Source organism: Oncorhynchus nerka, linkage group LG26 (genome assembly GCF_034236695.1).
Source record: "Oncorhynchus nerka isolate Pitt River linkage group LG26, Oner_Uvic_2.0, whole genome shotgun sequence".
NCBI lineage: Eukaryota > Metazoa > Chordata > Actinopteri > Salmoniformes > Salmonidae > Oncorhynchus > Oncorhynchus nerka.
In genome coordinates this window covers 8,689,954-8,750,901 of record NC_088421.1, presented here as the reverse complement: position 1 = coordinate 8,750,901, position 60,948 = coordinate 8,689,954, and the positions used below count along the sequence as shown (strand labels likewise).

Sequence of the window (60,948 nt, the reverse complement as noted above, 5' to 3'; positions counted from 1 at the left end):
ATCCAAGCTAAAACGGCCTGCTTATGGAATGTGGCCAATTTTACTGGGATTTTATCAACATCATAATTACATCGAAGCAAAACTCAAGTGTTGAAGTCCTTCTTCTCCAAAACGCCACTGTTATTTTTGACTGTTGTTTTTATTTCTTTATTTACCTATTGTGTAACTAATACATTTTTGCACTGTTGGTTAGAGCCTGTAAGTAAGCATTTCACAGTACCTGTTGTATTCGGCGCACGTGACAAATAACTTTGATTTGATCGTCTGCATTTGAATATGATGACGCTGTATTTTATTGACGCCACGAAGCCATCTGACTGACATCTGATAGACCAAATCAACGCGACTTTGAAAAACCCATCTCGACACTTGATCCCACATACTCGGCTCATTTTCCTCCCATTGGAAACGACAGGATTTGTTTTCGACAGGATGTGGTATATCTTAGTAGAACATCTTTGGTAATATTGCTGTCGCTAATATTTATTATCACAACGGGTGATTGCATTGGGAATTCACTTCCTGGATCCACTCGTTGGTGCCTTTATTGTCCCCTCCCTGCTCCGCAGATATTTCGTTTCCGCAGGGCGGGGGCAATAGGTAGACCAGAGTGGCTCCGCCCCGAATAAATTAGGGAGTGGGGTGTCTCGCTTTCTTTACCATCTCTGGTACACTGCAGTGTACATTTTTCCATCTGCACACTTCCATCTTCATTGCTTCAGCAAATCTGTGCTGCAAGTGAAGGCTGTGAGAGTGAATGCAGGAGTGAAATAGCAATGGCCAGCTTTAAATGTATAATACACTTGAGATGAAGGAACTACCGAGAACGAAGAAACAAATATGAGTTAAAACGTCAAATATCAAACGACTGGGCTGCTAAGAAACTCAAGTAAGTGAAGCACTCTAGCTAGCCTGATTAAGCTAACTTGCAAGGGTTGCCAACTCTGGCAGGTTAACCCAGCTAGCTCGCTACAGATCCTGTCGTTAGCTAATATGACAGCCATTAACACATTAGCCGAACATAATAGCCATGATGAGCTCGCGCCATGTATGCAACTTATATAGCTGAGATTCATAGCTAACGTTACGTTTAGTTAGGATGTATCGTAGCCATGCTTTATTACAAGATGCTAGCTAGTTGAGCTGTTGTGTATGGAGCTAGCTAGTTATCCTTTTGCAGCAGGGCCGCCGCGATGGCTTCAAGTTTGTATGTTAATTGGTTAACTAGTTAACGTTAGTTTGTCAGCTTGCTAACTTACCTAGCGTTAGTCAACTAATTGTTACGCTAACTATTGGCTAATCTGACCTAGCTACCGATGACCAGGTTTATTTGGAGATTTCACACTATTGGATTACTTAACGCTATCTACAGTCGGCTCATTTACATTCCACAGCAGCACTGACCAAACGTTAGATATCTGCGAGCTAGATAGGCCAACTTGCAAATGAAATGAAGACGTCATCAATAACAATGTCACATGAGCCCAGAAGGTTATCTGGTTTAAAATATATTAGGGGACCACCTCTACTTAGCTAACTGTCCTAGTTGACAAAATCATGCTTGATAACATTAGCAATGGATGAGACTGAAATGTCACTGGATGACTCTGAAACATGTTTTAATGCGTTATTGCAGGTGGTGACAGTTTGTATCTGAGAACCCAGGCCATCCACAAGACTTCAGTGGGTCAAGATGCCGATTCCTCCCCCTCCCCCTCCACCCCCTGGAGGCCCCCCTCCACCCCCCATCTTCAGCCAGGTAAGAACGTATTGAAGCATGGAAGGTGTCACCTGGATGCAAAAAATGTTTCCTCTGCAACTGTGTGGGTCTAAGAGAGAACTGTATCAATCAAACCTATGATAGGGACATATTTAATGGGTTTGAGCCATGATGTAGGCCTAGCTCCAAACCATGATGTAGGCCTAGCTCCAAACCATGATGTAGGCCTAGCTCCAAACCATGATGTAGGCCTAGCTCCAAACCATGATGTAGGCCTAGCTCCAAACCATGATGTAGGCCTAGCTCCAAACCATGATGTAGGCCTAGCTCCAGTGTAGTTCATATGAATTATTTGTCCAACCAACTTGACAACTCGTAGGTCCCTTTTTCAAAGGGATTTATATTCACTGGTGTTGTGAAGCTGAATTTGTTTCACCTTGTGCGGAGAGCACTACTGAAATCAGAAAAAAAGCTGTTCTCGTGGCCTGTGGTTGTGCGTGCTATCCTCTCCCTGCCAAGCCCAATCAGAGGTTGTGTCACAAATGGCACCCTATTCCCTTTTTATAGTGCACTGCTTTTGACCAGGGCCCATAGGACTCTGGTCAAAAGTAGTACACTATATAAGAAATAGGGTGCCATTTGTGATGTACGCAGAGCCCTTCTGGTTTAGTCAAGTGATTAGCGCTGCTCGCTCGAGTAATCATCCTCAACATCTAATTCACATAATGAGCAGTGGACCAACCAGGCCAACGCAGACAGGGATGCATAACGCTATGGATTTATGCAATGGAAAACTAATTAATGGACTTGATGTGAAGGACTCACGAAATGGTAATCTTATTCAAATGAATTGTGCTGTAGCCCCTATCAAGAACACGTTCTACCCGGCTAATTCCCTTGCACCAACTGTGACGTGGCTTTCTGCAAGCTGCTACCTGTCAGGCTATGTATGATCTCGGTTAGTTACGGGCAAGTCCCAAATTTGAATGACGCCTGTGAAATCGTGACTTGTCCAAAGCACCCGATCTAATGAGTCTCTTTATCTCACGCATCCCGTTGTATCATAACAGATCTACTGTACCGTTCATGTTGTCTGTCCACGAGAAATGAGGTTATGTACTCAAGTCTGTTCTCCGGTAGCATAAAGTGTGCTGTGGTGAGCTAAGTAAAGGACTCTCTCTCTTCTCTTTCCTTCCTTCCTTCCTTCCTTCGCAGGGCAACACCACCCCACCCAAGCTCAATCGAGATGAGGCCAAAGGCAGAGGAGCCCTGCTCGGTGACATCCACAAAGGGGCCAAGCTGAAGAAGGTCGGCGTGGTCAATGACAGGAGCGCACCTATCTTAGAAAGTAAGGCCACAGCACCACTAAGGTTCACCCTGGTGTCTCAGATCTACTATTCTGGTAGTGTTTTACTGACTAATCTGATTGGATGGAAGTAAGACGCACAGAACTGATGAGGCTAGTGAAGCACACTCACTGGGGGTCAAGGTTTATTTCGCAGGAGTGAAATGGGAGACCATGAGGGTAATTATGCATATAATAGGTTACTATTGTAATGTATGTAATTTAACCCTGTCCAGAGCCTAAAGGAGGTGGTGGTGGTAGTAGTGGAGGAGGCTCGTCAGGGGCCATTCAGCCAATGGGAGGGCTTTTCCAGGCAGGTGTGCCTAAATTACGACCAGTCGGAGGCAAGTATTTATATCCTAACTGCTATGGTGTCACTTACAAATATTTCTCCAAAAAATCTGGACCGCTGAAGGATTTGTCCGTCAAACTTATATTGGGGGGAGGGTTTAGAACAGCAATTTAATTCCCTTCCATTATATTTATTGCTGGCAAGTTTGAGAGCAAGCTAGTTCGTCAAAGCACGATTGCAATAGGTGGGGGGGGGAAAAAAAACAATGAGCACTGGTTTTTGACTGTGTAGGTAGAACAGGCCGTCAGGTTTCAGTGTTGTCATAGGGCACTGCTGAAGGAGATTTGCTGATTCACAATAATGAGTTCCCTAACCTGCACGTCTGCATTGGTCTTAGATTTCATCATATGAAGGGCAGTGCCTTACCATCTGTCAAGGAGAAAATATTAGAAAATGGATTATGATGACTAAAATAACCTAATAATACACTACCGTTCTGTTGTAACTCTGCACTGAGACATGTCCTCATGTTTCTCTGTTCATGTATAAATTCATCTTCATATAAATTGCTGATGACATGACGTGACATTTTTATGGTGCAGATGGTTCGGTTGGCAGGTCATCCCTGACGCCTCCTGGCACGCGCCCCGCTGCTCCTCGTCCTCCTGTTCGCCATGACAGCACAGAATGCTCAGCCCAGCAGGCCTCTCCCCCGGAGCACTCCCGATCCCAGAGGCCCTCCCTCCCCGACCTCTCCCGCCCCCTCAGCGGAGGCAGCCCAAACAGTGGCATGAAGCACAGCTCCTCCGCCCCTCCACCTCCTCCCCCTTTTTCTCGCCGGGGTAATGCACCCCCTGCACCGACTCAGAAGGTGCCACCACCCGCCCCCTCCTACAACCGGGAGAAGCCCCTCCCTCCCACGCCAGGACAGAGGGGGACTTCCCCGGTGCCGGCCCGCAACAGTGCCCCTCTGCCTCCTTCTCCCAACATCAACCGGCGGCCCCCGACGTCAGGGGGCTCCTCAGCTTCCTCCTCTTCCTCCTCTCTGGGTCCACCTCCTCCCCCGTACCGCCAGCCCATGACCAACGGCCCCTCCAGCCCAGTTAACGAAGCCGCCCCGGAGCTACCTCAGAGACACAACTCCCTCAGCAAGAAGCCGTCGCCCGGACCTGGACTCACTCCAACCCGGGGGCAAGCTCCACCCCCGCCACCCTCCCCCTCCCCGCCAGGCGGACGCCCCCCCCCTCCAGTCCGTGAGCCCCCGGCAGAGGGGCAGGTATGTTCCTACTAGTGCTCTCCTTGTTCCTCTACCTGTAATGGAGCTGTGGGTTAGGGCCAACTTTAATGCGTTCTACTGTTTGTGTTATGCATAGTTCAGTTACATAATTCGGTCACATTCTCACTGTGCTGTGTCGCACTATATTTGTTTTTTAACCTCTATCTCCTCTTGTCAATCACCTATCATTATGTGAGGCAAGCGAGGAGAGGTGATTTGTTTATTAGTGTAGAAATTAAATGAGTGTGGAAAAAGCTGTGGCAAGGCGTAGCACTACAGTCAGTATGGTGGCATGTCATGACAGGCCTACAGTGTTTTTCTAGCGTTCCTGTCTTGCTGTTGTATTGTAGTGACTGATGGTTAGCCAGTGTAGCTGCTCTGTTATTCCTTAATGACCATATCGTTTGTCTGTACAGCTCCACCCCCGCCTGGGTCGACTCAACGAAACGGTGGTCGCGATGCTCCCCCTCCACCACCCCCCTACAGAGGTAGCCCCTCAGAACCTCATAGCCGTGGCAAGCCCCCCCCTCCTCCCTCCCGTACCCCTGCCGGACCCCCGCCCCCTCCCCCACCTATCCGCAATGGACACACCTCCATTTCCCGCTCCTTCGTAGGTGAGTCGTCTTCCTCATACTGCATCACCTGACCTCAAATTCGGGTTCCCTCTACATTAACAACCACCTCTCATTTTGTTAGTCAATCTACTTCGGAGTCTTTTGGAATGTATAAAATGTTGCAGTCCTAGTAAGTATTGAATCTGTAAAAGTGATGGGGAAACTATACATTTGAGTTGGGTGAAGGGTAAACTGGCTGTATTTTATTTGTTATATAATAAAAACAATTATTGGCTCCTTCGGCTGGATGACTTTGATCAGTACAAAAGAGAGGTTTGAACTACCATCACTTCACACTGTTCCCTACTGTTCTTTCCATCCTCTCCTCCCTCTTGACCTTCAATGGCCTTGACCACCAACCCTGACCTGAATGGTCATCTTCCTAACCTTCTCTCCCTACAGATGACTTTGAGTCCAAGTATTCTTTCCACCCTCTGGATGACTTCCCTGCTCCAGAGGAGTACCGGCACTTCACCAAGATCTACCCCAGCAAAGCCAACAGAGGTGAGGGCTCACTTATCAGTGTGACACAATATGCCAATAAATACTATACACACATGTTCTGGTGCAGAGTACAACAAATGTTTACATGAAAGGAATAGTAATATTTTCCCATAGGCCTGTAGTTTATTGTAACAGCTTTTTATTGTTTTGACGGTGTCTTTGGCAGTGATGAGGGGAGCTCCTCCTGCACCGCCTGTGGGAAGGTGAACACTGTGAGACCACTTCACTTCTACTGTACAGGAGACAAGGGTTATATATACACACACACACACACACACACACTACTTTCTCACATAGAACCTACAGCATATAACATATACCGACATGCTTCTCATTCGATAACATTCCATTTCACTTAAGCTCCATAACCATTCACTCACACGCTCGCCCTTGAGAATAGCCCAGGAATTTATGCAATGGCAGTCATGCTCCATTTTGAAGGTGGAGTTGGCAGCTTACTTATGCCATTCCCAGCCTGTGTCCGCGCGGGTGAACTTGCCCTGGTTTGTCACAAAGGCATTACTTACCCATTGATGGTGTTTCCAGGCGTGTGTGTGTGTGTGTGTGTGTGTGTGTGTGTGTGTGTGGGCGGGGAACACTTTGACACAGGTATGAAAGACATTCACTCCCATACCACACAGACTGTTGCGATTGTCAAAATGGAGAAAATAAAATGTTCTCCACGTCATCAGAGTATATGCACTGTGAGAGCCCACATCACCATGAAACGGGAGTGACACCAGTGACTGTACAGCCTGGCTCTAAGTGTCAGAAGGTGATTGACTTTTTTTGGGCCACTGCACCCCTTGCTGATGTAGGGAACTGCTACTGTTTGAAAGTTCTCTCAGGTATACGGTTTGTGGAACAGAGAACTGGAGATGACGAAGATGATATTGGAAAGGCATTATTAGATAAGAGATTCTCTCCAAAAGTGCCAACTGAGTCGGACCTGAACTGGGAACAGCACATACCCCCCCCACATCCTTTCTCCCTGCTGCAAGACTGTCGTGGTTTCCCTTTTCCTTTATGAATGCTGGAATGGACTGATCAAAGCAATAGTTTCATATGTTCTCTGTGATTGTTGTCAGTAATCAACACCTGTGACAGTGGCGATCGTTGGTTTGTGAAAAAGTCTTCCTGTTTAGAATGATGATGCACATGTATGGGATCTTGCAGCAATCTCTCCCTCCCTTCCTCTACGCAGAAGAAAAGACAAACCAGATAGATGCATGTTGTCTTTCTTTTCAGCTTATCTGTCTTGAAAAATGCATGAGGGTGATCTTGTTAGTTGTCCTAAATGCACAGCAGAAAGTTATTATGCCTTCTAACACTAGTCTGGGCCACTGAAACCATTTCACGACAACTAACTCATACGAACACTACAACCCTCACTAGTTTTAATGACCGAGCCTTTCAAATGCATTGCATGCTACAGGATGCTGAACCAGTACATTGACACTAAAATACTCAACCCGAACCCAGGCAACGAGTCGGAAGCAATCCAAGCGTTTATTGTTCAAAATTGATAGAGAGAAATTATGTTGAGGGGAAAGTAAATGTATGCTTGCAAATACAAACCTTTTCCTGGAACTCAGCAGGATAAGGTTTGTTGATACCCACAAAAGCCACGTGGTGGCAGTATTTGATGATTTTCCATAAAGAGACATGGGACCTACAGTATATGCTTGTGATGCAGTACCCCTTCAATTTGTCTTTATATTTTTTTTAAACATACAAAGTTTTATTATGGATTTGGCCAATGTTGAGCGAGAGGGCAGTACAGACCTGTATGTCTGTCTGTGTAACAATTTTGAGATCTTCTGCTGAGGGTCGAATGGACAAACCAATGACAACGGCCATGTTGTTCAACTCAATCATAGTTGTCTACCTTCTGTCTTTTGAAAGAAAAAAATCTAATGTAGTCCTTACATTTCTTTGCTTAATGCACTTGTGACCACAAGCCTGAAACAAATGCACGTTGTTACACAGGGAGGTGCACCTTTAAGGCTGGTACCTGTCATTTTGTTCCTATTGTTTATGTGTTGTGTGGGGTTAGTCTTGTTCCTTATTTTAAAACGGCCCTGCACCGTGACCGAACCCCCTTAAACTGTCACTCACTATTCACTTTTTATTTCAACCATTTACTGGTCTTTTGCCTTATTATTCAATTCAGGATTTGTAAAAAAACAAATTAAAAACACCAAAAAAAACAAAGCTAATCTAAGTTTATACACCTCATATGGGTTATACGGTAGTCATGGTTATGGTTCTACTTTTAATATGTATAAAGCTTGTAATATAGTGAATAAAACTGGGATGGATAACGGCAGGCTTTTGTCAGAATCCAGCGACAAACTGTTAGTCAGTCCCCCTTTAGATATTCCCTCTCTGTGTCACAGAGGGCCTGTGTGGCCATTCAACAGGAGCGGTATGTACTCACATTGAGAGAACCTCCTTGTTCGTGTCTTCTTCTCATCCCCCATTTCATACTTTCATACTTAGCTTAATCCAGGCCCTGGTTCCTTCTGTACATGTCACCCTTCTGCGTCAGACATGTTGTACCAATTCAATTCAAATGTCAGTGATGGAGAAGGAAAAAAAGTCTACTTTTCCTGTCTCTGTCCAGTCCATTGTCATCTTTTATTAGTGACGTTATGTAATAATGTGCCACAGGTTTTGGTTAAAGGGATAGTTCATCCACATTACAAAATGACATATTGATTTTATTTTAGGGGGTAGATGGATTGATGGAAGCTACAATGTAATTGCCTGCATCCATTAAAAAAAATATATATATATTTTCCTTTGTTACCCTAATTGGAGTAAACTAATGGACAACAACACTTATCTTATACACAAGTATGTGGACACCACTTCAAATGAGTGGATTTGGCTATTTCAGCTATACCTGTTGCTGACAGGTGTCTAAAATCGAGCTCACCGCCATGCACTCTCCATAGACAAACATTGACTTTCAACGTGGCACAGTCATTGGATGCCACCTTTCCAACAAGTTAGTTTGTCAAATTTCTGCCATGCTGGAGCTGCCCCGGTCAACTGTAAGTGCTGTTTATTGTGAAGTGGAAACTTATAGGAGCAACAATGGCTTACCAACAAAGTGGTAGGCCACACAAGCTCACAGAATGGGATCGCTGATTGCTGAAGCACATAAAAATAGTCTATACTCGGTTGCAACACTCACTACCGGGTTCCAAACTGCCTCTGGAAGCAATGTCAGCACAAGAATTGTCTGTCGGGAACTTAATGAAATGTGTTTCCATTGCTGAGCAGCCTCACACAAGCCTAAGATCACCATGCGCAATGCCAAGTGTCGGCTGGAGTGGTATAAAGCTCGCCGCCAGTGGACTCTGGAGCAGTGGAAACGTGTTCTCTGGAGTAATGCATAGAGCCAACTGTAAAGTTTGGTGGAGGAGGAATAATGCTCTGGGGCTGTTTTTCATGGATTGGGCTAGGCCCCTTAGTTCCAGTGAAGGGAAATCTTACTGCTGTGCTTCCAACTTTGTGGCCACAGTTTGGGGAAGGCCCTTTACTGTTTCAGCATGACAATGCCCCCGCGAGGTCCATACAGAAATGGTTTGTCGAGATCGGTGTGGAAGAACGTGGCTGGCCTGCACAGAGCCCTGACCTCAACCCCATTGAACACCTTTGGGCTCAATTGGAACGTTGTCTGCGAGCCAAGCCTAATCACCCAACATCAGCGCCCGACCTCAGTAATGCTCTTGTGGCTAAATGGAAGCAAGTCCCCAACGCACTATACCAACATCTTATGGAAAGTCTTCCCAGAAGAGTAGAGGCTGTTATAGCAGCAAAGGAGGCCCAACTTCATATTAATGCCCATGATTTTGGAATGTGATGTTCAACGAGCTGGTGTCTACATACTTTTGGTCATGTAGTGTATATACAATTTACGGACACAATGCATTTTTACAATAGTTATCTTGTTGTTTTTAGTCCCACCCTTCAACCCCTCTCTTAACACCATCCAGTTTTGATTTCTATGTTTTTCAACTGTGATGTTTCACAAAAGTTCTGAACCTTTCTCATAGTTTCTACAGATTGTAAATTAAACAATTTGGGGGGGCTAAAAGTATTATATTATTGATCGATTGACTATGACTTTTCAATTCAGTGCTATTTGCAGAGTTACCTGCATCAGTTATTCCTGTAACCTGCATCCAGAAACAAGCTACATATGGACATAACAGTAAATCTGCAGAGCTGGGATGTATTCCCCATATACAGTGCATTTTAAAGTATTCAGACCCCTGGACTTTTTTTACACATTTTGTTAGGTTAAATCCTTATTTTAAAAAGGCTGTAATGTAACAAAATGTGTAAAAAGTTAAGAGGTCTGAATTACTTTCCTAGTGCACTGTATATAACATCGTATTGGTTGCAAAAATGTATAATTTAAATTGAAAAATTCAAGTTTTGAATCTTTTTGTGTATAAACTCTAACCATGTGCCATAGAATCGGTACATCAAATCTCTTCCCAATTATTTTGCCATCTATATGACACAGTTGTCACTTTTTTGATTTCTTATATTAAACTTTTTATTTGGCACAATTTCCTTTAACCGATTTTGGTCTTTAATGCAGGGCCGACAGACAAGTTCCTTTCTTTTTCCCAGTTCCACCTGCCTCTTCAATTTTTGCAATAATGCTGCAATTAGTTGGTTGTAATTTTGGGTAGAGCAGACATTTCCATATAATTTTGTTAGATGCACGTGTGACAACTCCATGCAATTAGTATATTTGTGTTTAGCCATAATGGTTTATTATTTGTTCGGTCTTTTCTCTTGGATTAAACTGAAATTACAACCAACTTTCTACAGTTTATTTTAAAAATAGTAATATTTTGGAGAGTGTCAGTGTCACCAGCGAAGCACACCCACACCTCCTCTTCCATGCTTCACGGTGGGAACCACACATGCGGAGATCGTCCGTTCACCTACTCTGCGTCGCACGAAGACACGGCGGTTGGAACCAAAAATCTAAAATTTGGACTCATCAAACCAAAGGACAGATTTCCACCGGTCTAATGTCCATTGCTTGTGTTTCTTGGCCCAAGCAAGTCTCTTCTTATTGGTGTCCTTTTAATAGTGGTTTCTTTTCAGCATTTCAACCATGAAGGCCTGATTCACGCAGTCTCCTCTGAACAGTTGATGTTGTGTCTGTGACTTGAACTCTGGAAAGCATTTATTTGGGCTGCAATCTGAGGTGCAGTTAACTAATGAACTTATCCTCTGCAGCGCTCATCATAGCGCTTGATGGTTTTTGCGACTGCACTTGAAGAAACTTTCAAAGTTCTTAATATTCTGCATTGACGGACTGTTTCTCTTTGCTTATTTGAGCCGTTCTTGCCATAATATGGACTAAGTCATGTTTGGTAAAATACCATTCTTCGAAATACCACCCCTACCTTGTCACAACACAACTGATTGGCTCAAATGCATTGAGAAGGAAAGAAATTCCACAAATGAACTTTTAACAAGGCACACCTGTTAATTGAAATGCATGGCAGGTAACTACATCATGAAGCTGGTTGAGAGAATGCCAAGAGGGTGCAAAGCTGTCAAGGCAAAGGGTGCCTACTTTGAAGAATCTCAAATATATTTTGATTTAACACTTTTTTTTGGTTACTACATGGTTCCATGTGTTATTTCATAGTTTACGTCTTCACTATTATTCTACAATGAAGAAAATAGTCAAAATAAACAAAAACACTGGAATGTATGTTGACCGGTACTGTACATAACTTTAACCATTGTGTAAGAAATTCTCAAATTGATGTTCCAGGCGTTTCTAAACAAATTCCAGTCGTACATTATCAAAAGCCTTTTCAAAGTCAGTGCTTATATTATCTCCAATCTTTCGTCCATGTAAAAAAAAAACTGTCTGATTAGGATTAATTATATGTACTATGCATTTTGACATTTTTGCATCATAACACTGAAGTGTAAGGGGCCTCGATTCTTTTTCAATGGACTGCATCTTTATTTTTACCACTTGGGTCCTGTTTCAGTAGTAATGAAATCAGACTACCTTGTTAAGTATCTGATAACCACTTCTATAAAAACGGTAGATTAAAACATACTAATAACGGTTCACTGAGTACATCAAAAAAGGTTTGGTATATCTCAACTGCTATGCCATCCATCCCTGGAGTTTTCCCAGACTTCAAGGCTTTAATTGCATCAAGTTCCTCCTCTCTAATTTGGCTTCACATGAGTCTTTCTGTACAGATGTTCATTTTACATTAATAGAAAAACATCCATACAATATTAACCCCCCCTCCTCCCTCTTGAATAAGTTTGTCCATTTCTTTGAGGTTTTCCTCTAACATATTCTGTGCCTCTATTGTAGAGTTGCTATCCATCTGTACTGTTAGTCCCATTTCCTTTGTTAATATGAACTCTTTTGACCTAAATTGCTTTTGTTTTAAAGATTAGTACTGAATTGCATTTCCTCCTAAAGGCACATTTAAAAGTGTCCCATTCAATTAGGATGGCATTGTTAAAAGTTAATTTGTGGAATTTCTTTCCTCCTTCATGCGTTTCAGACAATCGATTGTATTGTGACAAGGTAGGGGTGGGATATAGAAGATGGTATTTTACCAAATAGGGATAAGTCCATATTATGGCAAGAACAGCTCAATCATTCTATGTGTGGCAGCTCTGTGAGCCAATACTGTATGTTAAGTGAAAATTGAGAAAATAGGCAGTAGCCAAGGTTAAAATGACAGAATAACCCAACAGCACACAGGTGTCATCAGAAGAGGCTTTATTTAGGTGCGTAGTATCCAAGACCAGAGTGAAGGGCCTCCCCATGGTAAAAAGAGCAGATTGACTCCCAAACCCTTAGCCCCTACCTCCTAAACAAGTGATCGGTGCAAAGCAATATAGTGATACTTCCAGCTAGCCCATCACAGGGCAAAGTGGAGGTCTTACTACATTACCACCTATCCAAGTCTCTCAGACCTACACATTGCCTCGGGGTTAAGGGTTGATTTGATAAAACTGCTTGGATATAACCTTGGGCTACGTCTAATGACACATCTGAGTTTCAGGAGAGATGACTGTAAACACTGACTTCTGTACAAAAACAAAACCCCACGCGAGTTAAGATCCCCCCCCCACCCCACCCCAGGCCTCCCAGTCACTTAAGAATAACGAAACAAAAAACACAAGAAATATGCTGTATAATTCATCTCAACTACAGTAACAGACTCCATTTCTGTCTCCATTTACACCCGTTCTCAGATTTACAAAACAAATTAAATAATCTCCTTGCATTTTACACAAAATAGAGTCTCCATATTATTTAGCTATTTACACATAGAATATTTACATTACAGCTTTATCGTACAGGCATTGCCAGGCAGCCCTCCGCGAAGGTCGCGACCCAGGGATCCTGAGAGAGTTGCAGGCAAACAAGTGGTGTCAACGTCACTGGGTCCAGTTGTTCAACTCCATATACTTTCTATGAGAAAATTCATCAATCAGCATATTAGAAACTATGGTGCAGTACAAGTGGCCATGATGATGGTACCATGCCTATAGAATAAAACGGGACTTGGTTCTTTTGTTGAGAGTTCTGCGACAATGGCTTTGTTAAATTGCAATAAAAATTATATTGAACTGAACTATACTGAACATTTTATACAATCACAAACAATTCTCATGCTGAAAATGTGCCCTGAGGTCAGGCAAAAGTGCTTTGTTGTTACAAATTTTGTTGGCCTCCCATCATCTGTACATAAAGAAGGGTTTGTCTTGTGATGGTGAACCTGCGGCCTCAGTCTGAACCCCCCAAAAGGGTGGAATTATCAAGAGCTGTCAATCAACAACTGACTCAACCAATGAGAGATCTTTGACGTGGGGAACCAATAAGCCTGCAGCACATCATGGGGTTCAGAGACTTTTCATTCCACCATCACCCGAAATACCACGTCTTCTTGTGACACGGTGGAAGCTTTTGTTCAGAGGTATAAACTCTGGGTTTATTTTAGCCCAGAAGTACTAGTATGAACTAGCATAGGAGTATATTTTCTATTATCCAACTGTCGCTGACTCGTTGAGGGCTGCCGCTGAGCTGTCGGTGGTAAGTGCCCATATTGGCTGGAGGGGAGGGGTCAAGATTTAGGATAGAGGTCACGGGGTTAGATTGTCTCACGTCTGAGTACTTCAAAGAGAAAAGGTGGGACAACAGCAGGAATACAGTCTGTCTGGGGGTCAAATGTCAAAGACTTCAGTTCAACAGGTCTAGTTAAACAAAGCCGGCCTTTCCCCATTTGGGCTAACCATCCTGGTTTGGTTAAGTTCAGAAAGGTCCAGTTGGGGAAGGGGGTTTGGTGGCAGTGCAAACTGGACAGGCTTCACTTGGACGTGAAAGCAAAAGCATGACTTGGTGTTGGGGAAACAAAAACAAATCAAACAAAATGTATTATTCATTCATCCTCATTTTCTGTACAAAATGGCTGTCCAATCTGCTAGTCGAGTCAGTCCTGAAACCTTGTGCCCTCCTCACACAAACATGCTCAAAGTCACACGCACAAGGCTTCAAAGAAAAGAGTTCCAGTCATATTTCTCAGCCGTTTCCAGCAGTCTGAGTATTATACACAAAATCAGCAGTGGCTCGTGACAAGCAGACCAGGAAGGAGGCTGGAGGAAGCCAGGAAAACACCCAGCATAGCAAAAATGGCTAGCTGATTCAGCCAATCAGGGTTGAGACCATTGAGGGCAGAGTTGCAATGGAGAAAGGGGGTAAAGGTGGGTATGGGGGCGATCTCCCCCTTTCTCGTCCCTCTCCCACTCATTCGCACTTTCTCTCACATGTCTTTGGGCTCTAGCTTGCAGGACATTTCAAAGAGCAGGTTCTGATTGTCGATGACCTGCAGCTGGCGAACGTAGGCCTTGGTCTGGAGGTGAGAGGGGGAAGGCTCTGCATCCAGAGCTACGAAAGAGAAAGAGGTCAGTTCATTAGTTACCCCCAACAAAACAATGTATGCAGTAATCATACTCACCCCCTAGATCAGGGTCCCCCGGGTCAAATTTGGCATGCAGGTGGTTTTTATTTGCACACCCAATTTCTTAGCACAAATATATAGGTTGGAGCTGATTTCCTGGTGTTTTTAGACACACACACACATAACTAAAAAAACACTAGAAAATCATCGCCAAGTTATTTTAAATTAAGCAACCCTTTCCCAAGTATTCCCACTCATAACAGAGGCACGTGATTGTATTCAAATCAAGGTAAGATTTTAGTCAAACATATATGTTTGGGATTCTTGGTCAATTTGCAGTCTACATATTATTTGTAATTATATTCCATCCCCCCGACCACTTGCTCAATAAAAAAAAAATGGGGCCCAAGGCTGAATCTAGTTGATGATCCCTGCGCTAGATTGTAGTGTTTAACCCCCAGAGAAGCTGCTGTGGCGTGCAATGTCCTAATCTCACCACCAGATGGCGAAAGACAACCCTACTATTTCCACTTGACCTAACATGAGGATCGCAGCAGCATCTGCTCACGGCGAGCCCACACAACACAGCAGGCAAAGAAACTGGTTTGATTCAGTTCTAACCAACAGCAAAACACTTTTTGTCAGGCAGGCTAACAATGGCCACAGATTGTCCTTTCTCATTCTGGGCTCAGAAAATCCTCCTTGGATGCGCCGTTATCCTCCTCTGTGCCACCATCACAACAGCAGCAGCAATCTATAGGATTAGATGGTCATTAACTCCAGAGCCCAAAGGGACATTTTGAAGCCATTTATTTTTTGGGGGGGGGGTTCAATGGGTTTGTGTACGTGGTGTATGCCTGAATGTAGCCTATAGCTGTCGGAGAACACACGGTTAAACGTCTCCCTGTGTGCTCTAGCTCGCTAAGCAGAAGTAACCTATGCTTAATGCTTAATGGAATCAGATGACGGACAGAAGGAGAGAGAGAGAGAGAGAAAAGAAAGATGGGGAGAAAGAGAGGAATAGAAATGACGGGGTAATTCAAAAGAGCGACCCCTGGGTCACCCAACGAAGCATACAGTCCATTAGGGTACAGCGGTAATCTGTACCACTGTAACTAAGCCCTCTAGGATTTACGCATCTAAGCACAGATTCATTATAGCACTGTGTGCAATATAATACAGCCCTAAAAAAGGGTTTCAGCACTTCCTGTAACTGTTCTGACTATCCTGAATGAAGGCTATGGAATATTTCAGAGTGATAATAAACCCCATTTTGAGAAGCCCAGAGTGAGGGCTAATAAACCCTATTTTGCTGCTTTCGGGTCGAAGCTATTCAACTTCAGGGTCCTACACTACACACCACAGTTACGTCAAGTGTCGTTTGTGTTCTTTACATCACAAAGGAGCTTAAACCTTGGCAACCAGGTGATTGAACGTGTCCTCCAATAGACAGAAGTTGTAACTAGATCTAGAGTAAAAATACAACAACAACATTAACCCAGCCCTGGCTTAGGCTCTGGTCTCATGTTTCAAGTTTTAAATGTCACGTACACTAGTACAGTGAAATGCCTGTCTTGCGAGCTCCAAACCCAACAATGCTTTAATCAATATAGCAGTAAAAATAACATAAGGTACAGTACCGTAAATTATTTTAGTGGTGTTTAACATTGTGTGGTGTTTGTCATTAGCCAGCACACTGTGTCAGTAGTGTTATCATGAGGAACATTCAGATTTTTTTTTTATATCTAGATTAGCATCTTGCTACATATAATATGCTTGTACAAATGAAGAATATTCAGAAGGCATAAACCTCTAAATGTTGTCGTGTATGTAGATAGGCCAAGTTGTTCATGTGCTGTGAAACCTCTCTTTTATGCCCCATGTCAATAAACATACAGAAATAAGAGGGTGGAGAAGGCCAATGTTCTACTGGGTTACATTGCGTAGGGTCTTATATTATGTCAGCAATCTCTTGTGTGTGTCGATTGTGTAACAGCGTTAGCTGGATTTGTGCGAAACATCAATGATCTCAGTGTGTCTAACAGTGCCGCGCTTTACTCAAACTAATGAGCGTAAGGCACAGATTGCTAAATGTTTCTGAGTAGTGCACTAGCACGATACAAATTAATTACACTGACTCTTGGGGATGCTGGCTCTAAAAATAGTGGACCAGTCTGTGAGTTATGTTAAGTAATGCTAGATAGACTATGCGATACCAACATTATCGAGTGTTTAGCATGTCATGCTACGTGATAATAATGACATTGAACATTTAACATGCTAGGTTGTGTGATAACCATATCACAGTGTTTTGAGCTGTACTCTGTGCGGTGATAATGTTATTGGGTGTTTATGCACACTAGGCTATGTAATGAATGATCATGTTAAAGTGTTTACCTCGACATAATGGCGTGGTTAGCACGCAAGGTGGTTTGTCAGACAGTAATATCATTATGTGTCGAGAATGCCTGTGTGTGTGTGTGTGTGTGTGTGTGGTGGTAGTGAATGGCGGTTGTGTGATTGAACGGCCCCGAGGGCTGTGCTGTTCTAAACAGATGGCAGGGTGGAGCTCGGCGCCTTCAAGACTATTCTTAACAGACAGGTGTGCCTGTGGAGGGAGGTGTGGCCATTAATGCTTACCCAGTTGAGAGCTCCTGTATCGTCTGATGCTCCTCACCATCTCTGCAACTTTATGCTGGAAGGGAGAGGAGACGCGTGTAGTAAGACAGTAGTCAGGGGAATCACGCTGATTGTGCCAAATAGAAAATGCATGCATTTCTTTGGCTATTCTGTCAGGGGCTGAACGTATACTCACCATCTTCTCAAAATTGACAAGCTCCCCATGAAACGACTTGCAACTCTCGTGGAGGAAGGTCAGATCTGAGAGATAAAAATTTTAAAAATTAAAAAGAGAATGAGAGAGAAAGGTAAACACACAGTGCAAGGCAGGGAACAATTAAGTAATGGCTTGTCGACACTCGCCCCAGCGGCTGCCCTCGTCTACCGGTGCTTTAGCCCACAGACGGAGGAGAGGTAGGCCCGAGAGAGATGAGCCAAAGAGTTCATCTGTGATCCCTCAATAGGAACTGGAATTTGCGGGTGCTGGGTGAAGGGGAGGGGGGCATGTTTAATTGAGTCAGGAGGAATGTTATGAATGCTGCTGATGGAGCTAGACATGGGGAGGGAGGGTGTGTGGAGGAGGGAGGGAGGAGGTGAGACGATACGCTAATGTGACTTTTTTCACCCCTGGACTAAAGATGCTATGAGCGGAGCTTTATGAGCTGCACACTGGACAGCAGGCACACCTTCTCTTCCCGAACACACACACACACACACACACACCTTCTCTTCCCACACACCTTCTCTTCCAAACCGACACACACCTTCTCTTCCAAACCGACACACACCTTCTCACACAGAGCAGATGCACTTTGCTAACCAACTCTCTATCACACAGCAAGCGTATGCATATTCCTCCCGCACTCCCCCACCACCCACCCACACACACAGAGAGAGAAGTCAGATGCACCTTACTCTTCAACACACACACACACGCCTGCTTGAACAGTTATTTAACCACAGAGATTAACGGCTAGCATTCTGAACTAGCGAGCAGGGTACCAGGAAGCCCTCACTGAGCTGTTATGTTCTAGCAGGAGTGTATTATTGTGCGTAACCTAACATCCATAACATTTTGAAAATACTTCACCTTGTCACCCAGGTCAGAGTGAAATATCACGGAGAAGGATGAGAGGTTGTACAAGGATTTAAATGTGGTACACCTAGAATTCCGCAGAATGTCTCCCCTATGTGGAAGCTAGGTGAATTGTAAAAGCTGTAGGCTGCATTCAAAACCAATCTCCCCCTCTTCCCAAAGTCATTTACTTTGGTTTTGGTCCACCAGGTTCAAACAGCTGTAAAAACTATTTTTTATTATTGAAAAGATTTTTCACAGCGATTTAGATAGTACAATGATTCCCTACAGCATTCCGTGCTTGTTTTCTCAAACTGAAATTGAGCGAACAGTGTAGAATATTATTAACCAGGACATGACGGAGCAATTTCTACATGGCCACTTGACCTGGTTTCCACTAGATAAAACACAGCCAAAATAACTTTTCCCGTTTTGACAACAGACGCAGCTCCTGCAGGAGAAATCAATAGATGAATATCACAGAAAATCCCAACACTGGTGGGTAAGTTACTGTGAAACACAAATCATTCCACTATTGCTGCAGACATATTATGGACATTTTCTGATGCAGATTTTTTTTAATCCTATATGTTGCACAATTGAGAAACATTGAGCAATACAAATAGCAATGCTTATCTAGTATGCTAAGCTGCTATCCAGCAGTTATGTGTCCTATCCATAGAAAATGATGGAGTACTCTAGTGCCCAAAAGCCTGTTTTAGCATGGGCAGGGCCATTGGGGACTTTCACCCTTTTGTAGTCAACTGGGTGGGACTTGCTATGGTTTAGAGGGATAGTTCATGGATTGCTGTACCTTGTCCATAGACTGCTTGCAGGGTAAGGATATCAATGTGTTATTTCTTCATTTGGGTGAACTATCCCTTTAAGGGAGGAACCCATAATTCTCACCAGGATGGATCAGCCAATTAATTATACTTGTGCGCAAACATTCCATAACTGCAGGTGGCAATAAAAAGCCAACCTTGGTTTTATACCTGTTCAAACAACACATTCCAGATGGGAGTATGGACCCTTTCAGTTTGTTTACCAACTCATGAAAACAGTACAACAACAAAAAATGGACTACAACAAAATGGAGACGGCCTCAATGGAGCTGCCCGTGCGCTCACAGACGCCATAATGGGCCAGATACAAAGATGAGTCCTCTATCATTCTCTATGGTCATATTATGAAAAAGTGGAAGCATCTAGCTGTGAAAGCAGTCGACCTGGTAGCCATAGGAGTTGGTTTTTACAGTATGTACATCGTGTTGAACATTTGTCTTGTTTAAGTTTATGGTCCTTTGTAGCTCAGTTGGTAGAGGGTTCGATTCCCGGGACCACCCAAACATAAAAAGTGTACGCACACATGACTGTAAGTAGCTTACTATTGACTGTAAGCCTTACTATTTTGCATTAACATTTTAGTCATTTGGCAGACGCGCTAAATGTCTACATTATATTAGAGCCTGGTATACACAGCTTTCAAATGGAAAACATTCCACACGTTTTTTGGTGTCCAAGTGACATTGACAAGAGATTTCATACCCAAGGGGGAGGAGAAATGGACAAAGACAGCGAGATAACGAGAGGGAGCGACAACGAGACAAGCACACACTAAGTGTAATAAAACACACATTAAGGAAGTTGCACACACAGTGTTATGATGTAGATTAGAATAATGTAAGTATATATTGTATGTAGTCTATAACCAATCTATTATCACAGTGATGGATAAGGCTGGCCTGTAGAATAACGGCAGCGGAATTTTGTTGATCCAATTTCTGAATAGATCCAATTCTTTGTTGATCTAAAAAGAAATATGAGAACTCGTGGCAATGGAGGAGGGAGGTCAGGGTGGAGGAGGAGGGAGGTCAGGGTGGAGGAGGGTCAGGGTGGAGGGGGAGGGAGGAGGAGGGAGAACAGGGTGGAGGAGGAGGGAGGTCAGGGTGGAGGAGGCGGGAGGCGGGAGGTCAGGGTGGAGGAGGCGGGAGGTCAGGGTGGAGGAGGCGGGAGGTCAGGGTGGAGGAGGCGGGAGGTCAGGGTGGAGGAGGAGGAGGGAGAACAGGGTGGAGGGGGAAGGGAGGAGGCGGGAGGTCAGGGTGGAGGTGGCGGGAGGTCAGGGTGGAGGAGGAGGGAGGTCAGGGTGGAGGGAGAACAGGGTGGAGGAGGAGGTCAGGGTGGAGGAGGCGGGAGGTCAGGGTGGAGGAGGGGGAGGTCAGGGTGGAGGGGGAGGAGGGAGAACAGGGTGGAGGAGGAGGGAGGTCAGGGTGGAGGGGGAAGGGAGGAGGCGGGAGGTCAGGGTGGAGGAGGCGGGAGGTCAGGGTGGGAGGAGGCGGGAGGTCAGGGTGGAGGGGCGGCAGATCAGGGTGGAGGAGGAGGGAGGTCAGGGTGGAGGAGGAGGGAGGTCAGGGTGGAGGAGGAGGGAGGTCAGGGTGGAGGGAGGTCAGGGTGGAGGAGGTCAGGGTGGAGGGAGGTCAGGGTGGAGGGGGAGAACAGGGTGGAGGAGGAGGGAGGTCAGGGTGGAGGGGAAGGGAGGAGGCGGGAGGTCAGGGGGGAGGAGGCGGGAGGTCAGGTGGAGGAGGCGGGAGGTCAGGGTGGAGGAGGCGGGAGGTCAGGGTGGAGGGGGGGAGGCAGGGTGGAGGGGAGGAGGAGGCGGGAGGTCAGGGTGGAGGAGGCGGGAGGTCAGGGTGAGGAGGCGGGAGGTCAGGGTGGAGGAGGCGGGAGGTCAGGGTGGAGGGGCGGCAGATCAGGGTGGAGGAGGAGGGAGGTCAGGGTGGAGGAGGAGGGAGGTCAGGGTGGAGGAGGAGGGAGGTCAGGGTGGAGGGAGGTCAGGGTGGAGGGAGGTCAGGGTGGAGGGAGGTCAGGGTGGAAGGGGGGGGGGGTAGAGCTCATTATGGAGCTGATCACCTGTGGAGGAGGTGTGTGTTCTCAAAGTAGAAAGATGAATGTCACCTGGTTATGTTTATAGACAGGGTCCCATGTTGAGTTAAGAGGGTGTGAGAGCGGGAGAGAAAGAGAGAGAAAACGTGCCTTTCTTCGATAATGAGGGACTTCTGTTAAGTCGGAGCGGTAGGTTATGAAGTGCCTCAATGCCGATATGTGCTCATGTGTGTGTGTGTGTGAATATGCTGGATGTCTTTGTATGTCTGTGTATTTAAGTGTACGACTGTGAATGTACCGCAGTCTTTATTCATTCCTCAAGAGGATGTAGAAGTACGTTTACATGTAGACTCCAGCATCGCCTGCATCTAACATGAAACAAGTATGAGCGTCGCATACTTGTGTTGCTCAGCATGCTGTCTCCCTGCTGGGCTTTGTGTTTGTGCAGGGTTGAGGTAGCCGGAGTACCATTCTCTTCGGCTAACATTCCACTGCCATTCCAAATGACAAGGAGTAGCAAGGAGTGGAATGTTAGCTAAAAGAGACTGGTACCCAGGCTAGGGTTGAGGGAGAGATTAACTATGGGTGTTAATTAGCAAGACGGGGCTCAACGGCTGCCTTCTAATCACACTACACAGCATCGTGAGAGATATTATGAGCTCACATCTGGACAACATCTGGGGGGGGGGGGGGGTGCTGTGTTTGGGGCGGGGTGTAGATGTTTGTGCCCCTGTTTTCAGCACCACACACAAACACAGTGTAGCGTTTCCTCGGCTGTGTTTTTGTATGCGTGTCCATGGCCAGGGAGAGGCCTTGAGTAGCAGCCCGACGTCACTTATTTAGTCTGTGGTTTGAGCCAATGGCAGCCTGTGTGGATGGGGTGTGTGTTTCAGTGTGTGTTTTGTATGAGTAAAGATTTCACTTTTTGCCGATGAACATATGCATTTGGGTAGTGGAGAGAGAGAACTACAGTGTTTGTGTGTATTTACTTGATGTGTGTATAGTGTGTGTCACAGGAGGTTGGTGGCACCTTAATTGGGGAGGACGGGCTCATGGTACTGGCTGGAACGGAATTGGTGGAATGGTATCAAATCCATTAAACACGGTTTCCATGTGGTTGATGCCATTCCATTTTAACAGACATTATTATGAGCCATCCTCCCCTTAGCAGCCTCCACTGGTGTGTGTGTGTCTCACCTTTGAGCAGCAGTGGTGTGAAGGGGATGAGGGGGGGTCTGAGGCTGCCCATCAGGTCTCTGTATGACTTGTGGTTCCTGGATGGATCCTGAAAAACAACACCACGTTCACTCACTCACCCTTCACTAAATGTGCCTTATAAATGAACCCATAGCCACATACAGATTGGGGTAATTTACTTTTTGAGGTCAGAAGACCTCTTATGAATCTTGACTGACTGAAATGGAACTTAGCCCAACCCTGATATACAGTAAGCCCATATTATAAGGACTCCCTTAACTGTCCCCTTGGAGACCCCGAACAGCCACTCACCGCAATGCTCTCAAACTGCTGGAACTGCTTCCTGAACTTCCCAGGGAGGCCCTGCCACAAACCACAGACAAATAGTCCCCAGAGTTATAAACAAATCCCTACGCCAGTGTGTTTGCTGACGTGTATGTTGACTGTGTGTGCATGGAGGGGTGTGTATCACAGGAAGTTGGTGGCACCGTAACTGGGGAGAACGGGCTTGTGGTAATTGCAGGAGCAGAATCAGTGGAATGGTATCAAATACATCAAACGCATGGTTGCCATGTGGTTGATGCCATTCCATTCACTCCGTTCCAGCCATTATTATGAGCCGTCCTCCCCTCAGCAGCCTCCACTGGTGTGCGTTTGGGGGTTTTACCTCCCAGGTGAGGCGAAGGCGGCTGACTGCAGGGTTGTCCAGCCCCAGGACCACAGCTAGGAAAGACAGCAGGTCCTGCTGCTGCTTACACCTGGAGTACATACACACACGTTAGATATGACAATAACACACACTTCACCATAAACTAACACCATAAAACACACTGTTAGGAATGACCAAATAACACTACTTGGCACTAATCTAAACTATTATCGTGGCCATACACACTATTAAAACATATATCATCAAATTGGCACATAATTCAATAGGACTGACAAGACACCCGGAACTCACAGAGCTGCGATCTTGATGAACTTGCGGAGGAGCTGCACCCTCTTGGGCAGCGACTGGCACTGCAGGATCTCGGTGGCGACCCAATGCTGCACCTCGCTGCATCGCTGCAGTACCAGCTCAAGGTTGAGGGGGCGCCAGCGAGCCTGCTCGCCGTGGAACACGTAGCACACAAACTCCACCTGGACATAACAATGTAGAAACGTAAAATAAGTCTAGAGCATCGAAAATGTAGGTAGACCACACACAGCATAAAAAGTTCTCGTCGCTGCTAACTTTTTGTTGCAATTATTTAGCAGAGGTTCTGCCCAGTACTATCAGCTCCACCAATCACGGACCTCATGCACGCAGCTGAAGAGCTCCCAGTCAAACACTACCAGCTGAGTGGCTACCTCCTCAGCACTCATGTCATGTAGTTTACTGTCGCCGGGCGACCAGTGGATCTCCTCAGGTAAGGGAAGCTAAAAGAGAAACAAAAAGAGGCGTCTTACCAGAGAAGCTTTGGACTAAAACACCATTGTTTCATCTCCTTGGCATATTTTTTATATTGGTAACTTTCTGAGAACTATAATGAATCAAATGTAAACAATGTTTAGTGCTATCCAAAATGGCCACCAGCCAGGGCTTTTCATTCCTCTCCATTGTTAAGTGATAACTCGTGCTCTAGGACTCACCAGGCTCTCCAGCTCGGAGGGCTCGCAGGCAAACAGGTGAGTGTTGACTCCCAGGGTGGTGAAGACGGCCTCGTCGCTAGGCCGGAAAGCGGCCTTCTCTGAGAACACAACAACACAGATGAGCTCACACATCAGCACACACGCAATGGATTAGTAGAGATTCCAGCGAACACATAACAAAAAGCACACAGAGACATGCCAGAACATCAACAAACTGTTTTCATCTCCATAGAGTCAAATCACTTTTGGCAGCTTAGCTCCAAGCAGTGGTGGGTAGTCATTTGTGGATTTAAATCTAAACCTCTTTGTGGATGTAAGCGTCGCTGTTCAAACAATCATGTCAAAGCTTGCATTGTCTGATTGGGTGTTTTGGTTGTTGAAGTGGTTTTTTTCCCTGCACAACGCAAATCAAAAAGTAGGCATGGCGAGAAGTAATCGTAGGTTTAATGTATACAGTATCTGTGTGTGCGTGTGGGCCAGTGTGTGTGTGTGTGCGTGTGGTCCTACCCCCAGCGGAGGTGACAGCCACCAGCAGCAGGTTGCCAGGTTGGGTTGGCTGGTCTTCGCTGTACTGCAGCTTTTCCCTGACCAGCGCCAGTATCTCCCCCACGCGGCACGACAGACGGCTGCGGATCGTCACGTACGAGTGGTCCGGCGTGTACACCCTGCAAAAGACTGTGCGCACACACACACACCCTTTTAAACTTCACCCACATGGCTCTAGTGTGTACAACATTTGTCCCATATCCTCATATCTGTTGGCCTGTATATTAAGACCTTAAAGGAAAATACCACTCAATAAACAATATTTTTGGCTTAAAAAAATGTTTTGGTCCACTGTTAATACGGTCCTAATTTCTTTTGCATGTGAGAAATTACATTTTCAAGATATAGAACTTTCAAAATACAGAAAGTGTCACAGTATGATGCGTTTTGCATCACATCCTGTCTCACTCACTCTCGTCTGATCCCCGGAAGGCCTCTCTGGGCTGCAGACAGGCGTCGATGCGGCGGAAGTGGCGGAAAAGAGGACGCACCTGCTTCTTCCGAATCTCCTTGTCCTCCTCGGAGCTGCTTAGGAAAACACAGTAGACGGTCTGTCAGTCTATGCATCCTTTCAAAGCCAGCTAGTTTGTATTTGGCTGTGATGGCTTGTGTGCTACAGTGGTATGTACCGTCGCCTGTAAGCAAGTAGATTGTAATTAATAGGGGCCAGAGTTCTTCCTTACAAGGTCAAGGTAAACTCCTAGCCCTATTTATAGGGGAAGGCACCACAATAGTTGCAGTGCAAGAAAAGCCAGTGTGAGCTAGGAGGCTATAGGAGAAACCAAGGCCAAAAACAACCTATTGCACTAATTAACAGTGATTGTGCAATAAAGGCTTTGACTAAACCAAGAGGTGCGACACAGCAACATCCCGCTGCAATGCCTTTCAACAGCCCCAGAATACCAGTAACGCTAGCAGACTGGTGCTAAAAGACGAGGCTGCGGGCTCGGTGTGTGTGTGTATGTGTGTGTACGTGCGTGCTTGCGTGTGTATCTTGCTGGGGTGGATGTGTGACTTACGGGCATTGGAGGATCTCGGTCCAGCGCTGAAGCTTCAGCACGTCTTCCACGAGCTCAGGGAACTGACTGAGTTGTTGGACTGCACACAGATATAGCTCCTGAGGCAGAGGAGAGACATGACTTTCAGAGAGCGAGTGCACTTTGTGCCTCTGTCTGTGTGTCTACCAGCACTGTGTGGGCAGTTGCAGTTGGTCACAAGATGTGCTGCTGGACAGACAGACTGCATCTACAGTGTTCTGAGAGAAAGGAGCGAGAGAGAAAGAAAGCGAGACAGAACACTACAGAGCGATAGGTAGACGACAGTGGCGACAGAACGGAGCAGTGTTAGAGGCCATGAAGGAAACCGACAGATGTGTTTTTAATGTGAATATAGAAGGAAAGATCGAAGAGGCCAAAAGCCTCATTTCCCAAGGTGTGTTCAGCTGAGTCATTTCCGTCACCATGACAACCTGGGCGGCCCTAACAGGCTGCTGCCAGAATCAACACTCCACACACAGCTCCCACCCAGAGAGAACGCCACAGCACACGGCCTTGATGCCAGGCTGCTTGGATGGAAGAGCAGGTGTGTGTGTGCTTGTAAAGTGCGTGTTTAACACTAACGAGTTGTTAGATCTCACGCCATCGTCCTGCTGGATGTCTGTGTGTGTGTGCGTGCGTGGTGTATCTGTGTGTATGTGCGCACGCGTATGTGCATGTGCGTGCGTGTGTCTGTGTGTGTGTGTGTTCCATGAATGTGTGCTGGACCAGTACCTTGGGGAAGCTGTTGGACCTCTCGCCCTCTTCCTGCAGCAGTTCTCTGTATGTGTCCAGGTAGCGGAAAGCAACACTCAGCACAGCCTGCTTCCTCTCTGCTCCGTCCCAGCTGGGCCAGCCCTCCCCTGCCTTCCCCTCCACACCGAATCTGAACCCAGAGTCAAGGGGGAAAAAACACCACAGAGACCGAGAGAATATCTACTGATGGCTGTCATGAGGAGATTAATATTGAAGTTGGGGAAGATATGGAATCATTTGGAGAAAGCTATTTTCTAGTACTTGTTTACTATCCACACCAAAATGATTTATTTGCCACACTAGCAAAGGACACACACACACACTTTGTAATTCTATCATAGTTGCACAACGTCGGTTACGAGTACCTTCACGCACACACCACACTGACAGAAGGCGCACATTAAATTACCACTCACACAAGCACATGCAGGCACTCAAAAACACCCTGTAGAAACTCTAATAAACTCACTGAAACACACAGCTGTAGAACCATGGTCACCAGACACGCAGATGGAAAAACACAGTATTTCAGTGCGGTGTTCAGAGTCAAACAAGCAACTCGTAATTACAGTTTAGCCAGAGGAGAGCAGAGAGCTGTGTGGTGAAGGCTCAGACAACACCCATCCATTGCACGCGCGCACACACACACACACACACACACACTCCTTTTCCCTCCAGCTCCCAGCCACAGCAGGAGGAGAGGAGAGCATCTTAGCAAATAGAGCAGTAACGAGTTTTGAAGAGCTCTGCACGGTGCAGCACCAGAATTTGTGTGATATTGGGATATTTTTCATCCGCTGACTTGAGGTATACCATCATGTGTCTATGTTGGACTCGCCACCAAAGAGGAGTCATACGTGCGCACGCATGCAGACACGCATGGGGAAACCGGCCATCCTATCCTAAATATAAAGAAGGGACTACCCACCGGACTCCACGGCTACACTGAAGGGGACCATCCCTGACACCCTCCTCTATTTCAGACCCCAATCCAAGTCCACCACAGGCCTGTGACCTACAAACTCACACACTGAACAGTATTTATCAATGCCCTGGATCACATTCCAGATCTAGTCATCCTATAGCTATGATCCCCTGTTCACCTGCTTCTCCCAGCTCCAGAAACCGCAACCTAACCTTAAGGCCAGCTGCTGGGTTTATATTGCACTGCAGTATCTTATTCTCTCGGTTTTGTTCTATTGGGTTGAGTTCTATTGCTGGTGTGAGAGTTTGGCCCCAGCTTCCACAGTGGCTTGGAGTCCCTCCAAAGCTCTTCAACATAGCCGGGGTTCTGGGCTTTGATCGCTCAGCCACTACAAGTGTAGTGTAGTGTGTGTGTGTGTGAAGGGTCTGGGATGAGTTACTCAGGGAGAATGACGTAAAGGGAGGAACTCTCAGTGTTCCTAATGGAATGGGAGGTAGCATTTGTTTTCATTTCCAGAAGGAAGCCAAACGTGTTTCCACAACAGAAGATCTGATTAGGGCCAGCGAGACTGAGGGAGAGGTGTGGATGGAGAGAGGGAGAAGAGAAAAAGAATAGGTGGGAGAGAAAGACAGCGGGAGGGAGGAGGAGAGGGGAAAGGGTTAAGCGGTACAATGGAGAACAAGCTGGATCATTGATCATGTGTAAGAACACCCCCCCCCCACACACACACACTGGGGTGTCTCACTAGGGCCCAGACAAGCTGCATTAAGGGCAGTGAGGCATGCAGACGGTCTTTCCCAGAATGCCTTTGTGTTGCAGTCTCCGTCGAGAGTCCCATTGTCGCCTGGAGGGCCGATCAGGCCTCTAAAACACACACAGCCAGGATCTTCGGCGAGGGAATGGAGGTCAGACACACTGAACGGGGGTTCTGGGAGAAAAGGGGGTGTAGTGTCCGTCCAGACGTAGACCACTATCCCTTACACACAGACATGCACCGACAGACTCACAAATGCACACAGACACACATAATATCTAGTGGAATACATACTGTCTCATCACTAAAGATGAATGTCTTTACTTACAGTACACATACAGCCTTCAAAAAAGCAAGCGATCATAATGGGGGGGCTTTCATAATGGAGGAAAATTAAGATTCTAAAGCCAGAGATAGGCAGGATAATATCATTGCTGTAAATATGTTAATTGTAGATAGGCAGAAGCCTCATATCATATCTCTTGGTACACTGTGGTGTAATAATATGAGAAAGGGAGTTAGCCACGAGGCTGACGTTAAGTAGCAGTGTGGCTCATTGCCAATGAATGCACTACTACTGCGACCCAAATCCCAGCTTTGCGTCAGGGAATGTTGCTCAACTTTACTGAACCCCCTGTGGGGGTGCCAAAACAGAAACACTGTTCCTTGGCTTGGTGCAGACGGGAGCCAGAGGCGTTGTTGTTACTAAGGAGTCTTCGGTTCTTAAACCTTTGGTCGAGCGCTCCTGCCAAGTTACGAGCAACAGCACTGGATAATCTTACTCAAATTGAGCCTGACTGAGTAGCCTAATATGGCTTTGATACTGTAGAAAATATAAATATTCATAAATATTACATTTTATTATTATAATATATATATATTTTTAAATCGGCTAATTTGCAAGAGCTTTTACCTGAACACTGTGTGCATGTTCCATAAAAAACAGCCCTTGCTTTTAACATAGCGGACATCATATGCTAGGCTACTTAACATGTTGCTTCAAAAAGACAAAAGATAACCTTTTCTAAAGCAAAAAAACAAAACAAAAAAAGCATTGTCCATGTCCAAATTCGGTGTCAAGGCTAGTTCAGTGCCATTGTTTATATTAGCCTAGCGAAGTAAGTGGCGTTGAACAAAACAGCATTATTGGTGCTTGGTGCTAACGAGCACTCCGACAGGAAACCAGAAGTGGGCCACCCTCGCCTTGCACAGCGGATGGGAGTGCTCGGACCGAGCCTTCCTGCATCCCAATTCTTCCTGGGAATGTCTGGGAAGGGTGTGTAGGTGTGTGTATGTTTACACATTGGGGCTCCCAGGTCAGGCTAGGCCAGGAAGGAAAGGGAAGGTAAAGGATACTGCTGGAGTAGGACCTGCTGGAACCTGTCTGAGGCCAGGAAGATGGGGTGAGTCAACATGAAGTCATCCAGGAGGGTTTCTGTGGAAACGAGAGAGAGAAAGAGGGAGGGAGACAGAGAGAGGTAGGGAGGGAGACAGAGGGAGAAAGGATAGAGAATGGAGGAAAGGGAGAGGGAGACAGAGAGAGGTAGGGAGGGAGACAGAGGGAGAAAGGATAGAGAATGGAGGAAAGGGAGAGGGAGAAGAAAATGGGCAGGAAAAGAGTGTAAGAAAAAGGGATTATGAAGAGGGGATATTGGGAGATAGGAGAGGAAGAGAGAGCGGGAGAGAGAAAAGCATGTTAATTATGCATGGCTGTGCTTCTACAGCCGGTGCAGCTGTATCTCCACTGTACTTGTTCAACCGGTCGTGCCCCAAAAGCTCAAATTTGATTATGGTGTCAGAGAGAGATAAAAACTGGGTGTCTGAAATCCCTTAACGTCACCTTTGTCTGCTGTTAAATCCCTGGCCCTGGCGCAGCGCAGGGGCTTCTGCTACTGGGCTAAGATAAATCCTGTCTCAGTGAAACCACCACCTGGTCCTCTGTGCTCCAATTCAGTCTTCAGTCTATAGCTCTACACACCAGAGGGGAGGCATATTTATAAACCCTGTCTCGGACCGGCTGGACTGCTGTTAAATCGCTCCAATCCCACTAAATCAGATGAGATTTCAATGACTCGTGCGGTGGTGTTATTATTATTATTATTATTTCAAATGACAACAAACGAGAGGGATGAAATTGGAAAGTGTAGGCCTATTTCCTCTCTGGTTAGGGGGAAGTTGTTACTCTGGAAAAGCAGTAGACTGAGTGTGGAGGGATTGTTCCCGGTGACAGGATATACTTTCTCTAGTTTACTGCTGGTGTTATGGGGATAAACAGGCTAGTGGATACTTAACCTCGCAGGGTCAGACATATGAGTTAAAGAGTGTTGTATTTTACAGACAGATATTAACACACTGACCATCAACAAGACACCACACGCACACTAGGGGTGTGAGGATGTTGACAATATAGGCCTGCAGACGTGTGTTCAGGATATGTAACAACAACAAACAAAAAAACAAAGGTTTTGATGAAAATGACTAGAAGCTGAGGCACAAAAAGGGGTGCCCCACATTCCATTACCCAGAGTGCATCATTAAGAGAGCACTCACTAGCCGTGCTAATCAAACTGCCCCCATGCTCAATCCCAGACTGAGACCGTCACAAACGGAACCCACTGACCTCTGAGGGAGGGTGTGTGTGTGTGTGTGTGTGTGACAGAATTTGGCACACGTTGGAGCGGGGCTGGGACAGTGGAATGGCAATACCTGCTTTGAATTCATAAAGCATAGAAAGCATGGAGGCGTTGCTGTTCGATCACTACTAGATGAAGACCTGTTCAGACCGCTCGTCCTCCTGGCTACTCTAACTATATTTCAACAAGAAAGAAAAGACAAATACTGTGTGACATTGGATATTGCCAAAACTACAGAACCAATTCTCTGCATGTGATTCTATTGCTTGATTGTAATAGAGGCTTCTGATCCACTCCCTTCCTGTAGTATCCACTACATATGGTAATTAGGCACTTCCAATGAATTTAATATATTTGTCGGTGTCCGTGTGTGGATGACATTTAAATATGTGTGCTTGTGTGGTATTTTGCGGGTTCGACTGTGTGCATGCTAGTGTGTGGCTGTGTGTGTTAAAACGTGCTCGTTTGTGGGCTAATGTGAGTATCTGTAGTCGTTGCGTGCTGCAGCGAGTGAGTCCACGCATCGTCGACCTCTTGGCAGTACTGGTTTCCCACAGTTGCCTGGGAGATGCCACGTTGAGTGGCTGCAGTGAGACTGAGCCCAGAGAGCGAAAGAGCGGCAAAAGATGAGCAGAGGAAGTAAACAGCACGATAAAAAAAAAGAAAGAGTATGAAAGTCAGACGACAGGCAAAGCACAGAGAGAGAGAGAGAGGAAAGAGAGAGCGAGAACGTGGGTGGCGGGGGAGAAACAAATGGGATGCAAAAGAGAGAGAACCAGAGGAAAGTGCATGAGAAAGAGAGAGAATAAGAGAAAGAAGTGAGTGAGTGGGCGAGGAAGAGTGGCGAAGGCCACGGGTCTCGATCACCTTCCCCATCATTATTCCCCTGGAGCTCTGTGTGTGACCACAGGAAAATAGCACATCCTTTCAACTCTACCTGCAAAGGAACAGCAGGGCGCTACAGAGTGCAGTATGGCAAAGGAGACCATAGAAACTAATAGCATAGAGAGGACACATTCCCTGTTTGTTTCATGTGTAGCTTACATAATAAAGTCTCAGACTAGAATGTGAGAGAAGTCATCCTGTTCGACTCATCCAATATGGCTGCCGGGCTCTCGGGCAGGTTGCCACTGTGTTTCATTGGTGAGGTCTGTTCAGGTCATTCGCCTTCTAGACGTGGGGGAAGACCCATTGTGACAGGCTCTTGGATCCACACAGTGGTAACAGAGAGAGATGGCCACTGATAATCTCCCTGCTCCACTGTCAAACTAATACAGTGTGTCCAACCCCCGCTACAAAGAGAGAAAAATAGCATGTCCCGAAGATGGATCGGTGCACGTAACAGGGTGGGGAGATGGTTTCCCTCTCTCCATCTCTCCAAAGCCTGTTCTCTCACTTTCTCTCCTCCCGCCACGTATTATGCTGAAGCTTAAAAGTGCAGAAAATCTCTGGCTCAGATTAGAAGTGAGCACACCGCTCCACATGACAGGAGTGGGAGAGAGGAGCACAAATCCAACTCCCACATAAACACAGACACAAAACACATACGCCCAGAATCTCAAACATGTGCACCCCCACGCACACGTTGTACATGTACACATAAACGTGCGTGCACATTCATACAGAGGTAGATGATTCCAAATGGACACGACACATACAGGCACTTATACAAACTCAACTAATTTACAGATGACAGAGTCTCTCACTCAAACACTTGTGCATGAATAGAAAAACAAACAAACAAAACACTCCCTCCCTGCAATGCCCCTGATCTCAGGATCAAAGCCCACCTCCCACTACTGCCCACCTCCCACGGTCTGTGCCTGAATCCAAACGGCAAGAGGGCTGTGGTGGTGTGTGTGTGTGTGTGTGTGTGGAGGGGGGCAGAGCATACAGCCTTGAAGTACACCCTGTCCTTCATCCCCCTTTCTCTCTTTCCCTGCAGGAAGCATAAAGGCTGGGAGGACAGGAGTGCACACTCCCTTCAGGGGTGGAAAATGGCAGGATGGAGAGATGGAAGGAGGTTGTGGTTCAAGTCACAGCTGTGGGCCACCTTATACCAGGGTGGAAGGGGGGAGGAGATTCAGCCTCATGACAACACAAGGTCTGGAAACCGTTCATAAAGCAAAAGCTGTACATGTGGTTTAGATCTGAACCAGTGGGACTGATTTTTTTAAAACAAGAAGACATTTACTCCCGAGGTGCTGACCGGTAGAACCCTCTACAACCACTGTGACCCTTGCTAGTCATCTAGGAATATTTGAACACCTTGATGAGCAATCTGTCCTTAATGGCCACGTACTCTTACAATCTCCACCCGGCACAGCCAGAAGAGGACTGGCCACCCCTCAGAGCCTGGTTCCTCTCTAGGTTTCTTCCTATGTTCCAGCCGTCCTAGAGAGTTTTTCCTAGCCACCGTGCTTCTACATCTGTATGGCTTGCTGTTTCAGGTTTTAGGCTGGGTTTCTGTACAGCACTTAGTGACATCTGCTGATGTAAAAATAAAAAAGGCTTTATAAATCAATTTGATATTGGAGAGACAGAAAGGCAGATTTCAGCCCATCCCTAGCTACCAGCCGAACCGAACTAGTCTGGTATGCAGTTATATAAACGGTGATGCGTATCCCGTTTCTATGGTGACCTTATCTCTTTGACTGTACTCTACCTTACTATGCGCATCCAAAAACTCACGCCCTCTCAGCTCTCTCTTAAGTGTTTGGGTTTCAGCATGAAGCGGTCAGATGGAGAGGTAGAGTGTGTGGGCGAGTGTGTGTACTCTGCATCTGCCTGTTGGCGCTCGTTCCACTAATCTGGTGCATCTTCCCCACTACCAATTCCCATTCTCCACCTCCAAAACACACAGCCGTTGAGATGCAAATGAACATCAGGGCAAATATAAAACACATACACAATCCTGTGTCGATATGGCAGAGGAAAAATTCACACACACACACACACACACACACACACACACACACACACACACACACACGAGATATGCATGGACAATCTGGATTTTATAAGTAACCCGAAACCAAATGGTGACAAACACAGACACGCAGCAGTGGTTCCCTGCTGTTCATAGTAACCTAATTCAAACTGCACCCAGTAGCTACTCTGCGGCATCCCCTCCCCAACCGCAACCTTCCATTTTGGGCAGTGGAGAGACTTGTCTGGCCACTCGCTCCAGTGAGCTTGCAGCAAGGCTCAAATATGCACCCAAGGCCATCCAAGTCCAGGCAATGCCTTTGCCAGTCACATACTTGAAGATTGTGGGTTTTTTCACTGTCTTTTTACTGTTGTTTTTATTTCTTGACTTAACTATTGGTCACCTAATACCTTTTTGTCGTTGAAATTGCACTGTTGGTTAGAGCCTGTAAGTAAGCATTTCACTGTAAGGTCTACACCTGTTGTATACACCGCACGTGACAAATAAACTTTGATTTGATTTGACTTTCCCACCACAGTGGCTAATGCTATAGGACACATTCATACAGTACCAGTCAAAAGTTTGGACACCTACTCATTCCAGTGTTACTTTGTTAAAAGTTCATTTGTGCAATTTCTTTCCTTCTTAATGCGTTTGAGCCAATCCATCAGTTGTGTTATGACAAGGTAGGGGTGGCATATAGAAGATGGCCTTTTACCAAATAGGGTCAAGTCCATATTATGGCAAGAACAGCTCAAATAAGCAAAGAGAAACGACAGTCCATCATTATTTTAAGACATGGTCAGTCAATTCTGAAATGAAGAACTTTTAAAGTTTCTGCAAATGTAGTCGCTAAAACCATCCAGCGCTATGTTGAAACTGGCTCTCATGAAGACTGCCACAGGAAAGGAAGACCCAAGTTCATTAGAGTTACCAGCCTCAGAAATTGCAGCCCAAATAAATGCTTCACAGAGTTCAAGTAACAAGACACATCAACATCAACTATTCAGAGGAGACTGCGTGAATCAGGCATGGCTACCACACAGCATTCTGCAGTGATACGCCATCCTATCTGGTTTGAATCAGGCATGGCTACCACACAGCATTCTGCAGTGATACGCCATCCTATCTGGTTTGAATCAGGCATGGCTACCACACAGCATTCTGCAGTGATACGCCATCCTATCTGGTTTGAATCAGGCATGGCTACCACACAGCATTCTGCAGTGATACGCCATCCTATCTGGTTTGAATCAGGCATGGCTACCACACAGCATTCTGCAGTGATACGCCATCCTATCTGGTTTGAATCAGGCATGGCTACCACACAGCATTCTGCAGTGATACGCCATCCTATCTGGTTTGAATCAGGCATGGCTACCACACAGCATTCTGCAGTGATACGCCATCCTATCTGGTTTGAATCAGGCATGGCTACCACACAGCATTCTGCAGTGATACGCCATCCTATCTGGTTTGAATCAGGCATGGCTACCACACAGCATTCTGCAGTGATACGCCATCCTATCTGGTTTGAATCAGGCATGGCTACCACACAGCATTCTGCAGTGATACGCCATCCTATCTGGTTTGAATCAGGCATGGCTACCACACAGCATTCTGCAGTGATACGCCATCCTATCTGGTTTGAATCAGGCATGGCTACCACACAGCATTCTGCAGTGATACGCCATCCTATCTGGTTTGCACTTAGTGGGACTATAATCATCAAGGCAAAAGGTGGCTACTTTGAAGAATCTCAAATATATTTTGATTTGTTTTGGTTACTACATGATTCTATATATGTTATTTCATAGTTTTGTCTTCACTATTATTCTACAATGTAGAAAATAGTACAAATAAAGAAAAACCCTGGAATGAGTACCGGTAGATGTCCAAACTTTTGACTGGTAATTGTGTGTGTGTATATATATATCCGGATTTGGAAACACTGCTCAAATGTTTATTATAGGTCCACAATGTTTCCAAGACACTCCCACCAAACAACACTAGGGGTCACACCCCAGATGTCTAAGCCACTGGTTCTCAATCCTGGTCCCGGGGACCCAAAGGGGCGTAAGCAATATGCCCGCATGGCATCTCTCTCTCTAGTACACACCCCTGTGACAGAGCTATAAAATAAGTGCACATGTACAAACACACATGGCTGCCACAGGAAACACCCTTAAATCAACAGACTACACCAACAATGAAAAAGACTATGTTTTTCCTCAGTTTTCGTCTTTGCCCTTCAATGCAGCTGCTGTGACCTTTTGGCTGCTTTACACACGTTTAAAGACCATGTTGGAACTGAAGGTTGGGATTGATGGGTCTTCTGTTTGAGCCTTCAACAGCAGAACTCCGGAGGAGATGGCTACTGCAAACATATGCCTTTCACCTTTCCTCCAACCGCACAATGCTTTTGTTGGAAATGTTGTACTACTAACATTTTGCTCTACACACTGTGTGGTCAGAGCATACTCTCAGCTACTTGCCAAAGCCTCCCCAGCTTCTCCTTCACCCAAATCCAGATAGCAGATGTTCGGAAAGAGCTGCATAACCTGGACACATACAAATCAGCTGGGATAGACAATCTGGGCCCTCTAAAATTATCCACCGCCATTGTTGCCACCCCTATTACCAGTCTGTTCAACCTCTCTTTCGTAATGTCCGAGATCCTTAAAGATTGGAAAGCTGCCGCAGTCATCTCCCTCTTCAAAGTGGGTGACACTTTAGACCCAAACTGTTACAGACCTATATCCATCCTGCCCTGCCTTTCTAAAGTCTCCGAAAGCCAAGTGAACAAACAGATCACTGACCATTTCGAATCACCCCGTACCTTCCCTGCTGTGCAATCCGGTTTCCAAGCTGGTCACGGGTGCACCTCAGCCACGCTCAATGTACTAAACGATATCATAACTGACATCGATAAAAGACAGTACTGTGCAGCCGTCTTCATCGACCTGGCCAAGGCTTTCGACTCTGTCAATCACTGTATTCTTATCGGCAGACTCAACAGCCTTGAATTCTCAAATGACTGCCACGCCTGGTTCACTAACTACTTCTCAGATAAAGTTCAGTGTGTCAAATTGGAGGGCCTGTTGTCCGGACCTCTGGCAGTCTATGGGGGTACCACAGGGTTCAATTCCCGGGCCGAATCTTTTCTCTGTATATATCAACGATGTCGCTCTTGCTGCAGTTGATTCCCTGATCCACCTCTACGCAGAAGACACCATTCCGTATACATCTGGTCCTTCTTTGGACACTGTTAACAAACCTCCAAACGAGCTTCAATGCCATACAACACACCTTCTGTGGCCTCCAACTGCTCTTAAACGCTAGTCAAACTAAATGCATGCTTTTCAACTGTTCGCTGCCCGCATCCGCCCGCCCGTCTAGCATCACTACTCTGGACGGTTCTGACTTAGAATATGTGGACAACTACAAATACCTAGGTGTCTGGTTAGACTGTAAACTCTCCTTCCAGACTCATATTAAACATCTCCAATCCAAAATCAAATCTGGAATCGGCGTCCTATTTCGCAACAAAGCCTCCTTTACTCACGCTGCCAAACATACCCTCGTAAAACTGACTATCCTACCAATCCTCGACTTCGGCAATGTAATTTACAAAATAGCCTCCAACACTCTACTTAGCAAACTGCATGCAGTCTATCACAGTGACATTTGTTTTGTCACCAAAGCCCCATATACCACCCACCACTGCGACATGTATGCTCTCATCGGCTGGCCCTCGCTACATATTCGTCGCCAGACCCACTGGCTCCACGCGCTCCAGCAGGTATATCTCACGGGTCATCCCCAAAGCCAACACCTCCTTTGGCCACCTTTCCTTCCAGTGCTCTGCTGCCAATGACTGGAACGAATTGAAAAGAAAATAGCTGAAGTTGGGGACTTACATCACCCTCACTAACTTCAGGCATCAGCTATCTGACCAGCTAACCGATCGCTGCAGCTGTACACAGCCCATCTGTAAATAGCCCATCCAATCTACCTACCTCATCCCCATTTTATTTACTTTTTTGCACACCAGTATTTCTACTTGCACATAATCATCTGCACGTCTATCACTCCAGTGTTAATTTGCTCAATTGCAATTAATTCGCTACTATGGCCTATTTATTGCCTTACCTCCTCATGCCATTTGCACACACTGTATATAGAACTTTTTCTATTGTGTTATTGACTGTACGTTTGTTTATTCCATGTGTAACTCTGTGTTGTTTGTCGCACTGTTTTGCCATATCTTAACTAAGTCGCATTTGTAAATGAGAACTTGTTCTCAACTGGCCTACCTGGTTAAATAAAGGTGAAATAAAATAGACAAAAATAAAATAATTAACAATACACCTGCCATAGTGGCTTCATGCCTTCTCCAAACCCTCTCAGTTTATCATCATGTAGCATGTACATCTTCCTCTGGCCCTTATGCTGGGGACCATTCTGGAGAGAGTATGCTTCTTGGTCTTGGATTGAGTGTGTGTCCCTTAAATGTAACCTGACAGTTCCCGTGCTAGTCAATTCTCTCTCTCTAATACAACTGTTCCCAAATCAGATTCCTATGCCTGCCAAGTTGATTGGTCTACCATCCCCTGCGATTAGGCCTGTCCCTGGGTCAGTACTCAGTGTTACAGGGGGAGGGAGGAAGAAGGGTTGATATTAGGCGTTTCCCCCAATGTGCTCGGGGCTATCTGTGCGCGAGCGTGTGTGTGTGCCTAATGTTGCACACCGCATGGCAGAGATAAGAACCACCGCTCCGGTCACATCAAAGGATGTCAAGTGGCGAAGGAGTTCACCAGGGTAAGTCATAGTCACTACCCGGCTGGCAAGGCTGCTGCAACCCGACTCCCTCTGAATGGTCAAAACGAGTTGGTACCAAACTGCCAACTGAGAGAAAGAAGCCACTGCACTGATCTACTTGTCATCAGCCCACCTGGATAAGCTAGTAGATAAAGAAGTGATGATTAGATGAGAACATCCTTATGATATAGAATCCAGTTTACAAGAGTATTTTGCTCAGTCTCTCAGTCCCCCTCTTCCTCCCACTGGCTGGCACACTGTCCATATAGTTTATGAAACCTCTATTCAGTCTCTCCCAAGTCTCATGTTCTCAAACACTCATCTCCTTCCTTCCTGCATTCCCTCCGTTTCTCTTCCCCCCACTCCTACTCCTCCTCCTCCTCCTCCTGCTGCTTCCCTGGAAGTGCTGGTTGCCATGTGAACAGGTGCTGTGCTGGAGAGCCTCTTTTCCACACCGGGCACACAGATAGACATGCTCCAACCCACTCTCACCACACATCCAAGCACACACTCTTATGCAAGCACATCAACGCACACATCCATCCAAGCGGAAAAAGTACAGAAATGCAAACACATGCATCCAAGCGCACACACATGCATGCGCAAAAAGAACATAGAGATTCAAACACATATATATATATATATATTACACACACACACAGTAAGTAAGGCAAGTCTCAATCATCCCTGGAGGGCCCCATCATGCTCTACTCTCCTCAGTGGTCAAGGTGCGTGGGCTTGAGAGGAGAGTGCAGGCATGTAGAGAGCAAGGAGGCAGGGGAGAGTCCGCCGTCCCTCCTCTCCTTATGTAAAAGCATCCAGAAGGAGTGGGCACTAGGCAGCCACATCTCTTTTAATCCCACTTTCTTTCCATAAAAGAATCATCAGAATCCCTCCCACACAGCCCAACGCAAATCACATTTTCTCTCTGCACTCTGTCCCTTTTCCTCCCGCTCCCTTTCGTTCCACAAGACTTTTCAGCTGCGTGGCTCAGAGTCTCAGAGCTGCCGCCTAAGGAGTGTATCGCTGGACGTGGAATGCAAAGCAATGAGAGCGTCAAGCACAGCCAAAGTCTAGTTTAAACATCCCACTTGGCTTTGTGAATAACTGATGTGGAGCTTGATACGAGACATGTTCCCCCTCTGCATTGCAAGTGTTTCAAAAGCCAACATCAAACCCCCAAGTCCTCGTCACTCTGCAGGACAAACCAGCCATGTACTGTTCTGCACTGTAAGCAACTGCTGCAGCATTTCCAGTGCCCTGACACCCTTGTCTGTATCGACCATAGCTATTTTAACCCATTATTGTACCCATGGGTGACTGGTCTAAACCTATACGACATGTTTAGTTCCGTGCTTTTACATGTAATACTATAGTATACTAAGAATGTGTACTGTCCAAATACACAGGCTGTGGAGGGGCAAATGACCCTCTTTGTTATTACGATGATAGTCTTATCCATGTGTTTTCATTTGGACTATTTATCAGACAATAACAGTGGGAATGGACTGTAGACATGTGGTTCCCTAAGTTGTATCACATATTACGAGTCAGACATGGCTTCATTAACAGACTGTTTTGATCTTTACATCCACTGTAACTCTGCGAGACATGTACACCGCTAAGAATTGCCTAACCCTTGCCTCAACACGCCTGGTCCTAGAACCAATAGCGTGGGTGGACAAGAAATGAAACCACAAGGTAAACAGGGTTACATAAGAGCGTTGCCGTTGACCTCGAAAAGGACGGGACTTTTTAGGGGCTGTCAAAATGCTTATAATCTGTTCTTTACCTGCGGCACTGTGTCTCTCTCTCACACACACACAAACACGCAGAGGGCAGTGACTCAGAGGGTTTATGGTGTTCATCTGGAGGGCCACTCAGCCAACACTGATATGGGACTGCTGATATGGACAGCCTGGTGCATAGTATCTCAGTGAGAGCACTGTGGTGCGCAGTGGTAAAATGTTATACGGTGTGGTGTACTCAAGTCTGTCAGGTAGAATGTCATATAGGAGTGTGTGAGACAGGGGGTCATAAGGTCGGGGAGCATGCAGTGTCCGAGTGGTAGTGGACCTTGTTGACATTGTTTCAACATAAACACATTTGCATCCAACAGACACACACACACACACTTCCTAATTAGAAACATTTTGACTATAAGGCAGGATCAAGATCCAACCTAGATCCATAATCCAAAGATTAATTTCTGCTCCACATGAAAGGGTGGGCAGGTCCGCTTTTGTTAACTAATCCTGGATTAGCCACGCATTTTTTACATATTCTAGAACATCACCATCCAAACAGCAGCGAGCTTGGCCCTCCAAGAAACAGGTTAAACGAGATTAAACATATTTAAACCATCTGGGTTGTAGTTCACTAAGTGTTTATAACACCAACGCAGTCCGCTGGAGTGAATTAAGTCAAAGAGCAAAATGAGTCGGACAAATAAAAGTCAAACAGAATAGTGACCTTTTGGGATGGACCAGATGAACTCTCATGTAACCTCTTCAGCCGTACGCCAACCAAGTTCCCCGTGAATTTGTCAAACTAAAAGCACACATAAAATCAGGTTTAACATCAACCCATGTATCACTAAAATCTCCCACTTTCATTCATTCGGAATCAGATATACATTCTGGAATCACATCTGCTGTTTCAAACATGACTATTGGCCGCTATACAGAGCCAATTCCATCTCTAGCACTACGACGCCACTTCTCTCTTCTTAGGAATGATGCAGTGGAGATATGTCTTTTCCTGTAAAATGCTGTAGGGGGAAATTAACAGAGAAACAACAGCGCGAGAGGGGGGAATTCAAGCATGCTCAGTCAGTTTAACAGGAACATACAGGATGACCCGGGGAGCAGGTCAGCGAGGTCAAGGGGTCATAGGACAGGAGGTACACTGGCTTTGCAATGCATAATGGGGGATGGTTGCCCACATGCAGAATAGTTCTAAGAGAATTTACTGGAGGTACAATGAACCCTTATGCACTATATGAACCTAGGTAGAGCAGATTCCTCCTGCAACAGAACAGCAGGAACTGATGTGGATTATCACTAAAACAGTAAGTCTCAATGTGTCCTCCACACAGTTAATTGCAGGTGTTCATTCTGAGACATTTCCTGATCATATGCTATTGATCTGTTCATTGTTGCCTGTAATAATGCCTGACCAGCACATCGCAGTCGTACTTCATACATCTGTTGGATGTTCCAGAGAGATCTGTTAGTGTTACAGTGTGTGAAACCCACATCATGCACCAACCAACACAACAGATTAACTGAGCAGAATTCAAGGATTGGCCGGGAGGAAAATCTGCATGTTACACAGGAAGCCTTGGCAATCTACCTTGGAAAACTCTGTTAAATCCTGTTACTGCATGACTTGTGGTGGAAGCAGTGGAAGGAAAAAAAGTCACAATGAGATGCATAGTAAAAATGGACATACTGGAGGCTTCGCTCAAAGGTAGATATTGACAGTGGTGGTGTCATCTAATGCAGTGTATCACTCACCAACCATCCCCCACAGGATAGGAATAAAATCACATTATAACCACTAACCTACTTCAATTCAACAGCATCAACAGCTTGGGAATCTTCTCTGGCACCATTCCAAGAACCCATCACCAGCTCCCTCACATATACATATGTTTATGGTTGCTATATTACAGTGTATACAAATGTGGGCTTCCGCGTTGCTGTAGGTTGCTTTCTAATTGTAAATCCGTTACAGTTACCTGTTCAAAATTGTAATCTGTAGCCTAATTTTTGGATTACCCAAACTCAGTAACGTAATCTGACTCCGTTTAAGATTACTTTTCTCTTTAGAGGCATTACATGCAAACCTCACTGGCTACATTGCGTGAGCGAGCGTTGCATAATAAAAATGTACACATACATGTTATTTCATCATTTCACCCACACAGCTCGCGTGCGTGAACGAGCGTCTGCGTAGCCAAGCGCTAAAGTAGAATTTGCTTCTATTTGAGACGCTCCACGCAAGGCCCACTCCAGAATAAAACACATAGTATCGACTGCTCTTTAGCTGCCAACGGAAACATTGTCTTTTAGGATGAGAATCATGACCTCGTTTTTAGAAATAAATAAATAAGTGCACAAACTCAGCAGCCAATGTGCGAAGACTATCGCTTTCCTCCATGACTGATAGTGAGGCAGACAGTTTGAATACGAAAGACATGCTGCTACTGTAATGGGCAAGTGCAAATGAGCTCAATCAAAATGTGTTTGTTGAATAAACTGAACCCTAGAGGCTATACGTTAGATTTTGGACGAGTTTCGTTTTTGGTGTCACAAATGTAAAGCGTAAATATGATTCATTTGGCGATGTCTTCTTTTCAGAGGTGTGAGAAACATCTAGACCATCCCTTTTAAATAACAGGCTTTTATTTTTCTTAATGAGGCCAGACGTTCTTATGTAACCGTTGAATCAGATAATATAACAAGGCAATGACGGGACGGAAACACCGCCTAATCCCTAATTCTACAGCCTGGAATATATCACTGACTGAGTATTTGGGGTTTATGTTATTGTTTGGAGAAAAATGAGAAAATAAGCAACATCTTAGTTATTTTCAATAGCATATGTTGGCCTATAGACTAGGATATAGCCTAAGCAAGGACCAAATGGTAGTTTGGGGTTCCTGGATGGGCTACATTCATTTGACAAGTGAATTGATTGGCTAATTTGCAAAAGTGAAACGCAAGAACACCATGACTTGATGTGAAACAGTTGAGGCATTAGTCAAACCACTGAGTGTGATGATTCACAGGCCAATAGGTGGATGCACTGTGTTGTATAAAATGCTGTTGATTGACAAGGTCAATTTACCTGTGCAGTTGCCATATCGTTTGCCCGCCACACTGTCCAGGAGCGCCAGCGCCAGGTTGTCCGGTGTGTCCGCAGGCAGCGGGGTCCAGCTCGTGTCCAGACTCGCTTCGGAGCTTTGCTCATCGCTAGACAACGACGGGCTCCTAATGTCCGCAGTGGCCGAGGGCCAGCACGGTGCTTCCTCAGTGTCCGGGCTGAACACCTCCCTGGCCGGACCGCTCTCTGGAGAAGTTTCCCTGAAAAACGGAACCACCCGAGACAGGCTGGCTCGCCGACGAGAAGTGCCAGTGCCAGTCGCCTTCTCACCAAAGCCACCAGCTCGAGTGAGCGCCGTTGTCTGTTTCTTCAAAAACTTTTCCAGGGGCTTCATTCCCGCAGGCATTTTGATACAATACCGCAATAAGGCTTTTTTTCGATGGTGATTGATATTAACTGAATACCTCTGCAGGAACTAACGTTGTGACTACATTATACAAGCATCCATGCGTAATTCTATTGACCGGTCTTCGTAGTAAACTCTCGCATGGCGATAATTAACCCATTTGTCAAATCATGATTTTAAAAGAGCAGTGTAAAAATCCGATTTGTGAAGCAGCAGTCTATCGACATCGGCGAAAGCGTGCTCACACACGACTGCACGTTCTGGTTGAGTAGCTTTTATCGCGAAATATCCCAACCTGCTCCACAACAACCGCTCCCTGGCGTCTCCACCTCTGCAGACGTTTCGGGCGCGTCAAGGAACAGTGTTTGTCAGTTTCAAGCAGCGGCCAAAATACACTGGATGACGAACGCAAGGTGCCGAATAGACACACTCTCAGCAGAGTACAATGAGATAAACCGAAACAAAATAAGGATAACAGCGGGGGTTGGTAAATAGGCGCCCCAGTAGCTTTTTACCACCGACAAATGCGACGCGTCTATGCCCGCATGAGGTATATCTTGCTGCTGGCGTCAATGCAATCTACTGCAGTAATATCGCCAGTGGGAATGGCCTCGGCTCCTCCGTATGTGTGGAAGCTTGTTCAGATAAGTAGCAGCCGTTTCCCTCTCCCCTTCTCCGTTTGAATGCAGTGGTTCGAGCTCTGTGTGGACAAACACACACTCTCTCTCCCCCCCTCTCTCTCTCTCGCTCTCTCTCTCTCTCGTTCACTCAAACTCTTCGCGGGTGTGTGTGTATGCTGAATAAGGGACCGCTGCTATATTAACTCGCCCACTCCCTTCCTTCCTTCATCTGCAGTTACCGTCAGTGCTCCTAAGTGCCCGCTGAATGGCAGCTGCTCACCAGGGCCGGCTCTAGGCATAAAAGCGATAGAAGGAGGTCGCCTAATGCCACCGGCCGCTAGGGGGACACGACCAACAAAAATAAACGTACATTTTTTTGGGGGGTCTTAACTTACTGTTTAGCTTTAGAATAGTAATATACACAAGGGGCGAAATGTTGTTGTACATCAGCAGTCTTCCTCTAGTTATGTCAGTCACTGACATTCACTCGATTAGCCCATGTCAGCTAAAAATGTTTTGATTGATAAGTTAGTTTACGCAGCTATCTAAACTTGTAGTAATCATGGCTGAATTACCAACCAGGCACTAAGTGTACTTTCAAGCAGAGAAACAGGTGATACTGTATCAGTTGACAATTCACATAGAAACGGTGATCTTGTACAATGTCGCATGGAGCAGAAATGGCATACAACAACACCATGCTACATTTTTACAATAGCTACTTTACAATACCTCTATTTCTGACGATTTGTCCTACATACTGTATAAGGACAATGGAACTGTAAGATTGACATATTTCTCAACATGCTCACAACCTGCCATTGGATACAAAAAATGTTTTATGGTGTTGTCAAGTTAGTCAAATACTGTATGGAAAATTACACTGAGTGCACAGATCATTAGGAACACCTGCTCTTTCCATGAAATAGACTAACCAGGTGAATCTGGTTGGAAGCTAGGGTCCCTCATTGCTGTCACCTGTTAAATACACTATAACTAGTGTAGACAGTTGGGAGGAGACAGGTTAAGGAAGGATTTAAACATGGATTGTGTATGTGTACCACTCAGAGGGTAAATGGGCAAGACAAAATATTGAAGTGCCTTCGAGAGGATATGGTAGTAGGTGCCAGGAGCACACGTCCGAGTGTGTCAAGAATTGCAACGCTGCTGCGATTTTCACGCTCAACATTTTCCTGTGTGTATCAAGAAGGGTCCACCACGCAAAGGACATCCAACCAACTCGACACAACTGTGGAAAGCGTTGGAGTCAACTTGGGCCAGCGTCCCTGTGGAACACTTTCGACACCTTGTAGAGTTCATGCCCCAACAAATTGAGGCGCAACTCAATATTGGGACGATGTTCCTAATGTTTTGTATACTCAGTGTACGTTTACCATTTTCTATTTGTTCCATTCAGTGCTTCAAAAATATGCTTTGAAATGTGTACCTTGTATTTTTTACTGTTGGATTAAATGGTTGTTAAAATAACTAAATGGAGGAGCCCACCTTTTTAGCAAAAAAAAAGTATATATTATTGTTATTTTGGCATTAATACATGTCACATATCAGTTTGCAAACAAAGTCAAAAACAAACATTCTCTTTTTTGCTTTCTTGAGTAAGGCAGCTCCAAAATGCAGGGGTGTCAGCCTAGCTCAGTGCTTTCTGTGGTGGTGGGGCAGCAAGCTGAAAATACATTGCGTAGGGGTTGGTAATGTTCTCTAGTTGTGCCGTGATTGGCTCTGTGTTCTGTCACTCATGGGCCGCAAAATCTACAGGGTGTGCTTAGTTAGCGGTGGTTCGCGCTAAATAGTGTTTCAATCGGTGACGTCACTTGCTCTGAGACCTTGAAGTAGTAGTTCCCCGACGCGGCTTTTGTGGAACGATGGGTAACAATGCTTCGAGGGTGACTGTTGTTGATGTGTGCAGAGGGTCCCTGGTTCGCGCCCGGGTATGGGCGAGGGGACGGTCTAAAGTTATACCGTTACATTGGTGCCGTGACCCGGATCACTGGTTGCTGCGGAAAAGGAGGAAGGTCAAAAGGGGGGTGAGTGTAACGGATGTGAAACGGCTAGCTTAGTTAGCGGTGCGCTCTAAATAGCGTTTCAATCGGTGATGTCACTTGCTCTGAGACCTTGAAGTAAATTTAAATTGTACCTTTATTTAACCAGGCAAGTCAGTTAAGAACAAATTCTTATTTTCAATGACGGCCTAGGAACAGTGGGTAGTTCCCCTTGCTCTGCAAGGGCCGCGGCTTTTGCGGAGCGATGGGTAACGATGCTTCGTGGGTGACTGTTGTTGATGTGTGCAGAGGGTCCCTGGTTCGCGCCCGGGTATGGGCGAGGGGACGGTCTAAAGTTATACTGTTACACTGCCATAGAGTTACATTGCCCATCCAAGAAGGCTCAAGGTCATTGGCCACAGATAAAATGATGTCAAATCACATATCTACTATAGCTTTGATTGGACTGATCATGTCAACATTATACTTTCAAAATCTCAGCCAGCAGTCATCTGGAATCAAGTCAACAATCTACTGGCAAATTCTTTTCAATCCTTGTCATATGAAGAGAAATTACAGATCAAATGTATCGGTGCTCATTGGCCATAAACATTGTACAAGTTGGAAATCGCAATTATAACAATGAGTGGTTGGGAAGGAATCAATGGCTAACTGCAAGCGTTGCAGAGCAATCACTTTATGGGTCTCTTTTCTAAGTTTAAATGGATAAATATTCACATGCCATGAGCCAGAAAAGGTTGAATACATAGGCCATGCTGTCAATCCAGCATGACTTCTGCCGCGTTCAAAACAACTGGAAACTCGGGCCTGGGAAATCTCAGACTTCACTGAGTTCAAGACAACTAGGAACTCAAAAAAACAAGCTCTGACTTGGAAAATACATTTTGAACGGTCCTCTTAACTCGGAATTCCAACTCTGGAACTCTGGCCTCTTTTTAGAGCTCCGACCTGAAGATCACAGACATCATGATTCAACCTAGTTTTTTTTCCTATTTCCCAGTTGTCTTGAAAGCACTATAAATCCTGAGAATGCCAGACTTTGATGACATAATTTGCCCACGAAGGACCGCTGCCCACCTTCCTGTTCAAGTGAGCACATCACAACAAGATGAGTCCAAAAATGTGTTGTATGCTGTTGCATAAATTATGTAATATGCCAGGGAGATAAATATACTGTAGCTAAGAAAGTAAGACTAAGTGTATGTTGTGTAGTAAGCCGTTAGTAGCCCATGTGCCTCACCCTAATAGTTTGGTCCCTTTGCCCCTCATAACTTAACCTACTGTTTTGACTTGGTGGTGCACATGTTTTAGCCTGTTTTAGAGAAATGTAATCATTGAATATTGTAAGAGCTTTCATTGTCTGCTTATATGCCCCCTTTATTTATCCTATGGTTCTGACTTGGTGTACGGGGAGAACACTGTAAGAACGGCCCATGTTCTGAATTCTGTCGTTGTTCATTTCAAAAGTGCTGAACAAATAGTTATATTGACAACGTCCATCCTAGCTCGCTCGTTAATGTCTTAATCGAAATGACAGATTACCTCTTATCCGCTCATCGTCCCTTATGCCATAGTTTGTACATCTCAATTTTCAGTAGAAACCACATTTGTTTAAGCAAGTCTGCCATATCAGCTTTGTTTTTAACAGTTTGTGGGCATTGTTTGTCATCGTTTTAGTGCAATTAATGTATTGTTTAGTGTTGTGTTGTGGGTTTGCTGGCATGCATATAAAACATTTCTGGGGAGTTTGCCCCACCAAGATTTACTTGCTAAAATCGCCACTGGATGTATTGGTCACTACACTAAATGTTCTGATGGTATTTTACTGACAACTTTGATTTCGCATGAACGATGTGTGAAATCCAATGAATGCTCAATCAAAGCTTCGGAACATACGATAGGGTTTAGAGTTTCTACTTAGTTTTGAAAATGTACCACATACTTGTGAAAAAATCACCAAAAATATATTTTTTAAATGAAGATGGCAAAATGTGTAGAATTGAATGGTATTAGCTTTAAAACTGAAAAACCTTCTCCACCCAACAAGACAGTTCTATAAGTCAGTTGTAGAACAAGACAGTTCTATAAGTCAGTTGTAGAACAAGACAGTTCTATAAGTCAGTTGTAGAACAAGACAGTTCTATAAGTCAGTTGTAGAACAAGACAGTTCCATAATTCAGTTGTAGAACAAGACAGTTCTAGAAGTCAGTTGTAGAACAAGACAGTTCTAGAAGTCAGTTGTAGAACAAGACAGTTCTAGAAGTCAGTTGTAGTACAAGACAGTTGTAGAACAAGACAGTTCTAGAAGTCAGTTGTAGAACAAGACAGTGCTATAAGTCAGTTGTAGAACAAGACAGTTCTAGAAGTCAGTTGTAGAACAAGACAGTTCTAGAAGTCAGTTGTAGAAGTCAGTTGTAGAACAAGACAGTTCTAGAAGTCAGTTGTAGAACAAGACAGTTCTATAATTCAGTTGTAGAACAAGACAGTTCTAGAAGTCAGTTGTAGAACAAGACAGTTCTAGAAGTCAGTTGTAGAACAAGACAGTTCTATATGTCAGTTGTAGAATAAGACAGTTATATAAGTCAGTTGTAGAACAAGACAGTTATATTTGTCAGTTGTGCTGTCGTCTTGCTCTATCTGCTATTTTGTTGTGGATATGCCTATTTGCTCAAATGGCCCATTGTTAATTGTGGGTGGATCGGGTCCTGTCTATATGGACAGGTGGCAGTCATAACCAGTGACAATAACAGAAGAACACATGGTTCCAAGGCAGGCACCTAATATAATGCTCTGCAGATTATTGGGTTGTTCTTTTTCAGCTCAGTGAGGTACGATGGACATGGTAACAAACATGCTGTTATGTTAAAGAATTGAATGAATTGAATAAATTCATATTGCAAGGGCTGAGGCGTCAAAGAAAGAGCATTGCCTAACAGACTGTTTGTGAAGAAGTCAGGGGTTGGATGGAAGCCAATTAATAAATTATTAAAATCACCATTCACTTATTGGATTTAGTAGTTCATTAAATAAATAACTCAGGATGGATTAATTATTAATCTAAGCGCAATTTATTTGACCTTATTTCAGAGAAAGCCTTTTCTTAGTTAAGTTTCATTCAAATTTAATTTGCTCTGTTTAAACCGACGTCGGCCATTTGAATAGTAGTAGTGAAAGCACTATATTGATTCTACTAGAACACAGGATCGCTAGAAGATTGGAAAATAAAGGTCAGTGGTAGTAGGCCTGTGTAGTAGTGCCATTGATTACTACTGGTGTTGCGTGTGACTTCATCACTCAGTACTTGTGGCTTGTGATTGAAAATCATTCAGGATGTATTTTTGGAATTCCCAATTGAGTGATATTGATTGTGGTAGCCTATTCGATGCCACACATTCATTTATTAAATCATGTTTGTATAGGAAAATGAGTGGAGCTATGAAGAGAGAACAACAGAGCGTGAGGCTTAAACAGCAACCAGCAGCCGAGGCACTCATGATGAAATGCAACCTTATCAGGTGTCGCTTATGGTTTCGTCACCATCCCGACTGCAGGAGGAAACTGTATACTCACTCTGAGCTGCCGCATACTCAATACTTTGTTTCAGAGTAAAAATGCGGGATCCGATTCCAGCCATGCTCCATGCCTATGCAAGAGGTCTTTCCAGACAGCGAGCACACAGGTGCCACACAACACATGTCAGAGTAAGAGAGCTCATGGCTGGGGATATTGAAAAGCATGGCTTCTCTTCTCAATAACATGTACTTGGGGCATCGTTTCTCTCGCAACCTACTGCATACTAACTCATTCAGGCTGTTGCCTGGACATTGAGGCAATGCAGAAACATCTTAATAGCTGCCAAACTTATCAGTTCATTTCTTCGCAGCGAACGGCAAGCAGTGTCCCCCTCTATAAAATTTCAAACAAGACAGTGCCTGGCAGTAGTAGTGAAGCCTACCTCGCACACAACCAACCACAATGCAGTTGAGTTTTTTTAGCTGTGGGATGGTGCATGGATTTGCAAGCCCCCTGAGACAATAGTTCTGATTGTCTAGTCTCCTTGAGGAATGACCTCATCCTTGTCTCTGGTTCCTTCAGCGCAACCCCACTAGCTGTCTCCATTGACACAAGGCACTAGCTCCCTAGCTCCTGTCTGCGAGTGACAGGAGCGCTTACACACAGAGGCAACAGCCTTCCGTCACCGCTGGCAATATGCCAGGCTCAGCGACGTCTGTCCCAGAGCTGTAGGGATGTCGATGGGGGAAGGGATGGGGAACATGTGTACTGTGTGACTTGTCTCAGGGAAACCCCTCCGCCTCACATCACTGACACAGGAGTGGAGTCCCCTACTCACTCACACACACACACACTCTCTCTCTCTCTCTCTCTCTCTCTCTCTCTCTCTCTCTCAACTGGGCACATACTGTTTGAATCAACAGTTTCCAAGTCATTTCAATGAAATTACATTAAACCATCGTGGAATAGACACTGAATTGACTGACCTTGGAGTTTTGCATTCTATCGTAAAATTCCATGTCTTTTCTTTAAAAGAGAAGGACGGGCTCGTCCTCTTTAAGACTTTGTTCCTCTAAGTTTATTTTGGGCTTTTCTCAATAACACATACATTTTCTTACTGCTCTATTTCCAGAAATGCCCTGAATTAAAAAGGATTCACACCAAACAATAACTCCTGTCGGTAACTATGGAGACTAGGTCTGACCACAAAACTATGATGCAGAGCTATGTTGCGTAGTAGTGATTACAAGCATTGCCCTCAGTCACAAGGTCATGTTACCTAATGAGGATACGGTTTTTCATGATACTGTACTGTACTTCCACCACAGGGGGCTGCTGGGAGGAGGACGGCTCATAATAATGGGTGGAACAGAGCGAATGGAATAGTATCAAACACCTGGAAACCATGTGTTGTATTTTGTATTTGAGACCATTCCACCTGTTCCGCTCCAGCCATTACCACAAGCCTATCCTCCCCAATTAAGGTGCCACCAACCTCCTGTGACTTCCACATCCATTCAGCCCTGGCTTTCTGTTTCCTCTCTCCATCCTCCTTCTCCACAGGAGGTGGAGTGGGGTATGATATTTGTGCATCTGTAACTTTCTCACTATTCACGAGTCATTCACAAATATACGTAATCATGGTAGCATTCACATTAATGTAGAAGTGTTTAGAAACATATTCTATTCTTATGTACCATAAAAGTGACTCCCAAAATGACAATACATTATTTACCATTCATTTCTATTGGGCACAAAGTAATCTGAAACACAGCCAAAATAAGCAGCAAATGCAACCAACAGGTTTGTAGAGTCACAAGCTTGATGTACTCAGTGCGTGCTATGAATACGGGACCAAATACTTAACTTTGTACTACTTTAATACACATATAAGTGCATTTATCACAATACTCTCGATTATATATAGAGCGTGTAGGTGGGACGTTTCATACTAGTCTGTTGTGTAGTTGTATTGAATAGTTATATTGATGCATCACTAATGCACTGGTCCAGTCTGAATACATGGACGTTTCTAATTCACACGAACATTTAATACTATTCACAAGATGCAAAGAGAGAGTGAATCATCGCTGACCAAAAGCCTCACAACCACCGCTGTGAATGGTGTGCTGATCTTGAATAACCAGATAGCCTGAAAATGTCACATCATCTTGTCCTATTCCGCCTGTAGTGCTGTTCCCCCTTTGCTGCCTTACATTTGTCTGGCTATGACAGGTAACCTCCCACTGGGCAATTTCAATGAAATGACGTGGAACAAATGTGGAATAGATGTTGAATTGACGTCTGTGCCCAGTGGGCTAATTCCTAACTTGACCCTCCAGAAACTTTGCTACTGTCAAAAATCCACCGATTTAGCTGGCAGGTGCAGCTCAAGTTGTTATCTGATACCTCAGGAGTGCTTGAAAGAGGTATGGCTGCAATGGATAGCTCAGGGAATGTATAAGGTAGCTTCATGTTACACCAATACTGTCAACTGTAAAATATTGTCAGATACTTAAAATGACTCTCTTCACCTTGACTGACCTTGGAGGTTTTGCATTCTATCGGGAAATTCCAGCCTTTTATTTGAAAGAGAACAATTGGCCGCATCCGGATTTGTTCCTCTAAGTTAAAAAAAAATACTTTACTTAATAACACAAACACTTTTTGTTAATGCTCTATTTCTGGAAATACCCTGAATTAAAAAAAAATCCCACCAAACAATAACTCCCCTTGGTAACTATGGAAACCAGGTTTGACCACAAAGCTATGACTCAGAGCTATGTTGCGTAGTGGTGATTGCAAGCATTGCCCTCAGTCACAAGGTCTGCCATGCTACTAAATGAGGATACGGTTATCATGTTACTGTACGTTCACATCCCCCTCGGCCCTGACTTTCTGTTTCTTCTCCCCATCCTCCTTCTCCACTTCTGCTTTCTCTGTAACTGCCTGGTCTGTGAGACCACTGGGTGTTTCCACGAAGGAATCCCCTGCACTCCCAAAAGTAAGCGCTTGTGCTTCACACTTTATTACCGTACTATGGAGGAAACCAGTCAAACGTCTTCAAGGGAAGCGCAGAGGAGCTAAAAGGTGAATGAACAGGCTGGGAGGGAGAGGAGCGGAAAGGGGCCGGGTCAACCATGAGGTAACTGGTCATAACCGTCATTTCCACTTTCCACACACTGGTGGAAAATGTCACATGGAGGTTCTAGTATGATCACCAGATTAGCTGTTATGGGAGCACTGCCCTTCCAATGGTGAATGGTTTTATATGGAGCTGAGGTCAGCAAGGTCACGGGGGTCACATATAGACTTTTATTGACACGCAGTTGCCAGAACTATAGGTTTTGAGTTCTACCTAATGTCCTTTACTGTGGATGGTCTGTTTGGTGTGGTCAAAAAAACATTTAAAAGCAAACTATCACTTGTGTTCAACTGGATCCATATTTATATCATTCTGTTTTTTTATGAATGACTGGAATCACCTTAGAATCCATAATTGCTTTGTTGTCTCAACCAATGGCGATTGCGTGACCCTATCAGTCAGGGACTGCATTGAATGTGAGTCTCAGCGGTGCTGTGCCTTTCCTCTACAATGTGTCATCCACCAAGATGACAAATGACCTAGCGTGCCTAACGCACTCGCTCCACTCCACTCTCTGCTCTACTGATGGGCGGACATAGTTGGAGGGAGGGAGGCGCACATCTGCGATGACTCATCTGGACAATCCCCCGTCCTCTTTTCCACCCCCTGTCCGGCCGGCCGGCCGTCATCCCTATATCCCCCATACCGCTGGCACAATGCTGTCCTTATGCCATGTGCAAACCCCTTTCTCCACACACACACACACACACACACACACACACACCCCACACACACACACCCCCATACATATACAAGTGCACACAATAACATTTGATTTGAAAGAATGTGTATGCGACCAATACAATTTGATTTAATTTGACAGACATGGACATACTGTCGTAGATAAACACTGCATCCAGCATTAAGTAACACAGTGATATACACACACAGAATATACAGTAACACAATGAAATACACACACACACCCAACCCCCCCCACACACACACACACACACACACACAGGGCTCCAGGGGCTATACACACACACACACACTCAGGGCTCCAGGGGCTACACACACACACACACACCCTCCCCCCTCAGGGCCACAGGGGCTACACACACAAACAAAGCCAGGAGGGAGCCACGCCCCGCTGAGAGATAAATGAGGCCGGTCACCTGAGTGTGTCTGAGGATGGAGATCAGCTGGCTCTCCTCTGGGTATCTGGGAGGAGGGAGGCTGGGGCCCTCTGGGGCCGTTCCACAAAAGATGATCCTTAACTCCTCAAACAGGCAGACTCCCCCTTCAAGCACTCTGATATATGGAGCTTTCACTTCTCATTCTCAACACCCATCGCACCCCTTCATCCATCCCTTCACATCCACCCACACATGCACTCCAGAAGTCTATCTGATGCTGCATATTTAGTTGAGAGCTGCTAAATGTTCTGTCTCGGTCACAAGAACAGACAGAATGTGCCATCGTTATGGCTCTGCTGTTTTGAATTGCATCTCATGATTTCAGCCCGGCTAAGATGAGTCATATTCAGAGTCCTTCAACAGTGAATAAACTCACACATACTGCTCGAGTAGCCTAACGAGTTGTTACTCATCTCTCTTTATTACTCTCTTTTTTCTTTACGGTGCTATATAGAATCTAAAAGGGTTCTTCAGCTGTCCCTATAGTAGTACTATTTTTGGTTCCAGGTAGAACCGTTTTGGTTCCAGTTAGATCCCTTTTGAGTTCAATGTAGAACCCTTTAGAAAGAGGGTTCCAGACCATTTCCGGAGACCTTCTCCCTTACCTCACCTCGCTCATCAACTCATCCCTGACCGCTGGCTACGTCCCTTCTGTCTTCAAGAGAGCGAGAGTTGCACCCCTTCTGAAAAAACCTACACTCGATCCCTCCGATGTCAACAACTACAGACCAGTATCCCTTCTTTCTTTTCTCTCCAAAACTCTTGAACGTGCCGTCCTTGGCCAGCTCTCCCGCTATCTCTCTCAGAATGACCTTCTTGATCCAAATCAGTCAGGTTTCAAGACTAGTCATTCAACTGAGACTGCTCTTCTCTGTATCACGGAGGCCCTCCGCACTGCTAAAGCTAACTCTCTCTCCTCTGCTCTCATCCTTCTAGACCTATCGGCTGCCTTCGATACTGTGAACCATCAGATCCTCCTCTCCACCCTCTCCGAGTTGGGCATCTCCGGCGCGGCCCACGCTTGGATTGCGTCCTACCTGACAGGTCGCTCCTACCAGGTGGCGTGGCGAGAATCTGTCTCCTCACCACGCGCTCTAGGCCCTCTCCTATTCTCGCTATACACCAAGTCACTTGGCTCTGTCATAACCTCACATGGTCTCTCCTATCATTGCTATGCAGACGACACACAATTAATCTTCTCCTTTCCCCCTTCTGATGACCAGGTGGCGAATCGCATCTCTGCATGTCTGGCAGACATATCAGTGTGGATGACGGATCACCACCTCAAGCTGAACCTCGGCAAGACGGAGCTGCTCTTCCTCCCGGGGAAGGACTGCCCGTTCCATGATCTCGCCATCACGGTTGACAACTCCATTGTGTCCTCCTCCCAGAGCGCTAAGAACCTTGGCGTGATCCTGGACAACACCCTGTCGTTCTCAACTAACATCAAGGCGGTGGCCCATTCTTGTAGGTTCATGCTCTACAACATCCGCAGAGTACGACCCTGCCTCACACAGGAAGCAGCTCAGGTCCTAATCCAGGCACTTGTCATCTCCCGTCTGGATTACTGCAACTCGCTGTTGGCTGGGCTCCCTGCCTGTGCCATTAAACCCCTACAACTCATCCAGAACGCCGCAGCCCGTCTGGTGTTCAACCTTCCCAAGTTCTCTCACGTCACCCCGCTCCTCCGCTCTCTCCACTGGCTTCCAGTTGAAGCTCGCATCCGCTACAAGACCATGGTGCTTGCCTACGGAGCTGTGAGGGGAACGGCACCTCAGTACCTCCAGGCTCTGATCAGGCCCTACACCCAAACAAGGGCACTGCGTTCATCCACCTCTGGCCTGCTCGCCTCCCTACCACTGAGGAAGTACAGTTCCCGCGCAGCCCAGTCAAAACTGTTCGCTGCTCTGGCCCCCCAATGGTGGAACAAACTCCCTCACGACGCCAGGACAGCGGAGTCAATCACCACCTTCCGGAGACACCTGAAACCGCACCTCTTTCAGGAATACCTAGGATAGGATAAAGTAATCCTTCTCACCCCCTTAAAAGATTTAGATGCACTATTGTAAAGTGTCTGTTCCACTGGATGTCTTAAGGTGAACGCACCAATTTGTAAGTCGCTCTGGATAAGAGCGTCTGCTAAATGACTTAAATGTAAATGTAAATGTAAATGAGAACGTCTTCTCAATTAGCCTACCTGGTTAAATAAAGGTGAAATAAATAATAAAACTGGCAGTCGGCGAGTCATCTTGAGGCCTATTCAGTGTCACAACACTAGACTTCAGATCATTCCTACATTGGCTCAAACGGAACTTAGATGTTCAAGAGGGGTCATCAAATGATCTACCTACCGAAACACAGACCTAAGGCTTCATAAAAGACGTAAAAACTTAGTTGACTTGTTTTTTCAAATATATTTCTGTGTTGGGAAAGGGGTAAGCAAAGAAGATAGAAAGAGAGGAGAGGAGCACCCTCACGCAGCATCTGGGCATGTGATGTGCTGCCCTGACCATCACTCAATAGCCGGAGCCTTACAGACATCATTTGTCTATGGATGAGCAATACAGAGCAGCGGAGGCTGCCGTGAATCATGCCTGAGCTTATTGACGTGTCACACACACACACACACACACACACACACACACACACACACACACACACACACACACACATGGATGGGGGTTAGGGGAATGCGTCGTGGTGACATCACCACCCTTGGTGGCAGGGTGCTTTGTTTGGCCTGTAACTGCTACAATGGGGCGGGAGGACGGGCCCCGCCTCCGCGACGCGCACCGCGATGCCGAACAACAACACGGACGGGGGACCCTGCGTTGAATATATAGGACTGTCAAAGATGGGCCATTAATAATACATGTATGTGCTACTGCATGTTAGTGGAGTTGGCAGGTATCGAGGGGGACACAGAATAGACTCACTCTCTGCATATGAAGGCCAAACGGGCCGACAACAATACAACCAAAACAGAGCCTTTCACTTCAACTCTGCCCACACAAGTAGACAGGGCCGGACACAAAAGAGGGAGGGGAAGCCATATGCAACACATTCATCAGGCACAGGAGAGGAAGAACGGGGGCTTGGGGTAGATAGTGAGGGAATAAGGGAAAGTATGGGGTGGGGGGGGGAGTGGTTTGTGGGTTAGGGGAAAGAGAGTTGTGAGGGGTAAGAGGTTTGAGGGGAATAGGGAAGAGAGGGGGTGAAAAATGGGTCTTAGGGAAGAAAACATGATTGACAGTTAGGGAGAGAATAGGATTACAGCATGATACCTTCGTAACAACCAGCAGTAGAAGAAGGTCTGCATGAAAGAGAGAGAAAAGAACGTGGAAATGGGTTTGTGAGAAAATGTTGGCCAGCTTCGTTGATTGTGTGGGAGGTGTCGTGAAGCCATTTCGTAAAGCTAATTCAAATGCACAAAACATCAATGGCAAGAATAATTCATTTATTTTTCAAATGAGCCCCGGTTACATAAGAAACATGGCTGAGATACCCCCTGGGCCAGAACACAAGCATCAGTTTAGAACTGTCAATCCAAAACCCTCACATAGCAGTTGCCTCCATGAACAACATGCGATGAAATGAGTCCCTCGTCAACTGCATTAAAAAGCATGAGACAGAGCCTGTTATTGGACAGCATAGGTGTGGAAAGAGACATCATTGTAATGTAAATGCTGAGCGCCTTCATTCCAAATGTACTGAATACATTACGCCACTTATAACGTGGTTATTAAAGCAGGGGATGAGCAGTACAAACTATAGGCTTACATCCTTAATGAATGAATACCCGAAACGGAGTCCAGTATCTGCAATACAAGTTTCTGTGTGACTCATAATATGGCTGGGTGTTAGAGAAAGAATCTCTTTGATTCTACCAGCGGCCGACTTCTCTATTTCTGACTGTATGCACATAAATATTCACAAGGATGGTGATTGGTGGTCTGTGTTGGGGAAGCAACTCTGAAAATATAGTTTACCAAGCTACTAATGACTTCACACTGGAAGACGTTAAGTTACACTAAAACTTCCCTTAATTAAGAAAAATATGCTTTTAGTATTTATCAGGAGCCTATTAAAAACAAAAACTGTTTCAAGTAAAAATGTGTCAGGTCTGATGCCGAAAATGAAAGGAAATTCTTGCCTACTTCACACATATTTTATTATATGTTTCCAAATAAGTAGTGTGTAGTTCCAGTAGTTAGCTACACTGGTACATGCTAAAAAAAGTCATTAACTTCTGAAAACACTAACAAGGTTAGAATTTAGTTCAACTACCACCAAGCTACTGGAAAATGTAGTTAAATTACTAGTTGAGCTACATGTAGTTTACCACTCCCCAACACTGATGATGGTGAAAATATAGTGTGGAGAGTAATGAGAGTCTGGAACGATGAGATGAGAGTCTGAAACAATAAACATTCAATACCTTTCTCTTCTCTCTAATTTACCTCCTGTATATTTGTGCCCAAAGGGATGAGTGTGTCGAAAGCTAAGTTCACTAAACAAAAGAAGCAAACCACCACTTTTTTGGGAGGAAAACACATCCTATTAGCTTTGCTTGTCCTCCAACACCTGAAATCTGATGGAATGTGGCCCAAATAGACCTATGAGTTATGGTAAACTAACCAATAAAAATGATTTTGGTCATAAATTCTCCACAAACCCGAACTAACCTTCAAAGAAAGAATGCTTGAATTTTTAACAGTGGGCTTAACGCTGAAACTCTCAGCTAAAATATACATATTATGCCATGGATCAGGATCAAAGTAAACCTCCACAGTGGTCTAGGGAGTTTGAATTAGTTAAGCTTTTAGCCCCCTGGCTGTGCAATATTCCATTTTTTTTTTACCTCATTCAAACACAATTATTGATGTACAAACTTGAGTACCCCTAGGCTTCCCTCAGCTCCTCTCTCCCTGCACTCCTCTTACACCAGATCAGTATGCCTCCCAACTCTCTCAGCTTTCATTTGAAAATCCTTCATAGGGTCTGGTTCCTCTCAATGTTTCTTCCACAAGTGTTTCATTTCAATGCCAAATGTCACCTTCAGTATGTTTACGCCTGGTTTTTGTAATAGATGGCTGTCAAATGACCGTGGAAAGCGCTACAAATACATTTAAATGGATACATTATTCTCATCCATGCTTGTATGAAGAGAGTCATACCGCATTGGTAAGAGAGTAGATGATAATGCCACTGTGGCTATTTCCAATGTGTACTCTGCATGCCTAAATTCCATAGATGTCATGACAGAAACGTTGCAAATTGCTACGACATGGCAGAAAGTGAGATTCTCTATTGGAAATGTCTGCAAAAGATTGGCATAGAGACGGACAGAGCCCTGGTAAAGAGATGGCAGGCAAGTGCATTACCTTTGTAGCCTGTCCTATACAACGTAGCTAACCAAACCAGGGCTATAGTTAACTATACAAACACAGCATGCCTTGTCCTCTTATTCAGGTGTGAATCAATTGTGTTCACCTCTTCCTTGAAACGCAAACCATATTTTCCACTCGGAAGAATCAAAATCGACCCGTTAATGTCTCTTGCCCTCAAGCTGTCACTCATCTCTGTAGCTCTACAGCAAGAAGTCTTTCAGTCTCAGTGCTGGCCCCAGCCATTATAAATGGGCCATTTTTAACATCCATTAATGGCCCCATTATAATTCAACAGTGAAATGCAACTAATTAAATTGTCATGTGATGGCTGGACTCAAGTCATTTTAACTAGTCAACTGAAAAGGAAAAAATTGTGTCATTGAGTATTAGTTTGTAGATGGGTAGTCCCGTGTGGCTCAGTTGGTAGAGCATGATGCTTGCAACGCCAAGGTTGTGGGTTTGATCCCCATGGGGGACTATGACAACGTAGGCACTCAATATTGTAAGTTGCTCTGGATCAGTGTCTGCTAAATGACTAAAATAATTTGTGAATGATTTAAATGTTTAATCAAATGTATTTATAAAAGCCCTTCTTATATCAGCTGATATCTCAAAGTGCTGTACAGAAACCCAGCCTAAAACCCCAAACAGCAAGCAATGTCTCACATAATAGGCTTATGTGAGAGATGCAGTTAATTAGAAGGCTTGGCACAATGTTGCCATCCAGTGGTAGCTGTTCAATAACTTCCAATCAACCACATGACAATCATCTTTTTCCTAGATTCTGTTTAATGTTCCTCAGTCTAAACAAAACTTGCTCCACAATCAAGAAAATGTGTATATAATAAACATCTATGAAACAAACAAGCCCTCACAGTGTTGGCAGGTCTAGTCAAATTAAACATGTCAAACCAATTTATCCTTAAGGCAAAGAAAATAAAACATTTAAAACATTCTTACCAGCCATTTCTAAACAAAAAAACTTTGAATTACAACTCAATTCAGTTTATACTGATACAGGAGGGTAAAAAAAAAGAAAAAAAAAGACTCACTATAACAGTGTGCAGCCACCAGCACCAACTGAATTACTTTCACAATCATATCTATGTATGTATAACATGCATGTATGTTAGGTATATTTGGCTTCTTTTAGACAGACAGCCCATTCTGACCCCCCACACTAACTGGTCTTTTGACCAATCAGATCTGAAACATATCGGATTGTGGAAAACATTCAGAATTTGGCTGCCTGGCGAAAGCCTAAGTTAACAGAATTTTCTTGAGGGAAAATCATTTGGGATCAGCAGTACGTTCTGCAAACAGACAAATCATATCCATTT

General features: G+C 45.1%; 3 protein-coding genes across 8 annotated transcripts in view; 1 reads left to right on the top strand and 2 right to left on the bottom strand.

Moving 5' to 3' along the window:
- The first annotated feature begins 581 nt into the window (after window positions 1-581).
- Window positions 582-10,598, top strand: LOC115110188 (WAS/WASL-interacting protein family member 2-like). 2 transcript variants are annotated; one of them, XM_065010041.1, is made up of 8 exons: window positions 585-889; window positions 1,637-1,759; window positions 2,936-3,068; window positions 3,302-3,409; window positions 3,960-4,637; window positions 5,050-5,247; window positions 5,650-5,751; window positions 5,918-10,598. In XM_065010041.1, exons 2-8 carry the CDS (start codon window positions 1,694-1,696, stop codon window positions 5,956-5,958), a joined length of 1,326 nt encoding a protein of 441 aa, XP_064866113.1. In that variant the 5' UTR covers window positions 585-889; window positions 1,637-1,693; the 3' UTR covers window positions 5,959-10,598. The 2 variants fall into 2 exon arrangements, with proteins under 2 accessions (XP_029491479.2, XP_064866113.1); XM_029635619.2 differs by lacking the exon at window positions 5,918-10,598 and having other exon boundaries at window positions 582-889; window positions 3,960-4,633; window positions 5,650-5,737.
- A 1,943-nt stretch (window positions 10,599-12,541) lies between these two features.
- LOC115110186 (rap guanine nucleotide exchange factor-like 1) lies at window positions 12,542-44,679 on the bottom strand. 3 transcript variants are annotated; one of them, XM_029635616.2, is made up of 15 exons: window positions 43,399-44,678; window positions 29,518-29,596; window positions 26,462-26,612; window positions 25,712-25,809; window positions 25,105-25,220; window positions 24,654-24,821; window positions 24,147-24,244; window positions 23,811-23,933; window positions 23,476-23,654; window positions 23,182-23,272; window positions 22,827-22,877; window positions 22,515-22,602; window positions 17,557-17,621; window positions 17,382-17,436; window positions 12,542-14,728 (listed from the first exon to the last, which is right to left on the bottom strand). In XM_029635616.2, the coding sequence occupies exons 1-15, from the start codon at window positions 43,778-43,780 to the stop codon at window positions 14,604-14,606; spliced, it is 1,869 nt and encodes a 622-aa protein (XP_029491476.1). In that variant the 5' UTR covers window positions 43,781-44,678; the 3' UTR covers window positions 12,542-14,603. The 3 variants fall into 3 exon arrangements, with proteins under 3 accessions (XP_029491476.1, XP_029491477.1, XP_029491478.1); XM_029635617.2 differs by having other exon boundaries at window positions 25,105-25,217; XM_029635618.2 differs by having other exon boundaries at window positions 14,636-15,495; window positions 43,399-44,679.
- Window positions 44,680-60,377: 15,698 nt separating this feature from the next.
- LOC115110185 (protein CASC3-like) overlaps window positions 60,378-60,948 on the bottom strand; it is an 18,029-nt gene continuing 17,458 nt past the window's right edge. For all 3 annotated transcript variants that reach the window (XM_029635613.2, XM_029635615.2, XM_029635614.2), the window contains one exon: window positions 60,378-60,948. This exon is cut by the window's right edge and continues 1,488 nt beyond it. The gene's annotated coding sequence lies outside the window, so the exon portion shown is untranslated.

Bases quoted from the DNA above. Each gene is read 5' to 3' on its own strand.
- LOC115110188 (XM_065010041.1), top strand. From the start codon at position 1,694: ATGCCGATTCCTCCCCCTCCCCCTCCACCCCCTGGAGGCCCCCCTCCA. The intron at 3,410-3,959 runs GCAAGTATTTAT...TTTATGGTGCAG, and splicing joins TAAATTACGACCAGTCGGAG to ATGGTTCGGTTGGCAGGTCA. The intron at 5,248-5,649 runs GTGAGTCGTCTT...CTCTCCCTACAG, and splicing joins CATTTCCCGCTCCTTCGTAG to ATGACTTTGAGTCCAAGTAT.
- LOC115110186 (XM_029635616.2), bottom strand. From the start codon at position 43,780: ATGCCTGCGGGAATGAAGCCCCTGGAAAAGTTTTTGAAGAAACAGACA. The intron at 25,810-26,461 runs GTACTGGTCCAG...CCTCTGCCTCAG, and splicing joins GGTCCAACAGCTTCCCCAAG to GAGCTATATCTGTGTGCAGT. The intron at 22,603-22,826 runs GTGAGTGGCTGT...GTTGTTTTTCAG, and splicing joins AGCAGTTTGAGAGCATTGCG to GATCCATCCAGGAACCACAA.